Source organism: Ornithodoros turicata, chromosome 3, assembly GCF_037126465.1.
Source record: "Ornithodoros turicata isolate Travis chromosome 3, ASM3712646v1, whole genome shotgun sequence".
Classification (NCBI taxonomy): Eukaryota; Metazoa; Arthropoda; class Arachnida; order Ixodida; family Argasidae; genus Ornithodoros; species Ornithodoros turicata.
Genome location: NC_088203.1, coordinates 14,672,737 through 14,742,251, shown reverse-complemented (window position 1 = coordinate 14,742,251; position 69,515 = coordinate 14,672,737). Strand labels below are relative to the sequence as shown.

The following is a 69,515-nucleotide window of genomic DNA, read 5'->3' as shown; positions in this document are numbered from 1 at the left end:
AGTGCGGACCACCGAATACGAATCTGCAGTGAGTGACAAGCTTTCCTGTCTGCATAAACGTTGTAAAAAGAAGTAAGCCAAAGAGATGGTGAAATAATCAGTCGATAGATCATCATCAGCATGCTCGATAACCAGGCACAGGTGCGACACTGGCGTACACTACTGTTCACGGGACCAACAGGCTTGACTACATTTAATCAGGTTACCCTAAACCAATCGCCCTACATATTATACTAGCACATGCGAGCCTAACGTTTCGGCGTTAATTATTGTTAATTACCGGTTGGCATATACGAATAACATCACACGGGTGACGGGACAATGTGATGGCGCCGCAAGCGAGGCTTTCCTCCTCGACAACACGCGTTTTCTCCTCAGCCTCTTATGATGCTAAATAGCTCGTCACCTGTTTTTCCTCGGGTTTCCCACGCCTTTTTCTGTGAACGCTATCTTTTGTCCGTAACCGTATCCCACACCAGCACTATTTTCAGGATTGGCCTGAATTGGCGATATCGCCACTGTGTCTTCAAGGCCTCGTTCGTTCATTATTAAGCTTGTTTTTTCTTTCATTTCGCACATATTCGTGGAGCCCAATTGTCTCACATTCCGAGAAGGTGGGGAACACTGTATTGCAATGACGGCGTAAAAAAAAAATTATCCTGGTGAAATTGGAGTACGGTCTATCTTAAGAGAGCCTCCATGAGCATGATGTTGACAAAAAACGGTCTTGGGACATCCTCTGTTCTGTGTGTATGTCTTCGTTTTCTCTCTCTCTCTCTTTTTCATTTTTTGCGCGTCGAAACACAAAAACGTGGTTATAAATAAAGAAGTTCTTCTGCAAGCTAAAAGCGTTTATTATTATTATTATTACTTTATTTTTATTATAGACGCAATTTACTTGCTGTGGTTTCTTAAATTTTCAGACAGAGGAGTAGACGAGAAAGGAGCGTAGTGAACTCGAAGTACCTTGAGATCTTTCGTAGATATTCTTCGGCTTAAACGAGTACTATAGGTGTTACTATACGTGTTGTTTAGCTGAGACGTTCTGCAATTACACTCGAGAAGAACAACGCTATGACAAATAAGATATGTAATGTCGATCATCTAACTCAAGAGAAGATTACCATTATAGCCCTCTCCGCTAAATAGTCGTATTCGAGTTCACAATAAGTGCATTACGTGCTGCACTGTTGTGTTATATTGGCCACTATCGTGCCACAGCGTGGCGCTCGTGGGCGTGGCTCAAAAGACAACGTATGGCAGAACACATAAGGGCGACTTTCAATTTACGTGACACGACGCTATAGACTTCCTTCGGGTGATTACGTTTGGTGAACAGGTACCGCATCCAGTATTTTCGATAATTCGACATAGAAACAACTTGAGCCACCTATTCGTCTGTAGATACGAGAGGAGGATACCATCGCCCGCTTTTGATTCTTAAGCAGCCCTGTCATCTCTTAATATTGCGTGCGTTTGAGAAGTTCATGCGCTAGAAAAAATGCTGATGTCATCTTATATACGTGTCCCGTTGGGTTTATTTTTATTCCCAGGGTTCCGTAAGTAATATATAAAAGATAGAAAAAGTTTCGTTTGATGGCGGTGTACCGGTTTCACTTCATATTTTAATAAATGGTCTGTTGCGCATAATTTTGCAAACCTACTGTAAGCCGTACCTTCGAAAAGTAGGCGTTTAGTGCTCTTTCCCTTTTTTTTCTTTTCTCCTCCTGGAGTTCATATATCCTCATCAAATTACCGCATGCAATACGGTAAACTATCACCAGCGTTGATGAAGCAACCCAACCATCATCATCGAAATAACGTTGTCTATGAACATGATGGAAAGTAACTCTTCTGGGGGCTGCAACACACAAACAGACGAACGCATGGGGTACAGTGTCGCCCCTGGCGATGAAACTCGCCATCCATCATCTCCCAATAACGTTGTTGTTGCTGCTGTTGCAGACGAACGCAACACAACCGTCAATGAGCCTGGGAAGTCGAAATGTTAAAATATTTTAAAGTTCCTGTCTATAAGAACAGTTACATTCCATCATGTTCAGCAGATGCCGTTGCCTCGTCCCGTGTTGTCTGTGTGTGCGTGTGAAAAAAAATATGTGGGAGAGAATGTCAAAAGGGTGAGTGAGTGAGCGCGTGTCGTGTTTGTTGAATTAGGCATCATCGAAAGCCGTCGATTAACCATGTCAGTGCTGTAAATGTTGTATATTTTTGGCATCACTCTTGTACATATCATCATTGCAGTAAAGTTCGTTTGAAAAAAAAAAAAAGAAGAAGAAGTGTAGCCTATAGTAGTTAGGGCTCTTAATCGGCAATCAAGAGGACCGTGATTGGATTCTTTTGCTACATTCTGGAGTAAAAAGGCATCGAAATTTCGCTGCTGCGTATTCCTCTATGTGTCCGTCGCATTCGACCGGTACCAGGCACATACGTTAATCTACTTGCGTGTTTTGCTTACATTACATAACCTTGCAACAGTACTCGTGACTGCAATTTTGGTCAGCCAATTGCGTTCACCATAAATTGCGCATTGACACATTAGAACCTTCAGTGTTTCTCGAGGAGTAGTTAATTAGTGAGCCCAATTAACCGTTCTAAACAGCTGACGCGGTACCAGTGTCCTTCCCAACACCACCAGCCGCATATGTAGCACACGGTTTGTACCCAACGCAGAAACCCCTGCAAAAATCTTGAAACCCTTGAGAAGCACCACCTGTCCCTCAAAAAAAAAAAAAGAAAGAAAGAAAGAAAGAAAAAACGAAAGAAAACGAAATCCCGCTTCCCCCCGAAACATCTAACGACAAGTGCTCGTGGCCGCTGATTACAGGAACATCTGTATGTACGTGAGATTGGTGATCGGCCCCGAAGAAAAAAACAACATGGCCAAATACAATGGTCGACCACTCTCGGTTTTCTTGTTCCACTCTCTCCCCTGCTGTAGGAGGAAGCGACACAGGGGAGAGAGGTGCCTCATCTGTGCATGTCCCGGTGGCCTAGTTGGGGTATAAAAAGTGTGCAACCGGTCCACTGCTTGCCGCACTTCCCATCGGGCCTGGGACGGTGCGCGTTTAAAGCGGTGCATCTCCATACAAGGCTCTCTAGTGTTGCATCTCCACATATATCGAAGGACGTAGTGGTGCTTCTTTTAAAGAGGACTTGTTGTGCGTCGTCTGTTCTGGGACAGGTATGCTAATCGACTGTTCCTTGTTTATGCGTTCGGACGGCCCCACCGAGAGTCTTGGAGGCCGGTTGGGATGACAGATATCACCGCAGGGATATATAGCGCGGACATGTGCGGGGGCGGCGCTTGCCATGTACGGGAGCTCGCTCCTTTCGCTTTGCGAACAGTTAAGGTATTGCAACAGAAGAGATAACTTCTGGGCCTAGGACTGGGGATGTCAGGTTGCGTGGCCGTTCGCTCCAGAGTCCATAGGTGTGTCGGCCGTGAAGGAATTATGCCATCGGTATCACCACAAACGGAATAACTCGAGTAGGCGCGAAATCTGTTAAAGTTGCCGTGTATTTCGCCGGTACTTCTTGCTTGTTGCACTTTTGCCAATTAATTTGCGGCCACGACGACACGGTTCAGACGCAGACGGCAAGGCAAAATCTTTGTGGAAAACTCTCTCTGCTATAAAGTAATGTACCGATACTTCAACCTAGAATAACTGTCTCCTAATGTAGTCGCGACAGCGCGCTCATAGGATCCGTACAAATCAGTCAACAAATCTATATCCGTCGCCATCAAAGAGATAAAGAAAGATTAGAGATATCTAAAAGATAACAGCGTGCTGCCATCACTGCGCAGAACTGGCGACTATGACCTCTAACTGCATACCCAAGCAGCACAATGTACTGAAAGTCGAGTGCAATAGGGGTGGACGGTATGTGTCTTATCATTGTTCTCGTCCACCCCTATTGCACTCGACTTTCAGTACATTTTGCTGCTTGGGTAGCAGCCCTAAGATAACTGTAATCACAAAATGGATTCAAATTTTCGCGCTGTTATGTATATCGTCGCCCTGGTACAAAATATTGAACTGGGACCTACGTGACAGGGCTGTGAAGACGGCGTGTACGTTTAGTCAAGCTGGTTGATAAACGGTATACTAGGTGGTCGAGGTGGCTGTGATGGCGATGGAACAGCTCGCCTATCGCAGGGGGGTCGGGGGGAGCATCGTGCGTCCTGGGACGACTTCACGGGAAATTGTGCCGACGTTTGTCTCAAAGTGTCCGAGAAATAACGAGGAAAAACATAGAGGCACAGGGATTCGAGCCCGGGTCGCCTCCCAGTCTCGACGTGGAAAACACCAAGACTGGGAACGCCATACTAAATAACGACTTGTGCGTGGGCGCACAGCCGATCACACCACAACACAACGCAACATGAGTAGCTTGTGTTGTGTCTGTTTGTTGCGTGCCCAGGCTTTTTTAATAGTATGGACCTATACGTGACGCTTCGTTGGTGCATAAACCTTCACTAGCTATAGATGTATGTGGCCTCATTGAGACTGACCCTTTGGTTTACACTTTGATCATTAACCCGACCTAAAAGACAACTAGAAGTTGAACATATCTGATACGCCGTCGTCGCTTGAATTTGAAAAAGGTGCAGCTATGAAAACCGAACAGCCGGCTGCAGGGAAGTTGAGACATTTTTGCATTTGCATAAACACATTTAGAATTGAGCACCACAGAGATTTCCTATGTAAATATGTCGCTTGTTCCCCACTATAATAAGACTACATTGGATTTTAGGCTTATTTTGTTAGGCTCTTGCTAACCGAGTGTTTTTTTATCGATGCACTCTAGTTTTGAAAACGGAAAGATACTGCAGGTGCTAACACAGAGTTATAAGCACGAGGCTGTACAACGCGCCATTGAGAACACCTGCTATGTGCAAAAGTACGCGAAGTGAAGATTGTGTTCTCGACATCGAGGGTACGAGGGGTACTCGTAATGTTCCTTATATACATGTATCACGCATCGATCGAGGAAGCGATAGAAACATACTCGAAGTGCAGGAACTCCCGTACAAAAGGTGCAAGCGCTTTTCAGAAAGCCTGAGGTTTATGGTATAGGCAAAGTATTCCAGTTCCTAACTTTCTATGCATGCTGATCATACAGTGCAACCTGCGTCGATTTTGTTCCCTTGGCGCCTATAAATGCGTTCGGTGTCGTTCTTTACGGCTCTCGGACTGTCAGGCTCCACGCCCTCGTTGGGCGACGCTGCTCCCGACATACATTTCCCTGTAGGCAGGCGTGCAGCTCTTCCTCATGTTCCAGAAGCATAAACATCGGGTGTACCGATAGTGGATTTCCCCCACACTACGAATTCCTAGGGATTTGAACCGCGTAAGCTGTACACTGTGGCCTCATCCGAAGTGACATCACCTGCCGTACTGTCGGCTGAGGCAAGTTCTGCAGCTTCGGTGGTTGACTCTGCAGAGCAGAACGTCAAGAAGGCAGTTTGATCGAGTTACTTGTTGAAAAATTTGATGCGGTTGTCGATGCTCTTTGAGAACCCCCGTGGGCGCGCATGTATCGAAAGTTGGGCCGCGAAGATGCACGTTCTCGCCTCGCATGACCCAATACAGCAGACACGTGACCATGCTTTGTCGGGTCTCTGCTCTCGCATTTATGTACCAAACGGGCCTGTGCTCTCGTTCGACGAGGAAAATGCGTTCGAACGCATTAGCCGTGGACACCACTTTCCTGTCTTATGCAGCGCTCCCGTAGAGGATCGCTTTGTGAACATGGTACCACCGTCGAGGCAGAATGGACATAGTATCTGCTCGTTGCCGGCATCGTCAAGGTCATGTTAAAATGGGTAATAGGTTGTGGGATAGGTCCTGACTAGCGGCTGCGCTGCCTGAGGCTTTTCTTCGGTTTGTCGGCAATCGTTCCATATACCTATGTCGCCACAGGTCCCCCTGAGGCTGGCCCAAGACATATACCAGCCTCCCTATTCCGCTTCTTCCTGCTGTCCTCTCTCCATCTGTCCATGTCTGTATGCCGCACATAGCAACAGTCGTTTCGCCGTGCTGACGCTAAATTAAAAGAAAGATAAACACGGTAGCTGTCTTCTACCAACAGACGATGTCTTGCCGCGGTGCTCAGCGACAACATGCCAGTGCCTTTCCCGGCTGAGCGGAGGAGCGATCGCCAGGGTCACTCCTGTTCTTCTGCGAAATTGCACAGCTATTGCAGAGTCAACAAGTAAGAGGAGCTCGCCTCGTATTGTTTGCCTATCTCTTGCCACTGCAGAGGGTGTGCAGTGTCGATACCGCAGTCCACACGTTGGCCCCTGGCATCGCAGCGTGCATTTTATATTTCGTACATTGCTGGCGACTTCATTATGCTTGCGTCAAAGAAGTGCTCGGTATTATTCCCAGGTGATCGCAAGAGCTACTAACTTTACTTCTTAAGAGCACTTACTTACTTAGGAGTCTTACTATCGCAATGGCACTGCGCGGCAAGCGGGACCCATTTACATAAATATGCGAAAACGTTCTGTCCTCGTAGTTATGTGTACACTGGCTAGCATTGAGGCAGTAAAGTCCCCTTTCTTGTGTACACTTCCAATGTCCTTCTGGTCCCTCGCGCACCGCAGGTACCTGTTGAATTTTGCTTGCACAACTATTTTCACTAATAGTACTAGAAGTAACCAGACTTGTGCGTAACGCGTTACTAGTAATTGCGTTACTTGTAATCAATTACTTTTTTGAATAATTTTTCGAGTAATCAGTTACTTTAAATTCAAAGTAATTTTTCGAGTAATCAATTACTTTTCTGAGTAATCGATTACTCAGTAATTGATTACTTTCCCGGCAGAGACTAACTCATCTTTTAGATGTTCTGCCCGAAGTCAAGATCTTCGTGCCGTCACCTTTGTTCTGGAATTTCAGGGTCTCTCCCCCTAATCTGTTCCTACACCAGTGTGGTGGTACCTTTGTGGTAGCTTTGGAGGTTTAGTGAGTCATGGGGAAGTTCCACGCATGATCTTCCACAATCGGGTCAACGTCTTCCCGGGCGATAACTACAGTAGACGTACATATTTTTGGGTTATTTCAGCTGTTCCACTGTTGAACTTTCCTTTTTTCTTCTCTTTCTTTTTTTTTTTTTTTTTTGCTGAGGCACACAAAGACGGGTATAATGTGCGTGAATGCAGAGTAACGACCGGAGTAACGCGTTACTTTTCTACTCGTTACTCAATTACATTTGAAGTTCTGTAATTGGTAACGGTAATCAATAACTTTTTCCGTACAAGTAACGGTAACGGTAATCAATTACTTTTTTCGAGTAACGGGCACAAGTCTGGAAGTAACTAACTGATAAAAAAAAAGAAAAAAGGGGGAAGGACTTGGAGGAATATTTTCAGTGGCTTGCGGTTCACCTTGGTTGACCAGCTGTCAGGCGTTTCCTTCGTTTTTCTTCTCCGTTGCTATGCTGGAGCATGGCACATTCCAGATTCACATGTTTTGCTGTATTGTCTTCATTAAGGATGGACACTGTTGCATTTGAAAACTATGTCCAAACTGCCATCGTGCTGACGCTTTTTCTTTTTTTCGTTGCATCTGGTTCCGTTTCTTCGTAGGCCAGCGGCGCCACGCTATTCTACGATCGGCCGTTGCACTAATCTGAGATGGCACATGTAGACGGTCCTCTACTTGATCACAATGGCCCACACATGCACAGCTAACCCCCCCTTCTCATTGTTTGAGGCCGCACAAGTAGTCAGTACGTTACTTCCGGCACCAGACACATATCTGACGTTGGCAATAGACGCTAATCTGAAATTGCGGCAAACAAATCGTGACAATAACAAATAAGGCACACTACAGAAATGTTCTGCGAAGACATAAACCGTGCATAGCACTGCGTCTACACGTTAGCTGGTTTAACCTCCTGCACCTGCGTTAAAATCGTAGGATAGTTCTTCATACATATCCTCATGCCGCGATAGTGAAGCCAGCTTGCCCTAGTCACAGAACAAATCTTCTATTAGTTTATATTGTTGCACGGCGACAGTGATGACAGCGGTACAGCTTCAACCTAGCCAATAATATATAGGTAGTAATAATAGATGAAGTAACAAATAGTCGGCTCAAATCTGCTGTAGACCATATGGCGTACCCATGGACTGCTGTATTAATCTTATAGCATTTTTTAAAAACTTTTACACTCATTATGCCGCATCACATTATCATCCCCACGAACCCCTGGTGGTCTGTGATATAAACCGCATTCTAGCGGTACGAAGGCAGTGGAGTACAGCCGGTTCGACTTCTGGAGCCACAAGTTCCATATTATTTTCCTTTCAAATCCAATCAATCCTATTTAAGTAACGAATAGCCAATGGACGCCTGCTCCACAAAAACCCTTATAATTCTCGGTACCTATCGGGATGCGAAACTCGCAACATCAAACTGCAGAATTGAGATCAGTATTTTGCACGTGTTCAAGGCGTAAGTTTGCATGTTCATCCCCAGTCTCATCCGAGCGCCATCGGCTGGAACAGCGTAATTACCAGTATAAAGACATGCCTCTCAATTAGAAGCGTAATCCTTGAAACGCAAAAGAAAAACGAAACCGAAGATGCAGACGACCTCGATCAGATGCTTCTCCACGCAACGGTTCTCTCTATCTTTTTTCCTTTTTTTTTCCTAATGCCGAGTCAATGAGCCGAGGGGAAGTTTTCTTTTTTGCTTTTTTCCTGCTACGCCGACTACCGAAATTGCGGAGTAAAGGAAAAGCGAGATCGAATATTTACTGCGCCCGATATAGATAGATAGATAGATATTTTGGACGTCATTGCGGATCAGTGCACATGGTTATGAGGCCATCATTTCCAGTGCGTGCTAAAACAGGCTTTTTCTCTCTCTTCATTTCTTCGTGGCGCACTAAAACACGCATTTTCTTTTTGGCGCTGTCGCGTTAGCGCCTGGTGGCTGCAGACGACGTCTGTTTGTTGTGGAGTCGTTGACGTTTTATGCGTCATTTCGTTCGCTGCGTCGTCTGCAGCACACTCATTACCCAAGCAGTCAATCGATTTTTATCATGCGTCTGATTTGGCGGCTGAAAACTTGACTGGAAAACTAACTCTACCGGTAGTTGGACTCACGTACTGGATTGACAGTGGACGGGCATACGAAGCATTTTGTGCTCATAGACAGACAGGTCTTTATTAGCTTAATAAGGGATGAGTGCCCTATAAGGACCATATTTTTTGCGTCGTCTGCTGCACACTCATTACCCAAGCAGTCAATCGATTTTTATTATGCGTCTGATTTGGCGGCTGAAAATTTGACTGGAAAACTAACTGGACCGGTAGCTGAACTAACGTACTGGATTGGCACTGGACGGGCATACAACGCATGTAGTGCTCATAGACGGATAGGTCTTTATTGGCATAATAAGGGACGAGGGAACTATAAGGAGCACATTTCTGGCTTCCTACGGATGATTTTATGCTGCAATCACCTCTACCTTTCTTGGGTACTGTAAGAGTAGTACGTTTCTGGGATTGCCTTAATATTTTGTGAATTTCGCGGTCGTCATTTTTTGCGCGAATTTAAAGACCCACATAGACAAGTGCAGACTCATATTGCAATTTGCGACGGATGAGTTCCATTAAGTCGAACTGACCCACTGGGTGCAATTTACTATAGAATTAATTTTGTAGACATTTAGCAATTCGTTTCGGCGACATTTACATCACTGCACATTGACTCCACACTTGTTCGAACATCATTTCGTCATTCCGCTGGCGTTCTTGACTCAATGTACGCTTGATCGTCAACATGGGGTTCAAAGAAATGTTTCATTCTCGTGTTCCATTCTGCGTGGGTTTTGCTGAAAAACTGACAATTCTCGATGTCCTGCGGAAGTCTCAGACTTCCATCGTTCTAACTCAGATGAGCTCCATAGTACAACCTTGCATAGAACATTAAATCCTCGCGAAATATTCACTAAACATCCGCATAGAATTCGTAAGCTACTAAGAACGCGGAATTAACCACCTTTGTACAAGATCTGCGAAAAGAACTACGCTGCACAGCCGTGCTTATACCGAAACCCGAAACAGCAAGAAAAAAACGGACGTGTTAGCAAGACAGTCGTAACTGCAATAGCAAACAGCAGCGACATACTCATTGAACCGACGAGTCCTCGCAGAAAGATAGAAGTCGAAGATATTTTTGTGCTCGTTATTTGCGAGGACCGCTATACTATTTTCACGATTTGCTGGCCGTACGCGACACTTGATTTTACGATATTGATTACTTATCGATGTCTCCTCCAGCGTTTAACTGGCAGTCTCTGAACGCCGAAGATAAGAATAACGCGGAATATTGGTGGCACTCTTTTCTCTTATTCTTCAAGTGTGTGTGTGGGGGGGGGGGGGGGAGAAAGAAAGAGAGGAAGGGAGAAAGAGAAAATCGAACAGAAGCTTCTCGAAAAGAAGATCTCGTGAGCGTGGTTCTGAGAAGTCGTCGAGTACTCTCGCTTGAGGATGGAGTGCGTTTAAGTCGGGATCATATCTAAAAAGATTCACTTCTGTTTTCAATCAGCTCCCAAATACGACATCGTTTTAAATGGAAAATTACATAGAAGAAGCGCATGGCAACTGCATCGTGCCCTTCAGTTCCACCCCACTTAAGTGTATAAGGAGAAAGCACTCTCTACAGCATCGAGCGACTCTATTTCTGCACGATGCTAGCGTGATGCGCTTCAATCAAGAGAACACGAAAGCCAGTCGAGGGAACGTTACGTTTAAAATGTAACTCGCAATTGAGCCGTGTGCGGTGTTTTCCTTTTGGTCGCGTGCACAGGGTGCGCAAGAGAATAACGTTTCGAGCTGTTTCTGCAATCTTCATCAATGTTTACGTATCGTTCGATTGATAAAGTATGGTAGAAAAATCTGTCGTCTGCTGTCATACGGCCTCTTGGAAACCCGGAGCACCTAGTTTCGTTTTGTTGAGAAGGGACGAAAAGGAATGTTGGAGTTGGAGTTGGACGCACTAAAAAGAAAAGGAATGTAATTTCTGAACTACGCCTGTTTCTACGTGCAATACCACACAGACAATGCAGGCAATGACATTGTTTTGGTGTGTTTCGTTGAAACCGAGGAAAATACGCAAACCCATAACAGCTACCCTTCGATAGTTTCCAAAGTAGACGATGAAGCAGCCATCTGCTTTGCCGGTGTTGTCAGCAGAAACATTGTTCTCTTTGGAGGCAGACAAACAACTTGCCATTGAACACCCTGTACTTCGTACCGAGATTGGTTGTGACACTTGGGACACATAGAATAGGATTTATGAACCCTCCGTCCGTTCGATTTCACGATAGAAGTACGCTAAGGGTCAAACATACGATTGGTTACGTGCACCACGACAGTGTCACTTGCTACCGATCTTGTACGCTAATCGAATCCCCCATGCAAAGGCACAGCTCGGCAAACTTAGAGTAAAACAGAGTCTGTCGTATTATGCTCAGATTTTCATTGCAGCAGTTACAAGAAAAACGGAACACTATAATCCCCATTATCCACTTTAGCATGCAGTAACGTTGATTTGCACTGGCTCGATTTCCAAATGTTCCGACGGATAGCCAAGGAAGCAACCGCCCTCTAGCGTACCTTTCAAGAATCATAAAAGTCAAACGATTTAAAGGGGGCTATACGTCAAGAACGTCACAAGAATGGAATAAGCTACAAGTCGCCCGACCGCCTCCTTTTTTTTCTTTCTCGCGAAGCCCCGCTGGCTGATAGCGAGTGCAGTGCTCGGGAGGAACCCGACCACACCTGTTTCGTTCTTTCTTTTTCTTTTTTTTTTGTCAGCGAAGAAAGGGAAGCAGGCAAATTCGCAAATTGGAGCGCCGAGGCGCCGTCCGCACGCAGCCGTCGAGAAACCGTTCCAATTTAAGCTCCGACCCCAATGTGGGTCAACAGGTATCCCGTTCCCACATTCGGGGCTTTATACTTGCCCGCTATTATAAAGTCAAGACTGTGCAGAGAGTTCCGCCTCTGCTGCCAGCAGGATATACGTGACGACGATGAAACGCCACAGTCCTTCCTCGTTCCCCGAAAAAAAAGTCTGAACACGTCTTTGTCGGTGACGCGAGAGGAAGCTGAGATGACGGTATACACACGAGATGTGTCATGGCAGAAAAAGCAAGCTTTGAGGAGAGAAAGACCTGATTCAAGGGGTGTCTGGAGATCCCTCGCGTCACTGGGGAGGGAAGGGGAAGGATCCTGAAGTTCGGAGGACTAGTACAAGAACTTTTAAGTTATACAGAGAAACAGAAAGGCGTAAAACAACGACGCGTGCCACGCACAGTGTACAGGGTGCCTTCGAATATGTGACACAGCTTCCGCTTACGGCGTTCGAATGTTTAGGCAATGGCCAGTCCTTCTCTACGGCCATTACAGATAAGCTATGGCTGGGTTTACAAATTCAAGAGGAAGTGAACGTGGTTACGCCTGCCCAGGTAACAGGCCTTCGTTACCACGGCGAAAAACTATGTCTGCTTAAAGTCAAAGCTCATACATGTGAACAATACATGTCCTGTAAAAATTTGCCGGATACGACGGATTACCAGGCACCGTGCCCGATCGCCCTGCATGTAATGGGGGTCGACGTCTCCGCAGCCTGAACTCATGGAGAGCGCCGATCCCCCTCGCTCCCACCTTCCGATGCCCGTTTTATACTCCTTGTATAACGTTGATGTTCACACAAAATGCCTGCGGTATAGGCGCCCCCAAACAATATGTGGGGGATACTGAGTCATCTTCACGGTCATAAGTCATCAGTCTTTTTCCAGTTTTCGTCGTGAACTTTATAGTTTCAAAGCTATATGTTTATAGAGCCAACCATGTTGTTGGTCCGTCCATGGCTTTATAGGGCTCAGGTGACGTGGTCACGTGGTATGGCCACGTGACGGCCCAATGTAGACGTGTTTGCAGAATGACCAAAGACGCAGTCTTTTTTTTATTATTATTATTGTAGTTCTGTTTTGTGTGTATGTGTATTACAGTGTTTACTAAGCTACAATAGGTCACTTGTAATATCAGAGGTCTTGAAATCCGTTTCGACCTCTCTACCACAGGGATTCGAACCTGGATATTGAGATCATCGGCATGAAAGGCGTCAGTTATGGGCTCAAGACGTGTTGGAGGCCGTAAAGACGAGAAAACTTATTTATTTTCTTCGCCAAATTTCAATTACGCTTCTTCGTCATACATTGCGTACCTAATGACCATGGGAACTGACTCCCCGTCTCGTCATGATTTCTGTTATGCATCTTTCAGACAAGTTGAGTTTATGCTTCACTTTGTATACCGCCATATCAAATAGGTCTCACGGCGCGATCATGCAAGATAATAATTCGCAGCCAAGCCTGATATGTTCGCGTAAGGCGTGTGTTTTGTATGGGACACTTATTTTAGGCACGGACGTACGGGACACGAAAACTTTTGCGCTTGTGCCATTCGAGGTCAAAGTGTTCGGGACGGCACTACGCATCCCCGGGTAAAAGCAGTCAAGGCAATCCGCGTCACAATGCACAAACCAGTCCATAACATCACAGACGACAGCAGCGTCTCTTCCGGTGCATTGTACCGTGCCAGGAAGAGGCTGCTCGACCTGAACGACTGGCGGCCAAATACGCCGTCATACGCAAATAGGGTGCGTTGCTTATTTTGTGCCGGTACAACTCGTCACGAAACTTCATGGCGTGCTCCTTTATGTATCACTGCGTTACGTTGTAACGAGAGCAAAACGATTATTTTGGCCGGTACATAGACCCCGGTTTCTTTTATCCTCTTCCAGAAACAGATCAATGCCTCGCTGTGCAGCCCACCGAGAAACTCGATCCCTATAAGCTCTAAAGAGAAGTTGCGTGCTCTTCCAATATAACATCTATACGGATAACCTTCGCCTCTGAATGTCTGTCAACTGGATTTTGCGTAACTCAATAGTGAAAACACATCTTGACAGGAAGACAGAGCAGGCAATTATCGGTATGGATGTTCGACGTGCTGCTGAATCCTTGCAGCGTGAATTTGTTCGCATCCTGCGCGCTGTTTCGACAAGCAATCCATCATTTCATGTTCGCCATGTTATTTTCGTTACAGGAACGGAGCAATGGATATCAAGGCGTTGCTCGGATTGCTTCTCGTCGGTGAGTGTCACTATCATTGCATCGATACAATGCGAACAGATCTCTCAAATAGAGCCATTCAGCCATCTCGCGTTACTCGGAGCCATAGCGACACCTCTTCATTCAAATCATTCAGTTTATGCAGACCGTTGACGTCATCTGCAAATGTTTGGCTTCCTAACGTCTAACCGAGATGTGTGAGGTATACATGCCTGCGTTGTAGCCGTGCACTGAGATGAAAGCTTATTCTTAACCCTGATGGCACTGATATGGTCAACGAATGCCAATGACAACATTACGGACTTTAGCTGTTTCAAGATACCCAGAAAGACTTGACTGATGCCAAACCTGCCTTTCGAAAATTTAATGACTCCGCTTATAATTATTATATCGGGACACCTGTGGGCTACGACAAACTATATGGTTACGGTTGCAGAACGCGTCGTTAACGAAGGCTGGTCGTTTATTTCAAATCAGAAAAGTTTATGATGTCATGAAAGTAATGTACCGCATGGTTTGGGTACAATGAAGTTTGCTGCAAGAAGCTAGAAATAGGATACAGTAATGCGCGTTGGCTGCTGCCAGTGAAACTGTCTCTGAGCCACAGATTACTGCAGGCAGTATTGTTGCCAGGTGCATCTAGCGACTTTGCGTGCGCCATTTGATAACCTTCTTCTCTATTCATTGACCTCTTGAAGCAATCACTCTGGAGACTTTCCCAGTCGGCAACACTGTCTCTGGGTGAAACGCTTAAGAGTTTAACCTCATTTTCTCCGCGATTTGGAGTCCACTTGGCCAGACAGTGAAGCGTTGACCTCCGCTATCAACAAAAGTGAGGACGCTTTCGAGAAAACAATAGCGGGGGAGGAGGACAAAGAGCGACCCCTCACGGTTCTCTTGGTATCCAGGTCACACGCAACGGAGACCGGTGTCGCACAAAAGCCTCTTCGTGCTCTTCAAGGGTAACGAGTATCTCGTTCCAATCACCCTGAAATTATAGTGATGACCAGAACTGTAGTCTCTTACGAGGCCACCCTCAACCTCCGTGGCTGGGGTGAAGGCACCTCTTGAACGTTGGTGCGTGTGAGTCCACTCTCGTGAAGGTTCGAAAGTGCCTACAATGCGTCTGTTGAGGCTGCACTGAAGACTGTTTGACCAGCACAACATTGACGCGCTTGGCGGGAATGAACACTTGTGTCACCAAGTTAGAGAGTTTAAATTAAATTGCATTAGTAGAGCAATTGGCGTGCTTTGGCCAGTACTGTATGTGCTCGGTGTGTCGGTCACATTGCAGGGCAGATACAGGTGGCAATATGGTATCGAAAGTGAGGGTACCTTCCAATATTTAACCATATCACGCACTTCTGAACCAAACACACGTGAAGCGCTGCATAAACAGACATTATTCAACCATTTTCTGTCGTCTCATTTTTCTTCATTTTACTGTTCTCTCGCTCTATTACTATTTAGTCTTTGAGACTTTCATCATCGAAGGACGTGGCTGGAAAGCCGTCTTTAAGTTGGGAGTGATTATAGTGTTGCCTAGGACTCATTGCATCCTAGCCGACGGCCATTAGGCTTATGATGGACATCGTTCACCATAACACGACGGGTAATGATGATAATGGAGGTGTTGTCCAGTAATGGGATGCGACGAGGTGTAATGTTGAAACTGAAGTCGAATGATGACTTATGATCCTGACGTGATGTAATGGGATGCGAGTAAGAACCTGCACGATGTCATGCTGAATGAAGTTGCAGTAAAGTGAGCAGCTATGCTCTTGAGTAACAGTAAGTCGCCGTGAACCTTTAGAAAGATCGTCCAAAAGGTGCTCGGTTGGTCACCAAGGTGATCACCACTTGTGGTGGATGGTTGGATCACCACTTGTTGGTCACCACGATGATCACCTATCGTCATCATATTTTCTGTTCCAAACTTTGGTCCTGTGGAATGGCCAGACGTTCTTTGTGCGCTGTTGCGCGCTAAAGTTTTGGGCTCGCGGTCTACAGCAGTACGAAAATCCGAGCTGCTTTTTCCTCTTGTACCCTACTATATGTAACATGGATTGTGTAGTGATGTGCGACTGTTCCCGGCCACGCAGGTCTAGCGGCGCTGGCGCATGCTGACGATGAGAAAGCCAAGGCAACTGAAGACCTGGTAAGTCAAACAGATTCACAACAGCATGCACGGACAAAGCACAAAACACACGACGCATTATTAGTTTCCTCATTACGTAAATACAATTAATCACTTCAAAAGATGGAGGTCTTGATTCCAATGGTTTGAGGAAGACGGACGCTAAGCACAAGATGACTGGAGGAGAGAGTGCTCAGCCCCATTCTTGCTCGGACTCAGGGAAATGCACCAGCTTGCTTGCCTTTCAAATCTGCACCCTGCTCACCTTTCATATCTTGGGAGCATGAATAACAACTAACCTACAGCGACTCCTCTTTCCCTACGACGAATGGAGAATGAAAATATAATAATGTGGTGGTGGGTGTCGCGCACCAAATCACACGGTGGCAAGGAATCGCGGGGTGGTCTTTAGAGAATAACGCCAACTTCCCTGCTTCAGCATACCTATTTCCGCATTCCAGGTAAAGCGTGCCCAGAACTCAGGAATAATGTCCACATTTCTGCCTGACCCGCAGGGCATGGGCTACGTTATGGCCTTCCCAATGGAAGACTCAAAGCAGAGCGAGTCTCCGGATTCCAACGCTCCGAGCTCTACACCAGCTCCGGTAGAAAAAGCCGAGACGCCCGAGCCCTCGTCCACGGAGTCTTCCGACGAGCGCAACGTGGAGGCTGTCATAGTTGAAACACCTTCAGGATCCGAAAGGCCGAAGGCCGACGATATCCGTAAGCTCCTGGGTGTCTACAATGCTGCACTTTCTGCGAAGCTCAAGCCCATTCCTCCAGAGAAGCAGAAGCAGTTTCTTTTTCCTCCGCCGAGGAAGCAACAAAACTACGGCCCGTCTGGAGGCATTGCCTTTGCATCTGCTGTAGAAGATGACGATGTTCGCTACATCGAAGTTCCAGGGCCAGAGTCCGCTTTTATGCACAGATCCTTGGTCGTGGAAGATGACAACGACGTACAGGACAACAACGAAAAGAAGGACAAGGATGATGAGGATTACGACAACGAACAAGTCATTCTCGCTGTTCCAGCAAGAAACGAAGAACCAAAGTCAAGCGAGGCCCCTATGCGGCCAAGGCCTCCCATGGGCATGCCTCTGTTCCGCCCACCTATGCCAAAGATGCCATTCAGGCCACCAATGTCACCCATGGTGCTTATGCTCGTTGCCAAGGTGCCAGTTCCAGTGCCAGTTCCAAGCATGAGGATTCCACATCCAGGAATGGTACCACAGTTCGGCATGCTGCCGCCATCCCCCTTCCCAGACAGGCGCATGGCAATGCCACACCCAATGATGTCCGCCGCACAACCAGTGTTGGTGCTGAGGCCCCTTCCACCTCCAATGCCCAATTTCTTCCCCCCACATTTCCCACACCCTCCCATGTACGGTCCAGCCCCAGTTCCGGAGATGATGCCATACCCGGCCGCAGGTATGCTCCCACCCCCTGCCTACATGATGCCCCCACCACCAATGCACCCAATGATGCGCCACCCAGCAATGTTCCCACCACCAATGCACCCAATGATGCGCCACCCAGCAATGTTCCCTCCTCCAATGCACCCAATGATGCGTCACCCTGCTATGTTTCCCCCACCCCCACCAATGCACCCAATGATGCACCCTCATCCGTTCGCTCCATACCCCATGCCCAGCATGGTACCACCTCAGGCACTTCTGCCACCACCCATGCCTCGTGGTCCCATTGGTGTAATCATCCCAGTGCCAATGGGTGTGGTACTGCCGCATCCCGGAATGATGCCACCACCGAGGGCTGATGCACCCGTACAGTCGTACAGGTCTCGTGGTCCACCTCCCCCACCATCGCCATTTTTGTTTAACGGACCACCGGGTCCAAGGCCGTTCCCTGTGCAGAGGCCCGCCGAGCCTAGGATGATGCCTATGAGGAGGCCATTCATGTTCCCCATGGGCCCTGAGGACAGGTCTCCAGTGGAGCGATTCCCACCACCTCCACCACCACCTCCACCTTTCATGCCACAGCGTGGTCCCGGTATGGTGCCAGTGCTGATGCGGTCATCCGATGCTCCAGGTCGTGCTCCAATGCCAATAAGAATGCCTGTGCCAATTGAGTCACAAAACCAGCAAGAACCAGTGCTGCTGAAGAGGCCACCACCCCCTCAGGCCAGAGTGAGTTACGACGTGCTAACATAACAATACCTAGTGCCATAAGCATGCGTACAGCAACCACTGGAAGCCCAGAATTTCACATATAATTTCATGGATGAAGAAATAGTCTTGTCTTTATTTGCTGTTATCTGGACTGCTACGTAAAAGTTCTAAAATCCAGAACATCGCAACGGCTGTGTCGTTGTAAGGGTTGACGCTTTTTCTTTCCTTAATGGTGGCTTACAGGAGTTTTTGCAAGCTTAAAATCGGCATGTATTGTAGAGGATACTGAGTGTATATACACATACCACATAATTTTTGAAAGCGTTATACCCTGCACGTCTATGATGGATGAACAACTACTGCCATCCTGCCTACTGACATCCTTAGCACATGTACCATTCTTTCCAGGCCGTTGAAGCTATCATGGGTCCTGTACATAACCCTGTTCCTATGGCTGAAGTCATCCGACGCCAAGCAAGGCTTGTTCTCAACGCCCCACCACAAGAACGTTTGGGCGTGAGCTACATGGGACCCAAGGCAACACCACGTGTAGGAGGCAGCGATGTGAACCCTGCTAGTACTCTGGAGACCGCCAGTACCATCCTGCGGTTCTTGCTCCGTGCGCAGGGAGCCTAAACCCGAGGCACACTACCACCCTGTGTATTGTGATCTCTTCCATCCGGCGGCGGCTTCGTTTCCCCAATCGACAGAGATTTTGAGCGCTCCCGAAGTTGACATTTAGAGGCATTCCAAGTGTCCCGGTGGACACCTAAGTTTTCCGTCCTTCTCTTGGACAGTTCCTTCTTCGGATGACGTCATAGTTTCGAACCCAAAGTACAAGAACGACTCGAATGACCGTTTTTGTGAATCGTCCATGAGATCAAAACTGGAGCTCCATTATTCGGCCATTTGTACGCATACACGAAAGCCTGTGATACCTTTGGAGGAAATTTTTCATTTTTACACTGTACTTGATGGCCACTCCTGTGAAGACTCCACCTCTTTTGTAATAAAGCGTTATTTTTTTTAGTTCTTGTTGCCGCTTTTTGTTACTGATGAACCTGACGCCTTTCGCCAGAGCCTTTCGCAAAATCTCTTGTGGTGTCAATGTAGCCAGTAGCCTGACCCCAATCGCGAAGCCATGCCTCTTAACAACATAGAGCAGTTTAAATCCAAACTAAGTGATATATTTTTACACAAGAAAAGGAAAAGGAACATGTCCGGATGTCACGCTGTCAAGCGCTTCGGAGTGCTTTGGCCAGAATAGGCGGTGACTCTTCGGCGTTGTCAGATTGCTAGAGACTGGATTATCCTTCAGGACCGGAACGCCGAAGTCAGAAGTTAGAGCCTAACTACATGCTATGGGTTGTCTCGGTGTGCATTCCAGTGTTGACATAGTGCAGCAATATTATATTGTTCCTTATAGTATCAGCCAATAAGGCAAGTGTTGCAATGAACACACACAAACAGAAATATAAGGATGCACCTTTGTTTCGTCGAGCATGCTTCTTGCTGACCGATAACAACTCATATTACAACCTGCTAACAGTGTAGTGTCATTCACACTAGGTAATCATTGTCAGCAATCATATATATTCTCTTAGCGAAGCGCCGTTGATACTCGCATAGTCTACAATGTTTTAGATTCTTATCATAAGACCTCTCATCAACTCTATTTTATTACGCGACAAATGACATTGCTCTTCAGATGCCACAGCCACTTAAAGAAGCAAGAAAAAAATAATAATTTTAAAGTCCGACATAATAAAGAGCTTCCAAATACGATCCAACAAAATAAGTGCTCCCGAAATAAGCAAAGAGGCCCAGTGCTATCGACATAGGCAATGCTGGTAAAGGCTGTTGAAACATCAACAACAGTGCCATAGTCAAAAAGATCCCGACAATGATGAACACATAGCAGAACAGCACGACACCCACGGTTGCATTTCTTGCGGCCGATCCCATGAGGACGCTGTAGAAGACAAAGTCTCCCAGACCCATCTTCATACCGGTTTCTGCCTCTCTGTCTCGCTGCTGGAGCACTCGTTGTCTGCACCTGGGACATACATTCTGCTCCTGTCGCGCATCGGAATGTCTAGAGCGAGTCTTGATAGCCCGAGAGCCGAGGGTTGCTCTCACAGCGGCCGTTGACATAGGAGGGGTCACGTCAACACCGCGATCCGGTGACGACGCGCGGTTGGGCTGAGGCGTAGGGCTTGCAGCCTGCGTTGTTGAACACTGTTGCGGTTCTGCAGAGTTCTTTACGTTGCCCGCAGCCGTTGTACAACTTGCACATATAACGGTCGGTACGATGACACTATAGCACCAGACGGAAGACGTAGAGAAAACAAGTGCCGGGAACAAGGGCTCGTTTCTCTCCTTGGCTGTTTCGAGGAGGATTTTGAGAGGGCCGACGACGCAGAGGACGGCAAAGATATCCCACAGCGATATGAGGGCGAGTAGCATCCACGCAGTCCATGTGGGAAAGGACTCCACCAGAACTAAAGACATGAGCACGGAGACGTACACAAGGTACGTCTGTTGCATGAGGAATGGCCCTTTGTAGTAGAGACACATGAGTCCAGTTACGGCCAAGTTATAGACGATGACCACGACGCTTAGGAGATCAAGCGGAATGTTGAAGTAGATCAGGACCCGACCGAAGTAGTGGTACGTTGTAACGGAAAGTAAGAGTGCTGAGCCAGTCATAAGCCATCCTTTGATTATGTTGGTATGTCCTTCTTTATATAGGAGAACCAAAGTGCAGTTGACAATTACGACCATGGCTAGAAAGCTGAAAGCGTTACCGAATGAGTTCATCAAGAGCAGATTTGCTGGAAACGAACTAGATGGCTGGAAGTTGGAGTACGGCATTTCCACTGCGCTTGTCTCTTCCTTTTTCGGTTTCACTATGTTTACGAGGGCTGCTACCGATAACATGCAGGAGGACACGGCGCATAAAAGTATGATCACATGTTGAAGAATAAGGTTGAAGTCTATCACTGGTCGTGCCATCAGTGGATGTCTGGATGCGGGTAAGGGTCAGCATTGGCGTGCCAAGCTTCCTGTCAGGCCAACTTCTACATCTGTAAATATAGACGTAATCGGTCCTGGTCCCGCGTGCAGGGCCAGAGCTGCATGACGATGACAATACGAGTGCCTTAGAGATGGAGGGATCATGCGAGCGGATTCTGTTTCTGATTCAACAAATATTTATGATGAGATATTCCTCGCGTGTACAGGTATGGAAGTTAGTCTTGAACGCGCTAGGACACCTGGCTTGTTATGGGGATCAAGCTCAACATAGACTGCTCGTAAGTAGTGATGCAGCGAACTTCTTGCGAACATTAAGTTCGCAGTCGAAACCCGCTGGTTCGCGATGTTCGACGAACTTTCGAATTTCAAGCCAGATTCACCTAGGTTCGCAGACTTGACCTTTCTAGCGAAAAGTTAAAAATGCCGTGACTGACATAGCCCTTAAGACTGAAATATCTGTTCGTTAAACATGACAAAACATTGGTTTGGGCTAGTCGGTGCAAGTTCGCGACGAAACGAGCGCAGCACGGACGGGGACCGAAAGAGAACGACGCCACACAGACGCTCCTCACTACACAGTAAACTTTTTTACACTTTTTTGGTGTAAATGGCTTGTCCCATGGCGCACACCTTTTCGGTGTTGCCTTTACACTCAAATGATGGGTGTTTTCTAATACACCCTTTAGTTTAGTGTACTCCTAGTAAAACACTGTTATAATTGGTGTACAAAAACAAAAACACCCTTAAAATGGGAGTATTCCATTGAAAACACCTTTTATGATGGAATTATTTGTTCGCAAATATTCCCTCGCAAATAGTGTAATAGGAGCTTCCGCGGCAGCATATCGACACCACTGGCCGAGGCATGCAGTTCGACGTTCTTGCTTCTATGGCAAGCGGCACCGCGAACACGGTAGACTTCCAGCCGTGGTTCCATCGTAGAACCTAAACCGGAGCGCAATGCGTCGCAAGCACGCCTCGTTAGCTTGGTAACACTGTGGGACCAACCTGGGTGCAGAAGCATAAAGAGACCTAGGGCACCCTCAGTAGCCTATATTGGCGTGTCGGATGGATCATATACTGAAATGAAATTTGTTGGGGCACGTTCGTTACATGTGGTGGGGCGGGAAACGTTTGTAGCGGTGGCGGGAATGTGTTTTTGCAATTAACACTCACGCATGCAACGAGTCAAAGATGTAAGCTAAATTTCTAACATCCCTCCCTGTCAAATACTGTGTTTTTAACTCAGGTTATCGTCTATAATGTGATTACTTGCTGAGCGGAGCTGTGAAACCGGCGTAATTTTTCTCTCACGAAATAACACACCATTTTTAACACCATACTCCCAATTCAAATGGGTGTAAAAAAGGTGCATTCGACGGAAAACACCTGTTTCAACACCCCACTTTACACCCTTAATGATCCACATTGGACAAAACGCGGTGTATGTCGATATTACACCTTTAGTAATGCACTTTTTGCACTCTTTGTGGAATAGAAAAGGGTTTTTTTATAAGAATACACCTTGTTTGAGCAAATAAAGGTGTAAAATGATTTACTGTGTAGCAACTACAGAAAGCTTACTGAAAACAACAATTCTTATAACCGCTACCACAGGAAGTGCCATGGAGCTTGTAATAATGCATTCGCACCTATCCGACATACCCCTTATGCCGTCCGTCTGCTCCCATGAAATCCCATTGAAATCCCATGTTATGAAGACAAACGATCAGGAAAACACGGCTGCTTGTCCGCAGCAGGCGACTCGCAATATATACATATATTTTTCCTTTTCAGATTTCCAATCCACCTTGCGGGTGTAATAAATATGCTATAGCACACAGAAAAATATAAAACGTCGTAATATAAACATAACACGAGTACTTTGCGGCTTTTCGAGTCGTAAAGCACATGCTTGCGCTTCCGTTAATGCGCGCATGCGCAGTCGAACTTCCGCGAACACACTCGAATTTCGCAAACTTTTGCGAACTCGAACCTCTAAAGGCTCATTCACACATGCATTTCAAAAAGCGGCGCCGCCTCAGCGTTCGTGGCGCCGCCGAGAGAGGCCTGTCACACATAGCCGAGCCGCCATCCTGAAAGCGCGCTTGGTTGTTGTTGCTACTTCAAGATCGTACCGACACCTTCAGCTCTCTTGCTCAAAATTTACATTGTGAAGCACGTTATCCATTTTATAATTACCGTGAAGCATTTCTGCTGGAATCATCAATCGTTGGAACGACGGACGCGACCCAATCGCAGAGAAAGAACGGCAGAAGAAGCCAGTCACATGTTTACCTACCGACGACCAACACACGGTCACACACAAGTCGTATTTATTTTCGTCGATTCCGTGGTATGCGCAAATTCCCAGCTCATCGTTGACAGCTCAGACTAGAGCCCTGCGCGGATGAGATTTTTGGCATCCGCATCCGACCCGCATTCGCGCACACGTTATCCGCATCCGATCCGCACCGCAGCATACACAATAATTTACATCCGCATCCGATCCGCTGCGCGAAACGCACCAGCCGCATCCGATCTGCAAAATCCGCACGTTTCGAAGGACGCGTAAAGACCGCAGGAAGCATATGTTGGTATAATTTCGGATGCCTCCATGCTGTCACGGAAGAACTCACAAAAACAAGCAAAGGTAAACATTTCAACAAACGCGACACGGAGAGACTTCTAGAACGCGCGTGGAACGCTACCTCGTCGGTGGTCGCATGGTTCGAGACGCCAGAATACTTTCTCTTCCATCTTGGCCGTGCATGGTCGAAGGCGAACGCGGCGCGCGATACAAATAAATTGCTCGTGGAAAAATCACAGCACGTGGTATATCCGCATCCAATCCGCTACCGATCCGCCGCCTTCTTATCCGCATCCGATCCGCACACCGCAGAAAGTTCAAAATTTTCATCCGAATCCGCATGTATCATGCGGATACCGCGGATATCCGCTTCCATCCGCGGATAGTGCAGGGCTCTAGAGACACCAAACAACTATTGGTGACAAGTAATTTACTCATGCCGTAGCACCAAACACACACACACGCACAAATGACAAAGATCCCACCGCGGTATCGGGAGGCCAGCCGTTGCCCGCCGGCGCCAAAATGAAGCCACCTCCACCCCTCCGATTGGCTGGATGAAAAGCGTTCGCGTTTCTGCCCCCCCCCCCCCCCCCGAAGCTGCAGCACCGAGCGGTTCTCGAAAGGCTCATTCACACATGCGTTTCAAAAAGCGGCGCCGCCTCGGCGTTCGCGGCGCCGCCGAGAGGGTCCTGTCACACATAGCCAAGCCGCCATCCTGAAAACGCACTTCGTCGTTGTTGCTACATCGAGATCGTACCAACACTTCTAGCACTCTTCCTCAAAATTTACATTGTGAAGCATGCTCTCCGTTTTAAAATTATCGTGAAGCATTTCTGCTGGAATCATGAATCGTTGGAATGACAAACGCGACACAATAGCAGAGAAAGAACGGCAGAAGAAGCGAGGCACATGTTTACCTACCGACGACCAACACATGGTTACACACAAGTCGTATTTATTTTCGTCGATTCCGTGGTTTGCGCAAATTCCCAGCTCATCGTTGACAGCTCAGACACCAAACAGCTATTGGTGACAAGGAATTTACTCACGCGGAAGCACCAAACACATACACACGCACAAATGACAAAAGATCCCAGCTCAGTATCGGGAGGCCCGCCATTGCCCGCCGGCGCCAAAAGGAAGCCACCCTCCACCCCTCCGAGCGCTCCGATTGGCTGGATGAAAAGCGTTCGCGTTTCTGCCCTCCGAAGCTGCAGCACGGAGCGGTTCTCGAAAAGCGGCTGGAAACGCTCCGCTGCTCGCGTTTCGCGGCGCCGCGAACGCGAAACGCGCTCAAAAAACGCATGTGTGAATCCAGCTGAAGAGTGGCTGGAAACGCTCCACGGCTCGCGTTTCGCGGCGCCGCGAACGCGAAACGCGTTCAAAAAAAAAACGCATGTGTCAATCCAGCTTAAAGGTTCGCGACATCACTACTCGTAACATATCCTCTGGTGCTACAGGACCTTCATCGGCCTGCGGTTCTGAGAAAGCTTCCCGTGCAGATGCTGGTTCTACACCGAGCTCGAATGAAATCTATTCGAGTCTCTCAGAGTACAATGGACAGGCTTGATAGACTTCAGGCGCTCGCTGCTAAGCTAACGGGACGATGTAATGAATTTGCCGCGCGTTATGGGATAACGACAAGTACAAGATCGGGCTCCAGAACTGTGTGTAGCACGTAGCACTAACCCAATGGGCATGCTCGCAATAAGTTTCCAGTCACGCTCGTCACGGAGAAAAAATAATTTATTATATTGCATCGGTACGGATTTAGATATGGCTGTGATACCAACAAGATTAGGCTCGTTATTTTACTTCCTATATGTACACTTGCTCTGACAACAAGGAATCATAAAAATATTCAATATGCCTAGAAAAATGAGCAAAAACAAGGCCCAGACCCAGCGATATTGGAAGCGCTGGTAGAGCAGACTGAACAACAGCTAAGATCAGAAGTGTGACGCACATGCCCACCAGGACGGCTACTCCAACCGCAATAGCTAGAAGCACGTCGCTGCCGAGAGCCATTTTTCCTACCAGGACGCTGTAGAAAACAAAATCGCCGAGACCGATCTTGATGCCTTCACTCTCTTCGCCAGGTTCTTCTTGCGAACCTAAAGATGTCGCGGGCGACGGCGCGTGCCGCGCTCGCCTCCCTCGGGCAGTGGAGGGAACCATCGGCTCAACTTGCATTTCGTCTAGCTGTTCTCCGAAGATAGGCGGCGTCTCATCGAAATCTGTTTCGTCTGCACGTCCTGCGTCTGATGGAATAGACTGGCGCCTGGAAGCCATGTTAATCAGACTCCCGAAAACCACCGTGGCGAAAACGAGACCGGGCTGCAGACCTTTCTTCCTCTTTTTCGCAGTCTCCACTAGGATTCGCAGCGGGCCCACCACAGTTAGCACGGCGATGAGGTCCCACACTGGGATTATGTGCAGCACGACCCACAGCGTCTGCGGCGGGACGTACGCTAGCAACAGGAGCGCCATGAACGCAGATTCAACGATGAGATAGCCTTGCTGAAGCAGCTTCGGACCGTGACGGTGAACGATGATCACGCCGACGGCAACGAAGTTCCATGTGATGAACGCCACCGTAATATAGTCAATAGCGACGTTCAGCTGAACGAACAGGTTAGCGAAGAACGTAATCGCTGCACTGAAGAGGATGAAACAGGAGCCGATCATGATCCACAACCCGATAACAGCGTAGCAGCCAAAGTAGAAGAGGCAGACCATAACGCAAGTCATGGCTATGATCGTTCCGAGAAGTATGAAGGCGTTACCGAAAGAGTTGACTGTACGCTGCTCCGAGCTCACTCCAGTTTCGGATAAAGGCGTATAGGGGAGTTGGGTTTGCGAAGCGTTGGGGTCGTCGGGGCTTCCGTAGATGGCGAGGGTGACGAGGCACAGACAGCAGAAGACAGCCACGACAAGAGACACCATGTTCCACAGGGCTTCGTAGACAGCCTCCCAGAAGAAAAATGCTTCCTCGGGGGAGAGAAGTCTTTCCTTGCCTTCAGACATCTGGCGTTGCGCACCTTGATCTGGGAGAGGATGAATGGTGACAGCGTGTTCCTCGTCTTTTCAATGGAAGCGTTCCTTCGGTTCGTTCAGCCAACGGTTCAACGCGTGAATGGTCTTCTTTTCCTTCTTCTTCGGTATGAGTACAGAGCGACTACCGCGGGCGGTAGGAAGAAGAGGGTCCAAACGGGGAAATCTCTTGTAGCCAAGCGTCTCGCACCTTTGCTATTAGGTCTTCGGGATGATACTCCCCATGGGCCTTGTTTAAACTGCACGGTCGCGTTTCATTTTTTTTTTTCTGGACACGGATCCGTCGCCTGATCGACTAAGTACATTCCTCCGTTGCAGCAACGGGGTCACTGGAAGTTATGTCACACGAAGTCACAGTTTAAACGGGCTGATAATTTAATCTCTTTTCTATAGACATATCTGAGTCTGCGGCCTGGCCACTTTCCTTTGGATTACGTCCGGTCCCTCTGCACACCAGACTCAGGGTAATCTCACGCACACGGTGCAGCAGCTTCGCTTGCATTTCATCTGCTTTCAAGGCTGAGGCTCAATGAACAGTAGATAATATAAGTAGTTAATTTCACAGTCTTGATAATTCGCGAATTCGGATGGAGGCGCGTTCGCGAATAGTTCGCGGTGCGTTTATCCTGCACCACGGAGTTCTTAGGGGAGCCACTTACTTTGTGGGGCTTTAATTTCGCGGAAAAAGAGCATTCGCGAAATTCGCGAAAATTAAGTCCTCACGAAAATTGCTACTTAAGATCTTGTTGCGTTACTCTCAAACCACCACGTCTCCGTGAGCCCCTTAGCCTCGTTTCCGGCGACGACGCAATAGGGCTAGAATCGCCCTCTCCCGTTGGGATCAATACTGGTGGCTGTCGTCTTTTATGAGTATGGCTGACGAGAACGTCAATATTCCATATAAAAGTCATCCGGTAAACATCTGACTATAGCGTATCAATGTTTGAAAGACCAAAGAAAAAGAAGATTGCTTGCTTCCGCGTGCGATAGGCACAATAAGCCATTTGAAAAAGTTCCTGGGAGCAGCACGCACTCTGGCGGAGCGTGCGGGGAAATGCTATGCAAAACTAATGGCGAATTCGGGTGGTCATTTCGGAGCAACTTTTTTTGCCAGATCTCGAGCAGTCATGTTCGCTTGGTCAAAATGAAGCAAATCTCGCATGTTCGCGTGGCGCTTTCCGAGCGCTCGGAATTTGCTAGCTAGCACTTTTTTTGCCCGGTCTCAAAACGATCGAGCAGCAGATTGCTCAACTGTATCCGGTGTCGTCACATCCGCACTGCAACGGTGGCGAGTGCCCTCATTGGCCGGCATGTTGAAGTCACGTGGTTTAGCAGACGACAGAACTCGAAGACTTGCGACCGCGACTCCCCTAGCGTGATCCAAGTACCTAAAATCGCTAGATTCCTAGCAATCATGTTCGGGTGGCAACGGTCACGTGAACCAGCTCGGTCGCCGACCTAGCAATTTCCGAGCGCTCGGCCGTTTTGCTACGAAATGACAACCCGAATTCGCTATAAAACGACAGCGATCTGCTATCGTCTCCGATCGTCGTCGTCGTCGTCGGTGTATGCACCGTCGCTGTCGTTTTGCACAGTATTTCCCGGCATGCCCTCCCAGGGCGCGCGCTGCTCCCTGGAACTTTTGCAAATGGCCTATTGTCCACGTGAGGTATTGAGGAGTGCTGGCCGATGCGACATCTTTGCTATACCGGTTTCCAAGCACTCGCAACAAACTGAGGAGCTGACCAACCGTCTTAAGTGATTGCAAGATTTCATGCTCTTGATAGCCTTTCATCCCCCAAATCACATACTGTAGAAGTGTTTTTTTCCGCGTGGAAGATATTTTCGCGTTTTCGAACAAAGCTGGTTTGAGGAGTGATTCGCGAGAACTTGAATTCGCGACACAGGTTTCCGGGAGTGGTTTGCTCCTGCCTCTCATGCCGCGCTCAATAGTCAGGCATATTTCGGCACGTACTAAGACATCCGTTGTTCACGGGAATGGCGGCGTTCTATGTCAATCCCTTTCATCTCCTCACAGACATGGGAGGAAAAGCCTTGTACAATGGCTTTTAGGGACCCTGCAGGAGGCCACACTACTGGCCGTGTGCAGGTCAGTCAATTCATTTTAGCAGTCCTCATTCATTATCACTCAGGGCACTGAACAGTGCGGTTGAGATGTCGTACTATCATACAAGCTGGTTTTGAGAAGGCGGGGAAAGGCATGTTGCGGCTTCGTGGTATAGTGGTATACTACTATATGTACAGTGCAATACGTCTGTAGGAGTAACAAAAGCGTGATCAATTTTCATTTCTTTGCATCTTGCCCGATGGAAATAAAACAATCTTCTGTGGCTTGTTTAAACTACCTACGCTGCATGGAGTAGAAAGGGTCAATGTAGTCACGGGATAGCGTCGAGTGCCGCACGATTTTCGCCCTCATATGGCCAGAGTTATTCGCGGGAACTTAAATTCGCGGTTTTGGAGGAATGGGGGGGGGGGGGCGAAAAACCCGAAAAATAATTCAGCGCAAAAAAAAAGAAAAAAGAAAAACTACTTCTACGTATCTTCTCATTCACTAGGTTCTGATAAATATGACGCTCTCCAACAGGTTTCCTAAATCCACAAACCATTAGTCCACTTTGAGACTGCAGGGTGGTGCCACACCAAGATTTTGTGTTGCTTTTGTTGGAACGCAACATTTCGCATGATATAACACTTCAAACGTGCCAACATGGACCAAATTCACGCAAACCATTGTGTGAAGAATTAATGTGGTTTCTGCTTTGATCGTTCTGAGCTACCGGTCGGCTGAGTTTTAGATGTGATACAAATGTCCCCATTTAGCAACATCTAAATAGCAACGGTTTTTTATTAACTTTTGGCGGTCATCTTCAACGAATGTTTTTCAGTCGTACACTAGTAACACACAAACTACCATTCGGGAAAATGGACCAACTCGGCAAACGGCACTCCACACGTGCATAGTTAGTGTGACTACCACAGGGTGGTGTAGTGTCTTGACAGGATTTTCTGTATCGTGCCCAACGTTGAACAGAACAACGACCGAGCTAGGCTCCTTTCCGTCCGTACACTTCAATGCTTTATTTTCGACTCCCTCATACCTCTACAGTTTCTCCCAGCGTGTCTGTTTACAGACATCGTGTTGGATCGACGCGCCTACGTGGCGGTGTGTATTACGTTACTTCGATGCCATCCGTGTATGTGATATTATATGTTCGGTTATACGAACACTACAGGTGGCAGTACTATATCATGGCTGCGCTCATTCATTGAATCGCGTTTTTGCCTATACAGTATTCCAGCGCACGTTACATAGACCTCATCACTTCTCGAGCTTCCGTTTTTTCTTTCAGTTGTCCGTTTACTTTTTAAGAAAAATTCATTTTTTACACACAAGATGTCCGCGTCCCATAACTTCCTCCAAAGTTCAAACCGCATCTCGAAATAAGCTCACTACGCTGGGCTTCCAAATTTGAAACTTTAGCATTATTATTATTGCATGTGCCGGTATAAGACGACGTACCAAACACAAACTAATGCCACATTTAATTAATGCCTCTCGTCCCTGAGACCACATTCAACCGTACGTGCACCCACAGTCACTGACTGTGTGTACGTGTCCCGAATCTCGGAAGAAGAGCATTTACCCCATAGAACACAACGCAAACTGCATAATGTCACCCCGCTAATGCATGCAAAGCGCGTACAGAACAAGCTCAGCTGAACAGCCTACTGAACGCCGTCCCGACCACGACCGACCAAGGTCAGCCCGAACGTTGGTGGCATAACGTCCGGAAGTTCGCCAACGCCTGGAAGGTCCCGATAACTGGGGGAGGAGGACCCGCTTCCTTCGAGCTTCGAGACGCATTCCGCTTAGCTGACGCACGGGAGCGGTTTCCAGGGCATCCGCAACTCTTCCGCTCTGTGTCAGACGAGGATCCACAAGGATGCAGATTTCCTTTGAGTCTCGCGGCGTCCGACCACTGACTGTCAGCCGGCACGATATACAAGAGGGATTACGATTTCAACATGGACAAGTTACTCTTCTGCCTCGCCATCTGCTGTGCAGGTAAGAGTGGCGTGGGCAAGTGGATATATTGAATGATGGGGGTGAGTAACGCGCGGAGATACGCTAAAGAGTAGACTGGATGCAAGCGCAGTACTGTAATAGACGCCCCTTTTCGAGTAGAAATTACAATTCAGGCGTCACATATTTTAACGCTCTCGCGTTCGAAACATCACGACGCCGGTATCTCAGTGACCTTGTTGACAATCCGTCGAGAGACTGAGTTCGCGGGAGACTATAGTACTCAGACAACTGAGTAGGCGGATGTAGTGAAGACTATTCCTATGAAATTTGACATCGATTCCGCATATTGCTGTATAATGTGCGTAATAATCAGAGAGCGGATTTTTAGGAATTAAAAAAAATGTTTTAGGCGCCTGAAAAGGCAGCAAAAAAAAAAAAAAAGTGTCGAAAAAGGCACTAGCACTATTGCGATATAACTACAGCTACTTCCGTTAAGGAGTAATCGGACATGTCGTTCTGCAAGCTAGATGCGCTATATCATTTCTTTGGAGTCGTATCCGCATCTCCCGTGATAATAGCCGGGACGCAAAATAAGATGCTCAACCTCAGTTTGTAAACTAAGCCTTGACTTTAGCTCGCATATACAACGGAAATCTCAAGAAGCATCGACAATTTGCACATCCCAACAGAAGTAACTACGCTGTAAAAAAAATCCGTAATTTTACACAAAAGTGACTTAACTGCGTTGCCGGCATAAGTACCGTAAAGTAGTTGTTGCAAAACAAAATCGTTTGGAGTGCACACTGCACAGCTCCCGTAGGCGAAGACAGTAGTCACTTCCATTAAAAGGATATTACACTGCGGAGGTCCAGTTCGTAACTGTGGAACGTGCACACCAAACGGATTTTGTGCAGCACATAGGTTACAGAACATATGCCGGCAACAGAGTTAGCAGTCACTTGTATTGTAGAATTATGGAAATTTTTCTTACAGTGTACAGGCATAAGATAAGTAAAGAGATTGAAACATTTATTTTACTGAAAAACAAGCTTTCAGGCGGAGTCCGTCCTTCATCAGGTGCGATACATTGAACACTTGGTAGAGATATTTATACTTAGTAAAATAGTCTATTCACTACCGCGCTTTTGCGACGCTGATTTACGAGGAACAGCTTCCAGCCGACGACATGATGTGAAGTAAAAGAAGATGAGAGCGCGAGGCGGCACGATTACTGAGGCAACGGGCGGCATTTTTTGCGTCGCTCCGTCCAAAAATTGATCTCGGCGAACCTATAGGCGTCCGTCGCTTTGGAAGAGGCTTGCGGCGGTTCGCAGACGGACGCAACACTGACGGACACATTGAAACTCAATAGTGCGGACCAGGCTTTACTTCACGAAGTCGGCTGTAAGCCGTTTCTCGTAAAGTATCGCCACAAAAGTGCGGACGTGAATTGGAAACCCATGCGTCCGTCACGCGGAAACGCTGACGGACGGACGTACTGAGACGCAGTAGTGCGGACCAGGCTTTACATTCTCCTCGTTGTCCGCAACGAGGACCTTACCAGTAAAAGGGATGGTGCATTACATATAGAAAATGACATATTGTTCACGATTCAACAAAGTTGAGCCACCTCTCTTTGTATTTTAAATGTCCTAATAGTTCCGTTTTCGCGCAGTGAGCTGCGTGAGTTGTCAAGACGGCGTTGACTTGTGTAATGAATCACTGGACCAGTGCTACGACGAGGAGGTCCGTGGAATTTTAGGTGATATTCAAGAGCGGTTTCACTCCAATATAGGTGCACTGTGTAGGTAAGGGTTTGCCTGACATTGAAGCTCTCGAACGTTGTTCGTGAGCAAGGAAAAAAAAATAACAATAATGTTTTGTTCCTATGCAGCGATCTCAGAAATGCGACCCTGTCGCGCTGCGCGAGCACAGAAGCGACCTGCGGGGCCCCAAATCCTTGGAAATATCCCGTCGGGCTCGTTATTGGGTCCCTGTGCACCGACGACAACATCCGTGAGTACACAGTCTGTGAGAATTCCAATAGACAGAAGTGTTATAGACATTCTGGAGAGGGACTTTCAAGTGAGAAAACTTTGTGTTCAACGCGGCCCTGCTCCCTAGCTCTTGGGGATGGTTAGAGTTTTGTTGGACATGTTAGCGAAACTGGTTTGCAACATCATCCAGACATATGCCATGTCCATGAAGAAATTCGCGTAAAATCCGTTGAGACGAAAATGGAAGCCCTAATTTGAACAAGGTTACAACCTGGGCAGGTTGGTTATTCATTTTAGAATCGATAAAACCCCAGTGCTGGGTAAAAAAGGGACAAAGGACTGTACAAGTAACGACGAACAACGACGGCGCTGTTACTTGTACTTAGGTTACTACCATTATTTGTCTCTTTTTTACCCAGCACTGGGGTATTATCGATTTTTTTTTTCAAAAAATAAATCAAGAAAGCCCTAAGATCGAGGATCTCTGTCTGTCTGGTATAGTATTTGTGGATGTTCTAAGAGTAGTAATACGTTCTTGTATGTCAGCTACTACAACAATGCGTTTTTGTACCACATATGACTGTGACAGAAGTTGATGTATAAAATAACACTTCTTAACGTGTGCTTAAAATGCCTCCGAAAAAAAAAAACCTATCAATTGGTGCCCCTTTAACCCTTTCCGTACAACGCGAAGGTATCGAAAGTCCGTAAGTATACATGGCTCGACCAACGCCACCTAGATAAAGAAGGCCTGCTTATTTCCTCCTCTCCCTCCTTCGCTACGTGGACATATAAAGTCAGAATTCGTCCGCTACTGCGATTCGCCGTTCTGCGAATTCAAGAACTCGCAAATGATTTCAGCTAGCTTGGAACCTACAGACCCGAACATGTAGACAAAAAGTGCAACACGCCTTCCAGAAAACCAGTTTTGAGAAAGATATGGTACCGTTTTGCGCTTTGTACCGAAGTTTTCCCATTTAGTACGCGGGGACGTTCAATCACTATCTCGCAGACGACGGTGGTTCGTCGTCATAGCCACGGCCGCTGAAAGCACGTTCGTGATTGGCTGCCCCAGTTGAAAACGATACTAATTGGCTGACTCTTAGATCTTAGGTCACGTCGACAAGTAAGCAGGCTTTCTGTATCCATGTGTCGTCAGCAGTTAGAACGAGCTGAGAAATAATTTTCGAAACTTTGCAGGACAATTTTCGTCGCCCTTGGTGCCAGCCGACCAATGCTTCCACATCAATTATACGTTTGCCTGCATTGCGAAGCACGTCAACAATTACAACTCCCTCACAGAGTACATCAGATCTCACAAAAACAACGAGACCTGCAGGTGAGGCAACGCGCTCCCGTTGACGCCATTCACTGAATATCCACTTTGTAGGCGTCTCGTGAAATCCGTGACCGACTGCGTCACGGCCACCTTCACTGCCTGCCCCAACCCGAATAAGTTGAAGCCAATGTACAAGGCTTTACTTACACTTGCACATCACACCCTCACCGTCACAGGATGCGACGTCCAGGGTGTAAGTAGCGGTAAGTATAGGCAATCGACTCTCGCGATTTATCCTGTCCGAAATCTTCGGCGTTGCAAGATTGTTTCTTCTGACTTATGAACTCCTAAATCATACTGCCCGTAGATTGAGAAGTTACCCGTCAAAAAGAACTCGTTACAAGTTAAGTTACCGTGTGCAAAGTGTAACTAAGTTAATAACGAAGTTCTTCAGCCTGAAATGTAACTCGCAGTTACTGAGTTACTTAAAAAAAGGAAGGTTACTTCCAAGTTACTCCGGAATACAAAATAGCATTACGCAGGTGCAGCGCGCGTGAGCAGTTGAGTTAGACCTTGAGTTGCCTGCGGATGAGTGCAACACGCTTAGATCGTTTTCGTTTATGTCCAACAATAGACCCCTCCCTGTTTGTAAAGAAATGACGTCATAGTGTTCGACAGCGCCACAAATTTGGTAGAATTGAACTACGCTCGAAGCTAGAAGTGAATAAGGTCGCGCCCGAACGCCACGGTCTTGAGGGGATTACGATATGATCCCTTAAAGGGACGCGACCCCTCGGTTCTGCTTTTCTTTTATATGGGAGGCAGCGAACAAGTGCCCGTTCGTGGAACCCCTCTCCTTCCGATTTGTTTCGGTTTCAATCTCTCTACCGATGTCATGATGACGTTTCTCTGGTAGAGGTATATTCGAACGCTTTGCATCTTACTCCCTGTGGGCGCACAATGGGTCAGCTTCATTTCAATGGCAGCGGATCTTAGTTCCTGAACAAAACACTGTCATATTGATTGAATATCACGTTTTATGGCAAAAAATGCCACGAAGGAACCGGGGAGAAAAAGCAAGAAAATATGTGGACGCGATTGAAAAGCGAGTTAAAAGTAACTTGGAACTTAACTTTAGTTACTTTGGCAAAGTTACCTGAAAAAGGAACGAGTTCCTCTGAAAGTTACCACGGCGCAAAAGTACAGAGTTAAGTTACAAGTTGTCAAAAAAAGGAACTTTGGTACAGTAACGAGTTACTTGTAACGAGTTACCTCGAAGTCTGATGCCCACCCTCGAACACAATAATGGTACAGTTCCTTCAGGGGCTGCTGGGCCAATACGGGCTTCTGTACCTTTGAATGAAGACTTCAGACAAGTGTGTCGCAAGCAGTACTGCACTTGTAATTTACCGGGTCCAGTTAACGCATGTAATTTAACGGGTATAATTTGCGATGTAACTTCAGAAGTGTTGATTTTTGGGCTCGTTGGTATTCCGTAAGGAGACTGTGAAAGCGCTCAGACTAGACACGGATGGATAGGAACGACGGTTGAGGGCTTAACGTACTCCACATGTGGAATATACAATAAGAGAAAAAATGTACACTTCTGATATACAGTGTGTTTCTTTTTATCCGCAACAAATTTTCATAAAAAGGGGAGTTGCCTTAGGACGCTTTCACTTTTGTCACTGGATTACCTGAGAAACCGTATTTTTTCTCAGTTACGGAACTAATTAACAGAGAGATTTTAATCAACTTCTTAATTATTGACTTTAGGAAGCACATTTCAATTGTGATATTAAAGCCTAATGCCCACATGATGTGCTCGTGGCACTGATGAAGGACAAAGGTTATCACAGCGCGCGCTACGAGCCTAAGGCTCCTCCTCTCGTCGTATCTGTCCGTTCACAGCTTCACAGTCTTGTAATGTAACGAATGTAAATTTAAAAGATGTCACATAACGTAATTTATAACGAAATCTCTGTTACGTGTAGTACTGGTAACCGCCATGATGTACTGGTGAGATCCAGTACGACCTGGAATACTTGGAGCGTTTGGCCGATGAGCCCTGAGGAGTGGGGTTTGTGATTGATTATGTATAGTCAGAGCCGTTTATAGAGTTTGTTTGGTCATTAGGAGGAGCCTAACTTGAACCGCATCATGCGACGTCACGGCTGAATGACCTCTCTCGATGCGCTCTATTGTCGTCCACTCGTCAACCGGTCGCCGACGTCATATTGATGCAGGCCGTTGTTCACGATGCAAGGGGGAAGAAACATGACAATCGCGTCCTAAGAGAAGCTTTCGTCCTCGAATCCTTTCAGTTTGGTAACGAAGCCCCCCTATCGCAGGCACCTGTGGGTCATAAGCCGGTGATTCTTGTAGATTACATTGAGCGCGACAAAAGCACCTGTCGACTAGTCGATGGACTGCATCAAAATGGCGCCTATCTGCTGGCTGATATGCGGATTTAGCTTGGATATTCAGGCTTTTTGAATGGTGCAACGGAGACTTACGTCAAAACAGGCTCCTCCCATGAAACGGCAAAAGTTCAAAAGATGGCCAAACTCTCTCTATATACGGCTCTGTGTATAGCCACGCCCACGATGGGGCTAGCGTGTACAGTAGCTGCGTTCTTTTTACCTGCACCTCCTGAACTAGTGCAAGAAGTGCAACACGCTCGCATTCTTTTTGTCGTGCACTCGCACTGCACCTGGGCGTTCCCATTCGTTTTGGGGAAGTGCTGACCGAGTTCTGCACTAGTTCTCGATTTTCTTGCACGACGTATCTCGCTTGTGCAACGGAAGGGTGTAGAGGAGCAGACGACAAGATGGCGGAGAGCACAGACGACAAGGTCTGCACTTCCTCATTCTTTTGAGGAGCCAGTGGTGTCACGTACGCCAGTGCAACTGGTTCGGAACTACGTCTACAGCCCGCGTGCACTTCAGAACTGGCGCAGCACCAGTGCAACACTTTTGTTCCAAAAAGAACGCACCTAGTGTTCATAGCGTGGTGGTGCTCATAAAGTGCTTCAAGTTGCTTTGGAATTAATGCAGACCGTTTAGTACGTCCTCAAACCTGTTGTATCTCTACGTATCGTGCATCTAGAAACCTTAAAGGGCTGTCGCATCCGTTCAGGTCGATTCCGAAATATAGCACCGTTTATCACCTTCTCTCACCTTTCCGAAATATAGCCCCGTACTTTCTTTATCACCAGCAATAACGCCGAAAATTCGGCGCGAATCAATGGAGCAGTTTCTGTGCAATTTGATGAGACGCATGGCAAGAGCGGACGCCGGATGTTGAAAGTATGTCGGAATTACCCATCGATAATTTGCTAATATGCACTATAGAAGACACGGACAAAGTCGGTTAGGAACATAGACGAGGCGTAGACCTGCATGCCCTGAACTACTCTCAACTAACTCGCTCTCTGGAAGTCGGAGGAAACATCACACGGACAAGTCCAATCAGGGAGCGCCCTTTGGCGAACGCCAGGAGGACGGTCATCTGCAGGTCGCGGAGGGTCTGTGATCATGTCATGGAGTGTCCTTTCTGAGTTAAGTGCGGGCGTGTACAGCCAGGAACATAACACCGTGTTCTACGACGTTGACTTTCGAGTCGATACAAGCAACCCTTGCGTGGATCCTTTTCTGCGTGGGAACGCAAATGAAGACACCGAAGGGACTAAAAACATGTCCTCATATGTGTGTACCATGAAGGGACCTGTGACCTTCGTGAAGGAATACAGCTTAGTGAAGCGGCGGCGTTCCCCGTTCGCGCTGTTTAAGTCTCACTTTGTCTACCAACGTCATGATTACGCCACGGTGTACGTTTGTTCGGTAGAGGTCTATTATAGCTAGCGCTGTCGTTCATAACGCAAAGCGGACTGTGCTGAAGTTCTACGACTTTTGAGGTCAACCCCATCTATGAAGCTACAGCGTACAAGGCGCACAAATGAAAAGAACAAAAAACGTTGTAGTGGGAGCGCAAGCTAGCTGATGCGGCTGTGCGGTTGATTCCGCACGTACACTTCTGGGTAGCACGGCTGCAAATGAATGTCTTCTGAGCTTTTTATGCTTAGAATCCTCTGCTCATTGTCCAGTTTTCTTCCAGGGGCTGATACCGATACAATTGCCCGAGAGAGCGAGTGCAACATTCAGATGACCTGGATGCAAAGCTGCGTGAAGAGCATCATCAACCCAACCACGGTGGCACACCATCTTCTCGAAAAAGCGTACTTGACGTATGATGGCAGCGACCAGGACTTCTGCAAGTAGGTGCCCTTCCACAAAATCATAAGGGACGTTTAAATACGTTTCAGAATGTTTAACTTGGAGAGCGTCACCTGACTCAGTTTCTATTCGAATTTAAATTTTCTACCATTACAGATGTTAACGTATGATGGACACAATAACTTACCGTTACTACGCTGAGATGGTAGGGGGGGGGATATGTTTATTAAAGATAAAGAAAGGGGGAAAGGTCAGACAGGCCAAAGCCGACTTGCTATAGTAGGACTGTTCTGCGAAACATTCCGCTTGAAACGAATCAGTTATATCAAGCTTGCGGCCCTTGGTGGGATCACTATAAATACACTAAGTTCACAATTTATACATTTGTAACTGTTTATACGGAAGTCTAGACGGTGCTGACAGATTCCACCATTCGTCCAGTACAAACAGTGTGGCAGTATTACGACTGGTGGAAATTCTTCAGGAACTACTGTTGCAGCGCCCTGTGCTGACAAAGCGCTATGAGGTCCCCACCGACAGGCAAACAACGCAGTAAAATAACGCCATTATCACCACCAACGGCGGTCTCGCAAACGTGTAAGCGTACGACGACGCCTTCCCAAGTCTCCGCCGCCTTCACTACTTCCCCTTCCTTTTTCTTTTTTTTTTTTTTGCGCATATGACTTAAAGTACTTAGAATGTAAAGTTTCATCCTCATGCGAGTGGAGAACTTTTCTTGCATAGCGCAGTTTTGTCTGCAGACGTCCTAGCAAGTTACCATTACGACTTTCCTTCACAGAGACTACAAGGACATCCTGGACTGCAAAAAGAATCTAACAACTGGGCACTGCTATTCGGAGGGTACACGTGCCGCCCTTGCAAAGAATATTTACGCGTTCTCAATGGCGCGCGATTTTCTCTGTGATAATAAGGCCGAAAACCTGAAAGGTAAGACAACAGCAGAAAAAAAAAAAAGAGAAAAAGATATACAGCCACCCTCAGACTTAACCGGAACATGCGAGAACGTCGCCTGCACACCAGATACCTATTCCGCGCAGCGCTGAACGAAGGGTGTGAGAGTGTGTCACAGAGCACATGCAGCATAGCCTGTGGTGAGCGCGAGTTGAGTGCAAAACAAAGATGAACAGAAGGGAATGTACAAGTGCGATGAGTGGTCAACCGAGTCGCTGTCCTGGGCATGTGACATGCGACAACGAAACAGGTGTGGTCTACGAGATCCCACTCTCCTGAAGTCAATTTTATATACTGTAGAAGTGTTGTTGTTTTTTTTCGCGCGGAATTTTTTTTCGCGTTTTTCGCGCATTCCTCCAAAATCGCGAATTTAAGTTCCCGCGAATAACTCTGACCATATGAGGACGAAAATCGTGCGTCGTTCGACGCTATACCGTGACTACCTTGACCCTTTCTACTCCATGCAGCGTAGGCAGTTTAAAGGGACTATCGCATCCCGGAACGTATGTATGATACTGATAGGGTAATGTTCCTCACCGCTTCAGAGTCAACTTTGCCAAATTTCTCTTCCGAAAAAACACCTTACATATTAAGTAAACGAGTTTTAAAGGTCCGCATTCCATCTGCAGCCAACAGGATGATAACGTAAGCCAGGCGCACGAATCGGAGCGCAGCGCTGGCGATTTTCTCCGAGATCGTCTGCTTGGCGTTCGCATCGCACTATACATACTAAGTGAAAAGTCCTCGGTAAATACGGGGGCTGACTTTCGCTTACCAGCGTGAGTGCAGACGTAACCATGTTACGTGAAACACGGCGTTACGCTCCTGGCAGTACGAACACGTTCAACGTTAACCAGAAACAACATTCCGCGAGCCGGTAACAGAGAAGACAACATTCCGCCTCGCCCGCCCGCCTGTCGGTCGGTTGCCAAGGCTACCAAGGTCCCTCCGGCCGTTCCGTGATTGGTATTCTCCATGTCAAAGGGCGCGCAGTGATTGGCCTCGTCCGTGTGACGTTTCCAGAAAGGGAATCCAGGAATGCGTCGTCTGCTCTTGCCAAGTTTTATATCAAACTACACAGGAACGACGCTGACAATTCGCGTCGGGTTTTCGGCGTTATTATCAGTGATGAACGCGGAGTAAAAAGGCACTACAGTTTCGGAATCGACCGGGACGGATGCGATAGTCCCTTTAAGCAAGCTGCAGAATATTGTTTTATCCCATCAGGCAAGATATAAAGAAACGAAAGTTGATTTGTTACTCCTACAAACGCATTGCACTGTATATATATACCAAGCCGCAACATGCCTTTCCCCGCCTTCTCAAAACCAGCTTGTATGATAGTTCCGAACTGTTCAGTGCCCTGAGCGGATAATGAATGAGAACTGCTAAAATGAACTGACTGGCCTGCAAACGGCCAGTACTATGGCCTCCTGCAGGGCCCCGAAAAGCATTGTAAAGGGCCTTTCTTCCCATGTCTCTGAGCAGAAGGGATTGACCTAGAACGCCACCATCCATGTGAACAACGGATGTCTTAGTACATGCCGAAATATGCCGGAGTATTGACCGCGGCACGATATGCAAGAGCAAAGCACTCCCGGAAACCTGCGTCGCGAATCACTCCTCAAACCAGCTTGGTTCGAGAACGCGAAAATATTTTCCACGCGGAAAAAAACACTTCTACAGTAGGCAGGAGGGGTCGATGTGTCAATATTTGGGCTACAGAGCATGCGGCACCTCTAGGTAGGACACCACTGGGGTATTACATGGAGCGAATATGCAACGAACAATCTGCGAACTTCGTCCAGCGTCGTTCGCTCGACGCACGGCGTCAAAAATACGCCGCCGTCAGTCGACAAAGCCAGCCCAGAAAACTTCGCAAGGCGTACGACGCTCCCGGAAGCAGCCAGCCGGCAGCGCCGGCATAGCAGCTAATCAGAGGTCACTACTGGTCTCGACTTTCGTCTTCTGCTAGCCGTGCGTGCTCGTCATCGTCTTCGCGCGATATTCACGTGTTGTACCAGGCCCAAAACTAGCAATGACATCAAGAAGCGGCGCGTCTCGAATATAATGATAAGTTAATTACAGCCGTGCAGAAGCTTCCCGTCCATTTTTATTGCGTAGTCGATTATTAGAAAGCAGGAATAGTTGTCTCTAAAGCATGATTGATTGATTGATTGACTATTTAAAAGCATGCTTGCTCGTTTCATCATTAACCACAACAATTTCTCTTGTCTGGATACACTGACAGCCCCGCAACGAAATGGCAGCGGCATCCGCTGCTTCTTCGCTGCATGTAAAGCAGCCAGCGAACATTCCGCGTCGTGCCGCCGCAGTTTGCCCTGCAGTGCGAAGTTCGTCGTAAAAGTTCGTCGCGTGTAATCCGCCCTTAATAGATGTGGGTGCAGTTCTTACGCTTCGAGATACCGTTAACTTGACAGTGTCACCTAATGACCTGACAAGGGAGATTATAGAGGCCTATGCTATCAGGAAGATTGGTGTTAAGTGCGTCACTCCTCGGCCTTATCGAAGGGGGAAGCCCTGTCCCTTGATAGCAACGCGTGGAAACCCCCTTATCTCTTTCTGGGATGACTCTGATTGAGGCATTTGACTTCCGTAGGTGGCGCCGCGGCGTTCCGGGTGTGTGTAATATGTCTTTGGTCTTTACATTGAGAGTTGTGAGTTGCGCGTGTGCTGTTCCTCTTCTTCGTTCGTTCGTGCGTGTGTTTTGTACGCTTTGGATTATTGGCGGCGTATGCCTCACGCAAGCTCCGGACCTATGTGTCTGACGCTGACACATCAAGCCCAGAGGCTAAAGCCCCTTGGCGCTGACGTCGGTGCAGGTAACGCACTCATGTGTTTTTGCTAAGTCTGACGACGGCTGTACATTCCAACGTTCCCCAAAACGATGCTGCTTAACTTGTGGTTCATACTCCTGCTACCAATACTATAATGTATATGCCATATTATATTCTTTTTCTAGCCTTTAAAGATGCGCTGAGGACGCACAACTGTCATTTCAACGACGATGTGCTCGAAGGTTGTGCAACCGAGTTTGTCGATGCGGTCACTACAATGGAGGCGTCTGAACACAATGCGACCAGGTATGGCTAAACGCTGTGACTTTGGTTCATATAGAGTCACTAAATAGGTGTACAGAGTATCGCATACCTTTTCCACACCGGAGCCGCCGTCCGGTGTCCTCGATTGGGCCGATCGTGTCACGTGGTTTCTCCTTCCAAGAACGCGCCGTCCATGTTGAGACCCCAACATCCAAAACAGGTTTCCTGGGTTGCGAGCTGGCTCGGCGGCGCGCAGTTCTCCGGTGGAGGAGGAGGAGAATGGTGTCTCGTTGCTAGGCGACGCAGCCGCGCCGGACCCAAGATGGCGGTCTCGCTCGCCGGCGTGGCTCAGCGTCGCTACTCTGCTCTCTGTTTAGTGACTCTAGGTTCATAGAAAGCACAGCTTGAAACTGGGCAGCAAACAAATAAGGACGACTCCGTGTCTTGGGTTCTTTTGTACGCGTTAAGAACTTTTGTAGGCTGCATGCTCAAGGAGGTGCTCCGCTCCAAAATACGTGTTGGAATAATATGAACTCCGCTATTCCATTCCGTATCCTGTAACGCTTCGGTAGACGCTACAGAGGCTTCTAATATGTAAAAGACATTCCAGAGTGTCAGACGAAAGACCCGAAGGACCTTTCCTCGCGATTCTCATTGCTGTTGACAAGATGCATCATGATTTTTACGTCCTGTGTCCACACGTAGCGGTCCATGACATAGACCTGTATAAATAAATGTGCTCTTGATATTAGCAATCAGCTGCTTTACTTTTTCTTTTTCTTTATTTATTTTTCAACAGCAATGCACTCTCAAAGGGGGAAAAACTCGGGAGCAATTACAGCTTCTACTCTTCTAGATTCCAACCGCTCTCCATTTTAGTCCCCTGACCACAAAATGTACTCCCCAGCACTGCAAATAGTTCCTAAGCTTCGCATACACTTCCACGCATTTAGTCTCAAAAGGGACTAATGGGTCTGGTAATGCATCTACTCTCTAAACGGACTCAATTATCCCTTTCTTGTTTCCCTTAAAGTGCAGTAAGTGCTACGTGGGCTGATAAGTTGTTCATAATTCGCTTCTTTTGCAGAGCCTTCCATGCTCAACTACTCTGCATGAAAAAAGAGTTCGAAACTTGTAAGGCTGCTCCATTCCACAACATATCTATGTCATTTGCGAACGCTGCCAGAGCTGCCTTCACTTCAGCAATGACCAAGACTATAACAATGACCAACACTACAGCTTCCGACGCCGCCATGCAGCAAATGTCCATATATCCTGTGATCACGTTGCTTGCAGCGACAGGACTGTCGATCTTGCGATTCTAGTTCGTGTGTGTTTGTCGAGATCCTATAGGCTAGTGGGACCGTGCGCAACATACATTTTCATGGCGACATCCTCCCTCAGACACTCCTCCTTTCACTGACTTTGGCTTCTAGCTAGACTGTGGGATCTCTGTATGCGTTGCTGTGAATAGGTTCATCGAAATAAAAGTTATAAAAATTATTTTCTGCTTCGTGTCCAAATAGACGATTTTAAAAAGATGCGCGCGCCACCAATCGAGCGGCGCAAAGCAGCATGGGAACTTTGAGGGACACTGCTCCGTCGTCTGCTTCGCTTATGGTTTACCCCGCTGACGCTGCTGCTGTGCACATGAGTAGTGTTATTGTTCTTCATCTGCCTCTGGCCGTCTCGTAGTGCTCTAAAACGCTCTAAGGTCCCACGAGCCCTTAAGTGCCACACTTCGCGCTTGCTTTTCTAAAACAAAATGCAGCACGATCGAGCCGTGCACAGTCATGCAGAATACCCCTCTAATACGTCTGATACCAGTTATTTCCTCTTAATTTAAGTCAAGCTTCACTTCCGGTTGGGTTCCAGTCCCTTCCAGGATTTTTACACGAAGGTATAAGGGTACAAGGCATATCGGATTTCGAATAAATTGTGATCTTATTTATTGCACGGATAAAATTCGTAGCATTGGATGGGTAATTTGCATTGATAAGCCGAAGTAACGAAGAAACATTGATGAAGAATGCTTGTGGAAGCGTTGATGTGTGTGTTCGTGTGTGTGTGTATTTGAAAGCTCCTGTGCATTTGAGATGCTGGTCATGAATTGAAGGCGTTTTTTTTTTCGTAATGCTGGAACTGGAAAAGGCGTATAAGAATGTCATTAATGTTGCTAATTTACTCTGGATATACTATTAACTTACTTACTATTTTATTACACTGACATTACACGTACCGTTACAATTTAACACTCTGCTCTCCTGCATTTCGAATTGTATGCCGTGCCACGGAGGATGTGGTTTGACAATGCTCAGGTGCTGTGAACATCGGCTTTTGCGGATTCTGCTTGCGCAAGCTCTACCTACTTGCTACTACCTACTTATTTAATACTGCCTACTGCTACTTACTACTACCTAGCTCTACTGCTACTTACTAGTACCTAGCTCTACTGCTACTACCTACTGGCTCGCACGTTGCGAAGACTAAAATCACTTCGCCACTACCTCCATCTCCACCATCTGGTGGACAAATTCCAGGGTGCACCTTGGAATTTTTATTTTGTTTATTTTGCACTCATTTGCATGAAGCGATTTACTCCATTGTGCAGAGCCTTAGTCTGGGCACAAACAGTAGGGCGACACCAACTGGACCAAAACATACTTTTGCACAATGGAGTACATCCTTTCATGTCAATCCGTTGACGCCTTCAGGAACGTGCGAGGCAAACTCATATGCTTTAGAACATGGAAAATAATAAAGTGAACTTTGTAACCAATTACTTTCCAAGGAAATACCGGGTGCCACAACCACTGTAGCCCACACATTTCGAAATGTTCAAATTTCCACACATTTATTTGTGCTGTTCTTACACTCGTCTGATACAGTGAACCCTCGTTAATATGACCAAGGCCGTTCCCGTGGATTTTGGTCATAAAGCGAATTGTCATATTAATGAGCAACATGGATGATGCTCCAGGTAAGCCCTTCACAAAGGAAATCTGTTTGGCTTTGTCTCATTTATTGAAGACGCGGATATTGCAGGCCCAGTATTTCAATGAAGTTTATTTTATTTCACCAACACAATTTATTATTTACAACTTTACAATTTATTTACAATTTATCGACGAAAGAAATCTCTTAGAAGCGTCTGCTTAGAAAAACTGTCAATATGTAGCTTTTCCCCCGACTCCCACTCAACTGCACGGGCGATGGCGTATACATATCACGCGTACCTCATCCCTGGACTTGTGGGTCAGGAGGACGACTCCCTAGAAGAGGGGTCGTGACTTCGGCATCCACCGCGGGTAAGTTTTCCCAGGGCCACTGGATTTATGGGTCAGGAGGATGACTCGTTCTGTGGTGACCGGTCACAACAGCGGGGGAAGGATACACGTGTTCTCCTTAGTTCTTCCCCCAAAATGTTGGTCATAGTCGGATTATCTAGTTGCCATAATAACGAGGGGGCTTTACATAAGACCTCCATTGGGAACAAACGGTGCCCCAGAATAGTGGTCATAAAGTATGGATGTCATACTAACGAGTGTCACATTAACGCGTGTTGACTGTACACCAATTAAAGTTGACGGGAACTCGTGGCGACTCTCATGTGAAACAAATAGTACAGGTGCTTCCAATACATGGTTGAGTAAACGTAAACGCACCTCCCAAGAGCGAAATGTGTTGCGATGTTGAGCAAGTGAAAACTTACTCCAAACGACAATGAAGTCAGAGAAGAAGACGTTACCAGATTACACGCTCCACGCGAAGCTTGTGTCACGTTCTTCATGCTTACGATTTGGCGTGAGGAGCTGAACTGTTCTACTGCTGCATTCTCCTGCACACGAACCACGCTCGGTAAACTGAAATAAGGCTTCCAGGTCACCATGTCGGCCACTGCGGTTGGTGTCACCACCTACGAGATGGTACGTAAGCGCTAGGGTTTGTTGTTGTTGTTGTTTTTTTTTTTTTTTTCGTGTTAGTGTCACGGAGCAACAGTGGCTCTTAAGAGAGGCGTCCGAACGTGAACAGATGGAGACAGGACAACAGGAAGCAGTGGTGGACAGAGGGAGATAGTATGTGTCCCGAGCTGACGTTGGGGAGAACTGTACCAGAAGAACTCCCCAGAAGAAGAACAGTCTCTGTTCGAAATATCGGCGGCTTCTGTCCTGAGGCAACTCCCTTCCTGTACCTAGCTAGGATATATATGCGTATGCATGGTAGAGGACTATAGAATTTTGCCGGTCCCGGCATGCTGGGTATTTGACGCCATAGCATATCACTACCGAGTTACTAGCTTAGGTTCCTGGGGATCTGCAAATAGCGCACAAATAACACTGCATTGGTATACACTGGCACTGGTCCAGATCCAAATACAAAGTACAGTAGGTCAGCGATAGCCTCCCAATCTTTTTGCAGTTCAAACACTCTTCGATCAAGGACCGACTATTGACGGCAATCGGATGCTTGGTGGCCGTGGCCACGGGCTGTTGTATGCCTACCTTGGTCACCCTGATGGGATACCTTGTCGGCGAGTTCATTATCTTCCAGTCTGTGATCCACGAACTCTGCGACAACAGCACGTGAGTTGATTTGCACGAAAACGTCCGTCCTGTATAGGGTATGTAACTCCAAAGATGGCCTTATGGCTCGGGTCACATACCGAACCAGAAAAGTCATGTGAAAAACCATGGTCCAGAAGCTAGAATTATTGGAGCTCTTGGAGATATCGGCGGTTCTCGTCCAGATCCCGAGGCTCTTCCTTACCATTTCCAGTACCGGTATTTTCATACCTTTACCGGTTCCCTGCGCTTCTACCTGTAGTGGGCAGAAATGTTGCGCACTGCTGATTGCCCGAGAAGGCCGAAACAACTGTGCAGTGCTGTCGGCCTTGGGCCATCAGTAGTGCGCAGGCAGCTAGCGTTTCAGCTAGTGACGTCAGGAAGTCACGTGGAATGTGGAAAGTCACGTGGAACGTGATATCCTCGTGTCAGGATGAGACTCGTCACCGAGAGCTCTCTGCAAAACCGCTATCTATACAGGTAGATGGGTAGAAATCCAGCGAACCGGTAGAGATGTAGGAAGGGAGTTGCCTCAGGACAGAAGCCGCCGATATTTTGAACAGAGACTGTTCTTCTTCTGGGCACCGTCCTCATCATTGGCATGGTATTTAAAGGGTTAGGTGTGACGTGTTTAAAGGCAACTCCCTTCCGCTATCTATACAGGGTATCACAGAAAACGTGTCATTGAATTATAATAAAAAACTACACCACCTGGAATCATGCGGTCAACGGCATTTGTTCTTACTAGGCTTTTGCACCTCCTGATGTCAATGTGGTGTAATGTACGTTTATTTATGTAAATTTTTGCGACCTGAAGACAGAAATTTACTATGTAAAGGTCACTTTTTCGACCCACCAATGTGAAGAGAGTGTCTAGTTTACTCAAATTAATGATAGCTGGCAGGGATATTCAGGCGCTATCCCATCGGAAAAATTAGCCGAGCGCGACGAATTTTTCAGCGCAATCGTTGTCAGTCCGACGAAAGGAGAATGGAAATGAAGCCCACGCCGGCAGGCATGTCTTATCACGTCTGGCTTTTGCTGGGATCATGCTTTCCCTTCCCAATTTCAGGGACTGTCACTTTTTCTACAAGCACTCTGTGGGCTGGGTTTGGAACCTTCCTTGGGACTCATAGCGACTATGTGCTCAAAAAGTCGTAGCGCGTCATGGTCCTGTGCTCCGAAAAGCGTGATGTTCGGCTATTTCTTCCTATAGGATAGCTCATGAATATCACTGTCAATTATCATGAATTTGAGTGAATTAGGTACGCTCTTCATATTGGTGGGCTAAAAAAGTGACCTTTACTTGACAAATTTGAGTTCAGTTCGCAAATATTTACATAATTAAACTTACGATGCATGTCATTCACATCAGGAGGTGGCAAAAATCTAGTAAGAACAAATGCCGTTGACCACGTGATTCAGGGTGGGGTAGTTTTTAACCATAATTGAATAACACGTTTTCTGGAACACCCTGTATATAATTGTATAACACCCTATGAAGCACTGCTGCAGCAAAGCGACGACTTTGTTGAGCATAAACGGGATAAAGGCTGCCACCTTCCAAAATGTAGAGAAGCGCTGGATTAATTAGGTTATGTCTCTGTGCAGCTCCTTGTTTTCTATGACTGTTCATATCCCTCGCTGTATTTTGTGCTGAATACTCTTCTCCTCGCCCAACTGTAGGAAGGCGAACATTCCAGTCATCTATATGATGCCGAAGAGGGATCAAGTGTAAGTTCATCAGGGACCGCTTCAGTTTCTTGCTGCAGTGAGGGTTCACAGGAGATCAGTGAGGACTGGCGGGCTGCAAAATTTGCTTTGGTGCATCACACTAAAACAATTGGCACGTCACGGCGACGAACAGGGATGGCCTGGAGCTAACACGCGACACGTGCAGCGTTCTACCGTTTGCAGAAAGACTCTGTCGAGAAGTCCATTGTATAAAAGTTCACTTTAAGCGCGAAGGCAACGCCTATACCCTTTTCAACACCTCAATGGTTTTCCTATGGCGCAGAGCCGTGACCAGCGTAGTAACAGTAAAAATGAACCTATGAACCCCCCTACTTCATCTGTATCAAGACTCTGAGAATTATAGTCTGAAACCTCTCCCTGAAGATGTTGCTCCTTACAGCATATCCATAGCAACGTTCCAACAAGACGTCCGTACCAGAGCGATTGAAATGGCTCTGGTGGGCACTGTGATGCTTGTCTGCAATGTCGTCATTGTGGGCAGTCTGGGCCGCTCGGCCACCAAGCAGGCCTTCCGAATCCGACACATCTTCATGCGAGCCATTCTGCACCAGGACGTCGCCTGGTTCGATGAGCATAGCGATAAGAACTTCGCCCCAAAGATCCTCGAGTATACGGAACGCCGGAACGCTTGCTGGATAGAAATGTTCTAACATATCTCGGCCTGCAGGGATCTGGGCAAAATTCAAGATGGCTTGGGCGAGAACATCGGCATGTGCTGCTTTTTCTTGTCGACCACTGTGACGTCTCTCCTCTGCGCTCTCTATCATGGCTGGCTGTTTACGCTGTCGCTACTCCTTCTGACGCCACTTCTCCAGATGTGCATTGTTTTCGTCGGAAGAGTACGATACACGTGTCATATCCTTTCATTTTCTGCTAAGGAAGAATTTTTCCTTCTACAGAAGCAGCTTCATTTAGAAGGCCGTGAAGCTCTGGCCTACAGCAATGCCTCAAGCTGTGCTCAAGAGGCGTTGGCGTTTATTAAGACCGTGGTTGCCTATGGAGGACAGAACAAAGAAATAAAACGGTACTGCTTTTCTAAGGAACTGCTCGAGGTTCCGCCTTACGTTACTTAAAAGTAGTTGCCTAAAGTGTCAAGTGCTGACTTTTCCAGGCATTCGCCAGCTAGCTCGCACTCTAGCTATGTCGCACGGAAGAATAACTGTTTGAAGTGATTCGATAAAATGCAGGTACGAAGGACATCTGCAGCCGGTGAAGGAGACCGCAATCCAGCGAGGCCTGATGACCGGGTTCGGAGTCTCTCTCGTGTGGGTCTTTATGTACGCTAATTACTCTCTCGGTTTTTGGCTGGGAACATCGCTCATCTTGCAAGACGCAAACAACCCTCCTGAGAGTAAAGTCTACGACATCAGCGCACTGCTTATTGTAAGCGCGCATGCGACCCCACTCCTTACGCCCCCGTGGGGGTCCTTGACTTGCTCATCCTCGTTCCAGGTGTTCTTCAATGTACTGATGGCGACCACGTGCTTTATCCAAGCAACTCCGTACTTCCAGGCTTTCGCTATGGCCAAGAGGGCAGCGTCAAGCGTCTACCCCATTATAGACAGGGTTAGACAATCGTGCAACGTCAAATGCGGAAAATGCGTAATGCGATAAAATTTCATATTGCGCAGAAGCCAACGATAGATAGCGCGTCGAGTGAAGGCCTGAGGCCACCGGAACTTGAAGGGTGGATTCACTTTAAGTCTGTCACCTTCTGCTACCCATCCGCACCTGAGAGTAAAGTGGGTTTAATGCAGCCTGTATAGCTCTGGTAGCTTTCATTAGCGCTTATCGTTGCAGGTACTGCAGAGCTTTTCACTCGGCATCAATCCAGGCGAGACGATTGCGCTGGTAGGTGTCAACGGCAGCGGTAGGAGCACCATTCTTAAATTGCTTACTCGATTCTACGACATCACAGAAGGACAGGTAAGCTAATCCACTGTTGATGCAACCCAAGTGTAATCGCTACGATCCCATTACTCCTCCTTGGGAATAAACTTTCCTTTTTCGTAGATATTGATAGACCATCGTGATATCCGGTCCTACAATATTGGCTGGTTGCGTGGCCAGATGGGCATCGTCTGTCAGAATCCGGTGCTCTTTAACACGACTGTCGCTGAGAACATCCGCTACGGGCTCGCCACTGCCACTCAAGCTGACATCCAGGAAGCTGCTATTGCTGCCCATGCGCACAAGTTCATCTTGAAGCTGCCTCAGGTAAGATACCAGACTGGTCTTAATGGGAAGACCAGCATCACTTGGCACCTGACCGGCGTATGGGCAACATGTGGCAAGCATCAATACAGTATGCCTTCTGACTTTTGTCTTGCGGTAGCAGCACCAAAGTGATTATAAAGAGATAAGGCTTGTAGAGAGATGGCTCCTTCACGAAATATGCATGTCAGAAAGCGATGCGGTGACTATTCCAGCTGAAGCGAAAACTACATACTCGACATATGATGTTACGGTAACAGCATATAAAACACTTATTCTATCATTCTGGATTATGGTTGTATAGTTTGGGACTCCAGAGCGTGCAGAGGAAAGCCGCTCGATTTATATGCAAAGACTTCCGTTCAACATCTGCAACCAGTTTGTGTCACAGAATGAAGTTGCTCCAAATTGTAGAACATTTTAAGGTACTCCGTCTGAAACAGCTTTTCCATTTCTTCCACGTACAGTTGAGGACTGAAATGGTCTCCCAGCCGCGATCGTAGCGGAACAAAATATCAATAAAAGAGAGAGGGCGCAGACAAGCTGGTGCATACTGAAGGCTGGAATCGGAGGCACGGAGACGAGGCTGTGTAACAAAAATTTTGTCTCCGTGTCACTGGTTCCAGCCGTCAAGATATCAGCACATTTGTAAAAAATAAAAAATACTGTTACCGATGTTTGATGCCTGCCACCTCCTGTAACGACCCACAATGACGTGGACCAACAGTATTGTTAAAATAAATAAATAGAAATAAAATAAAAATCTGATCAACGTCCACTTTTGCTCTGGTTCTCCGTAATAAGCTGTTTTTCGTTTGCTTTTTGTCTTTTCAGAAATACGACACCCCGATCGGTGAGGGAGGCGTTCGCCTGACCAGCAGTGAAGTAAGAAGAATCGCCATAGCCCGCGCTCTCGTCCGAAACCCCAAGGTCCTTCTCCTCGATGACCCCACTTCTGCTCAAGATGCAGAGACTGAAGCTGTTGTCAAAGCAGTATTAGACAAGGTAAAGACACCGACAGTGTTCCTCTGCTCGTAACAATAAACGCTACGTTTCCCAGGTTCGTGAGGGTCGCACCACAGTAATCGCTTCTTCCCGCCTGTCTACCATTCGAAACGCAGACCTGATAGTCGTTATGAAGGCAGGGAGAATCATCGAGACAGGAACGCACAAGGCGCTTGTTAAGAGTGGCTCCGGGCCATACATGGAACTGCTTAAGTCTGAGGTACTTAGTACTTTTAATGATCCCATAGATATTGCAGGCTGTCGTCAATTGACGCCACGGGAGCGGCCTCAGATCCATTGCCGCTTGAAGCACTATCTGTTTCAAACGACGAGATGTCCGGCACTGTCGCGTAGTACCGGACTGCCAGTGCCATGAGGGCAGACAATGTCGTAGGGCAGACTAAGCAAGTAGGGAAAACTAAGGGTCTTCCTAACCGCCGTTACTCACGACAACCGAAGCTTAAGACCCAGTTTGGACCCGGCTTGAATTTTGAAAGGTAAACAGTCTACTGTTTTTTCCAGAATATGCAAGACGAGGACAGCGATCTGTCATCAGGGGCAATGGCGCAGCTCGGGTTTTCGCCCTCTCAGATGCCTGCACCAACTTCTATAGGGATGATGGAGGACATGGACGAGGTATATTTGCTTTCCTGCTGTATAGTTCGCGTTGCAAGGCCAAATTGGTTGCAGGGAGTAGAAGTTCCCGCAGACGCAGAGGAGACGACTGAAGATCACACGAAACGCCTGCTGCAGCTGGCAGAACCCGAAAGGTCGTTTCTGGTTGCTGCTTGTGTATGCGCCACCCTCATGGGACTACCAATCCCCATCTACGCCGTCTGCCTCGGGGACATGATGCAGGTAGACTCAGAGCTTCTCTTAAAAACCGGGGCCCGTTTGCATAAAAATTGTGCCAGGAACCTAATGGTTAGGAACTGCTTCAAGCACGTGCTCCCGTTATCTTCCAACTCGTGCCAGACACGCCGTCAAAGCTGCGGCAAATGGTTTCCGTTGTGTTAAATTCGTGGTACAACTTTTGTGCAAACGGACCCAGCAGCACTTTGTACGTTCAACGTAACGAGTCACCTCATCGACGCTTTCTTCTCTAATCGCGATCTCAGCTCCACGTTCGCTTGCTCATTGAGGCTATCGTGCTCGTTACCAGACCGCGCGTGTTCCGACGTCACCACACTCAGCTAACAGCAGGCGGCAATTTCTCCGACCAATACGGTTGTCCTGTTTGTATGGACTGCTCGCATGCGTGTCGTCTCTTCTTGTATCTGGGGTCGTTCTCTAACTTCCTACGGATGTAGCGCAATAGTCATGTTGTTCTGCGTTTTGCAACCCAGTCGTATGGGTCGCTAGTCGTTGTGAAAATGAAAAAGGAACGTCACTTGATGTACATATTGCGACATACTTGTTTAAAGTCGATAGCTTGCGGTTTTTCTGACCTAGAATCTCCAGGCTTTGCAAGATGATTTGTTTCGACTAATAAACACGTACTGGATGGCATGCCGTACGTGTTTATTAGTCAAAAGAAACACTCTTCCAACACAAAATACACCTTGTCGATCGTGTTCGTACGGGATGGTATGTCGGGCGTAACAAGTAGTGCAGTCTGAGTTCTGGGACAAACCCATCGGAAGCCATCGTCCCTGATTTTTTGTAAAACTCAATGTAGCAAGCAAAAGGATGCAAGCCAGCTGGTGTAAACAAAGCTGAAGCCATACATCCTGACTCTTGCGTGGTGCGCGGTGCGTGGTGCATGGTGCGTGGTGCGCGGACCGCTGTTTCTGTAATTTTACGAAGTTACGCCTTAACGAGTAGATGGAACGGTCATTTGTCCCGTTCCTCGTTAGCCAGTTAAACGTGGAATGCGATTAAGCTGCCTAGACCGGTACGTGTAACGTGTGAGCGGCCAGAAGCCGAGTACCGAGTCTCCCTCGAGGCAACGGCAACGTACCATCCTCTGCGGAGTCTGTCAAAGCCAGAGCCGTCGCGAGGCGAGTTTGCGTCAGGGGCAGGGCACATCTGAAGCGCTCCCCCCCCTCCTCCCTCACTGCCTTCAGAAGCCTTGTAAACAAAGAAAAGAAAACGCCCATTTACACTGCCTAGATCGTAAATTCAAATTATCTTCATTCCCACTTTATACTGTCCAACAGACCTGCCTGGGCTGCCGTTTGGCGCCCTCTCTTGCGAGGGCTCCCGGGGCGGCTCCCCTCTCGCACCTACGTCGCTACGGCTCTGGTCAAAGCAATGGCAAGAGAGGCCAGTAGGCCAGAGTAGTACTGTAGAAACACTTAACGCTTGTCGTAACCTCCGACGCAGGTGTTGAGCTTGGGTAACGAAGATTCGATTCGCTCCTCGATGACCTTGCCCTGCATTATCCTCCTGGTGGTGGGCATTTTAACGAGCCTCTGCTCCTGGTTACAGGTACGCGGCTCTCGACAAGTTAATCGACAACGCTGTACTATAACGCTGCATATCCTTTCGCAGATACACCTTTTTTCGATCGTAGGGGAAAATCTCACATTGCGCCTTCGCCATCAAACATTTTCCGCGATCATACGACAGGTGAGCGCCCATATATGCACAGCAAACCCGTGCATTCCGTAAAGTCATACACAAAAAGTTTACATGCACTGTGCAACGAAACGATATAACGAATAACGATAAAATGAAAACTGACGCTGCGCCCAATACGTGGAATTCACTTGCAGGAAGTGGGTTTTTTTGATAAGCACGTACACGACGCTACTGATCTGTACCTTCGATTAGCAGCTGAGGTCCCCAGCATCCACAGGGTGAGTACATACGTGGCACTCGCGTAGCACAGCAACTAGCTAGTCTGCCAGTGTAAAGAACGATACAATCATCTAACCCAACACTCTTAGAGAAAAGGCTAGTAAAAAGGTAGTAACGACTGTGGTTAGTTGACCACTAGCTGACTACTAGCTAAGAGTTGTGGAAAGCAGTAAATGCTCTCGTTACTAGCCAGAAAGTTTTGCTTAATAGCTGCTACCAGATGGGTACTTACGTTTGCTATGTTATTTTGTGCCCGTTAATTTGTGATGGAGGCGGTATTATCCCAGTCAAACTGCCATTTGATTTTAAAACACAGGTGTGTAGCGTTTTATGCAATAGGGGAGAGACTTACGGTCGCTTCGCGGCTGGTGTCTGTTGTCCACTACCAGCAAATGTCTCTGCTAGGATGAGCTGTCCTTTTTTAGTTCACACCCATGCTTGTGCAGGCGCATCGCAGAGTACCCCCACCCCACCCACAACCAGAGGTGACAGAGCTTCGTATGTTTGTTACTACTTACTACTACTTTTTCGAAATTATACGCAGGCCGTGTATGCATTTTCTCTACTTTTTTTTGTGCCAATGTACATTTTGTAATTTTCACTATGTGACGGTCGCGCTTTTACTAGCCAAAGGCAGTGCTATCAGCTAAGATGCTACTGCTGGAGGTAGTGCTCTTTACTTGCCTCTTCGGTTAGTAAATGTTACTATCGCCACTTTGATTACCAACGGATATTATGGTCTTAGTGGCTGGTGCGACAAGTAAGTGCTTAGGTTTTAGTTAGTAAGCGCACCGACCTTTTCCGTAATAGTATAAGTGTTTTAATGTGTCCTGTTCCCTGCAGGCATCCTGTTCACGGTTGTCTGCATTGTGCCAAGCGTTCACAACCTTGCTTGCTACTGTGGTGCTGTCTCTGTATTGGGACTGGCACCTGTGTTTCATCGTGCTCGTCTTCGTGCCCCTCATCCTCTTCTCCACGTACCTTGAGGTACGGATGATGCACGGAAAGCTCATGTCCTCTCGCAAGGCTCTTGAAGTGTCAGATCAGGCAAGGCCCTTCTCTACCAGTCTTTCCAGTTCCGCGTGTCTAAAACCCTTTTCCCCCTCCAGATCGCCATCGAGGCAATCCAAAACGCTCGCACCATTGCTTCCCTGCACCAGGAGGAGGTCTTCTGCGCTAAATATGTCACATCCCTGGCGATACCACAAAGGTAGTACCAGTGGTACCCATGACCAGTTTTCTTGGCGACCAGTTCTCTTGTATTGATCATATTTCATAATATGGTTGATTGACAAAGTCGGGGCAGGCTACTCCAGGACACGATGCAAAGGGAGAAGCAATGCAAATGCAGCCCTAGACATAATAAAAACAAGTGCGTGGACAACTAATGAGCGACCATAGACCATAGTTTAGAAATTCTTGGGTCAAATACAGCGATGTGCCTATAAATGCACAACGACAGTAGTCGAGAAGCTCGTCACATGATTTCAAATACAGAATTGCATATGGACCTTGTCGTGATACTCTCGAACAACCTGTCTCCATACGCACCCTAGCTTCGTCCCGAGCGACGAAACAGGGGTGAACTGCCAAAATTGTTCATCCCATTTGGATGAACGCTGGTGGCCACCGTCTTTAATGAGTATGACCTGCGATAACGTAACATTGTCATCCAGTAAACATCGGGGTAGTTGGAAAGTTCAAGGAAAAATGATGCTTGCTTCCGCGTGCGAGATGCAGTTCACGTGAGGAGTGCTGGGCGATGCGATATCTTTTCTACAGCGGTTCCCGAGTGGGAGAAAATGTACAGGCACAAAATGAAGAGGATGGAACACAAAAATGAACGAAAAAATACACTGGAAAATGAAGGAACCCGGCAAACAGCACTCCATTGAATCCATGCCCATCCATGTTCACTTACAGCATCCTACACCCCAGTGCTCCAGATGAGATGGCTGTTGCATACGCCCCGAAGGGCCCAGACCCAAGGAGTGCAAAGTGTATAAGGTGATGACGTTCACTTGTTGCTTTTCCCGTAGCATCTCCAAGCGCAAGTCCTACTATCGTGGATTCAGCTTTGGCGTCGCCCAGTGCATACGGTCCCTGGCGTTCGCATGTGCCCTCGTCTACGGCAGCATCCTCATGGAACAATGCGACCTGCAGTTTGGAAGCCTCTTTAAGTACGTCTACGCGTTTGTCTCCTTCAGCATTTGTGAAACCTGGCCTTGTTTAATCAGGGTAATTGAAGCATCGATCCTCGGGACTTCCATAATCGGACAGGCAGCGGCATACACCCCGGGCTACAAGAAGGCAAAGGTAACGGCTACCAAGATATTCAAGTTGATGGACACAGTCCCGAAAATCGACTTCATGGACTCGTCAGGGACTACTTTGGTAAGCTTTCGGTGATAATTGACGCCCTGCATAAAACATAACCCGCCACAGAACGAGGTGTACGGCTACTTGACCTTCAATGAAGTTAGCTTCCACTACGCCAATCAGCAGAACGCCAAGGCCCTAGACCATGTGACCTTTTCGGTAGAACCTGGGCAGATGGTTGCCATAGTGGGCCCATCATATTCTGGCAAGACGACATCCATCGACCTCGTTGAACGCTTCTACGATGTCACCGAGGGCGACATTGTACGTATCATCGGGTACACAAGTGTATGACAATGACACCCTGTGATCGCACGGATATTGCTAGATGCAGCAATGTGCCGATTTTCAGCTCCTGGACCAGATTCGAACGAGGTTACTGAACATCAGCTGGATGCGGAAGCAGCTGGGTTATGTGTCCGACCCACCATTCCTGTACGGTTACAGCATAGCCGAAAATATAGCGTACGGAGACAACGAGCGCGACGTACCCCTTCCAGAAATTATAGCTGCGGCACAAGTGGCTAACGTGCATGACTTCATCACGACCCTCAAACAGGCAAGCCGCTATCACACATGTTACCCCGTAAACTATGCGTCCGTGGTAGTCTGGTACATCTGGTGGTGGTTTCAGTATACCGGCCTGACTCAGAGTGGTGTATTCGCACGGAGGACATCCTCACGGAAAATTCTAGTGGAAGGAAAAGCGAAAACACTGCTCACAGAGCCGAAGTTCTGTCCCACCCCCTTGTTATTCGGCATTCACACGGCGCCTTTCATAGCACACGACACCGTCAGCGTCCTTTCCTGTCGTTTGCTACGGAATATCTTGTGGCTGTGTCGCAGGATATTCCCCACGGTTAGCAGTGTACATGAAGGTATGGCGTTGAGTGCTCGCGCTCGTGGGAATGTCCTTCGTGTGAATACACGGTAATGGTAGAGACGGTATTGTCGCATCGAGTTAATTTGCTTCTTGTGAGGCTTTGCAGAACATTTATGAGACAAAAAGAAATAACTTGTGCAATACCAGCGTTTCTTGAGAGTAGTTGTCGACGTTGCTCCTGCCCCATCAGAAGCTGTCCTCATGGAAGCTGTCTTCAGGGACGGCTCTGTGCGAACGAATGGGTACACGCTAAGTCTCCAATTGGACCTCCTGCCAGTGTCAAACCGCGTGGCCTGACTGGTACGTTTATGCCTCTGCTTACCTATTACCTCCCTATTATCCATACAGGGCTACGACACACGCATCACCTACGATAGCGACATCGTTAGCCGTGCAGAGCTGAAGCGGATCGCCCTGGCCAGAGCCCTCGTGCGGGACCCAAAGATCCTGCTAATTGACGACGCTGTGGCCGGCCTCGACACTGTACATGAACTGGTAAAGACTCCTTTGCAACCCTATAATTGCGGTTCGTATAACCAAATTCACTTGGCAAAGGCAGTGCTATAGTCCCGTTTTACAATATTAATGAAAGCTCGGTGCCGAGGGAACTGAGGAGATCACACAGAAGGTTTCATTGACGCAAGTGAGGCGCCGGTTGAGGGCCCGGGAAAGAGACCGTCTGGAAAGGAACTGAGCTGTGGCCGCCTGAAGGTTGATTACCATGATCCGCTGGAGAGTCAATTCCTGCGTCGTTCATTTCACAGCTTTTTTTGTCTAGGTAACCGTAACCGAGTAGTACTTGAACACGGACCTGGTAAGACCTCTCACGTTTGTTGCTAATCTTCTCGTGCAATTGGCGCAGGCAACTAAGGCAGCGATCAAACAAGCCAGTCGCGGTCGGACCTGCGTAGTGTCCACCAACCGGCTTTACTCCGTCACAAGTGTGGACCGAATCTTCGTCATGCAGAAAGGTCGTGTTGTCGAGAAGGGATCCCACGTCGAGCTCATGTTGCGCCGCGGTGTCTACTATAACCTGTTCGTCGACGAGATGGACGACCGCGAAGCTGGGCCCAATATGCTTCACAGCCGAGAATCATTGGCATTAAGATAATTTTCTATGTATACAATCCATCTTCAACAATACAAGATACATGAACCGTGCTTGTCTATGTACATAAACTGTGTATGGGTGTATACTGATTAGATTTTCGATACCATGGAAGACTGCGCATGCAAAGATTATGCAAAGATTATGCAAAGGTTATGCAAAGGTTATGCAAAGATTATGCAAAGATTATGCAAAGACTATGCAAAGACTTGGTAGGAAGTAATCCCGATTTAGCCCCTGGCGATGCCAATGTTATATAGCCACTGGTCTAATTTCGTAACTGATCATTCGTCGTAAACTGACTGCTCGCATTCGTTTTCGGGCGTTAGCTAACAGTTAGTGCAGATGTATACTGGGGTTTAGTGTAGGCCACCTTGCATTTATAGCACCATTTCTTCATGGCTGAGGTAGATTCGTTGAAGCGCCCAAGAAATGTGATCACGACTAACTGGCGATCACCATGGTAAACTCCCATCCTATGTCCCCGAAGCAAAATTCTGGCCATGCCGCCGTAGTGCATGGAGTATGTGCAGCAATGATGTGAGCAGTGTAAAACTGGCTTTTCCTCGTGCTGCTATGGGCATTTTAAAAGCAGAAGCATGTTGCCATATCCCTAAGGTGCAAGCGTGAACGGGAACATGGCATTCATCGACGTTCATGACATACCAACGGAAGTGTCAGGCATAGAGGAATATTTATGGAGAGTATATCCCGTATGCGTCAGACAGGGACTGGGAACTGTGCAGACATTCGTTTGGGAACCCCACATAGCACAGCCGGTACCAGGATTCGAACCCGTGTCACCTCCCAGTGGAAAGCGCTCACCCCACCCACTATGCCGGGGCATTTGATGAACGTACGTTAGAACGATGGTAGTCACGCGGGATACGCCAACGGCACCTGGATGTAGGGCTCATCTAGGTGGCGTTGGCTGTGCGCTGTTTAGTGTGTCATGAAACATGATGGAAACTGATGTGGATGCGATGTGAACGCGATGTGATTATGGCGGGCTAGAAGATTCTAGCCCGCCATAATGTGATCACAGAGGTGACACAACTACCCTCAAGCGGGTGCCTTTGGCAAAACTGCCATCTTCTCCTGGTCGCACGTCATAGAAAACGTCATTTTGAGGTCATGTGACTTTGTTTACATCTCGTTTTGCCGCTTACCGACATATCTCCGTCGTCATAAAGCCAAGAAATGAACATATTTTGCCAGCGTAAATCATGCGGTGCTTCTTCCGCAACATGGTAGCCCATTTCTCCTTAGTTTAAGTGCATCACATTGGCTCGATGAGTCTTAACGCGCGGTCGTCATCACATCTTTGGAAGTCGTAAACAGTACGAGGCCATATGTGCAAAATTGTGGGTTTTACTGCGAGATTATCGGATAAAAATAATTACCGTGATCGAAAGATATCCAAAACGTCGCGCAGAAACAGCAATCGCATTGTTTACAAACGGTTTTGCCGCCGGTCATGGGCGCCGCCATCTTTAAGGTCACGTGGGCCTCGACGTTTGCTGTGACGTGCGACCAGGACCTGTCCAGGATGCGTTGCGTTCGCCCAGCACGCTTTCGTCTACGGAGCAATACATTGAGTGCCACCCCTGTGGATGTGATGACTGGACCGGCAATCCAGAAGATGTGGGTTTGAGTCCTGCAGCTGGCTAACCTTTCCATTCTGTGATAAGGCAAACCATACCAATCCAATCCAAACAAAGCTCGCTTGCGCGTGCGGCGCATGGTCGTATCTATCGAAGTGTCTTCGAATTATCCAGCTGAGGAAACAAAAAAGGAGCGTTCCAGTAACATGACACTAAGAACACCGCTTCCACTATACATGGTAAGTGCAAGGGGAACACCCCTAGAGAACCCTAGAAGCGTCCCTTAACTTATTCAGCTTCCCCGGTAACTTTCGTTTCGGCGACAGCTCACCCTGGGAACGGTTTCGCTTGGAACAAGACAGCACCTAACCGCAGTCACACATGTGCGAGACCCGTGCATCTGCTTCGTCAATATCGCAAAGTGAGCTCAACATAGATGGTAGGAACGTCAACGTGGTCGCCGCTTTTCACTGACCGTATTTTGTATGTTGGCGCATAGAAGCATTTGACGAGAGACAACTCTCCTCCAACACGTTTGGCTCGTAATCGAGATTACGCATGTATTTTGTGACGAAAGATGCAGTGTGACGTTCCGTGAGGTGATCGTCACGTTGTCAGCGTCCTCTCCCATATCTCCCACCTGCTCACGTATTCCCTGCAGCGGGATGCAACTAGTTGTGCGGCGGAAGCGACCCAAGGCCTGGTTCAAAAGGAAACATCCTGGTGTCGTCACATTGAAGTCACATTGACATTGCACATAAGTGCAGCTGCGCATAAATTTCAGACCATGCATGGAGAATAGTTTACAATGCCGAAAAACAAATGGTGCCGTTCAAGCAGCGTTGTACCCCGTTTGTACGCCGTTACAAAAACAGAGTAATGCGATACAGCTACCTCTACTCTATAATAAAAATAGCGCAATACTAGCATCGTTACAAATTTGGAAAAGTAACGCGATATCGCTACTGCTACCAATTAAAAGTAACGTAAATACTACGAGGCTACTTTTCCGCTGCAATAGCCTTCTCTAGGCAACGCATTATCGTAGGCATTTGTCGTCCAATGTGTCTAAAGACGTGTGCAGTATTTATGCAGCACGAAGTATGTTGTTACTTACTTCAGATTCTGTTGTTAGTTAAAAGTTTCTGCATCGCCATTCTCGCACATTTGCTCCGTGTACCACGTCTCCTAGATTATGAAAAGTCTCGGTAACGGTAGCGGAGTCCGCCGCTACCCACATTTGTAGCGGAAATACTTTTCCCGCTAGCAATTTAAAATGTAGCGATATCACTACTCCGCTACTGAAAAACGTAGCGAATACGGTAGCGGCGCTATGTACAACACTTCGCTCAAGTCAGCGAAAAGTAAAGCAGGGATTTCGTAGACCCGTGAGACACGAAAACCTGCAAAATGAGGCTTTGAAAGCGAGCTAGTATGAAAACCGTCTTGCAGCGACGACTTGTGACACACCAATGTAACGACCACAAAATCCATTATTTCGCAAAAACACGAAACCCACGTTGCGATATTTCTCTCGCAGGCTACAAGATGTGCCGCTAAAGTGCTGGCCTGCGGCAGAGAGCATTGACCACACGTCAGAGAACACGATGCACCGGTGTCTTGCCAACGTGTCCGAACCATGGCTCGACTGTCGTCCTCCGAGGGAAGTGACAGATATTGCGTGCGTACCTCGCGAGAACAGCACATCGACAATTAATGCCCTGCGACCTTCCACATCCTATTTGGCCTGTGTGTTTCCTGTCTGTGATGCGTGTCCCGAGGGGTACGGTGCCCTAGCTACATGCTTCTCCTTCCGGACGCCACCAGCTCGAAACCGTAAGTACTTCCTAGTGGCTTTACCGCGACGTGACGAATGGATTGACGCCGATGTCATCCAATGTTTGATTGTGTGTTACGCTATTAAGTGCGCTATTCACGGCGGTGTAGAGTTTATTCATGGACACTACGCGCGTTGAAGGCATTAGGTTCGAAGTGCAAGTGCGTCGACGTGATTTCCCATTGTGGATTTCGTTCGACGTCATATGATCAGACTATTGAAGTTGACAGCATAAAAAAACTGCACTTTGAGGAAAATTAGTAATTCCAGTATTTTTGGGGACTTAGATATATTGCTACAACAACAACAATAGACCTCTACCCGAGAAACGTCATCATGACGTTTGTAGACGGACTGAAGCTGAAACAAATCTGAAGGGGAGGGCTGGGTTCCACGAATGGGCACTTGTTCGCTACCTCCCATTGAAAGATAAGTTGGACCGATGGTCCCTTTCGTAATCACCTCAAGACTGTGGCTTTCGTTCGCGATCTTGTTCACCCCATTTCGAGCGTAGTTCAAGTCTAGCGAATTGGTGGCGCTGTCGAACACTATGACGACATTTGTTTGACGTCGACAGGGATCGTCGGGGACAGAGTCGGGGCGATCGACAGGAGCATCGACAGGGACAGAGATCCATCAGTCCCCTTCGTTACTAAATGTACAGAAGTTTGCGCTAAGTTTAGGGACTACGTTTTCGGTGCCGTCGTGTAATATTAAGGGTCAGGGGATTAAAATGCGAACTTGAAGCTATTTGATTACTTCGAAACTTCCATTTTTCTTGTGGTATATGACAAACATAATATTCAAATGGTACAAGACATCGTGTCCTGTATCATGACGGGAAGTCTACTAGTGACAGTGGCTGTCTTCCACTGGCTGACTCCTTATGAATAAAATGCTGAGCGCTATTTCTACATACTACAATTGACCTTGGTGAATCAATTGGTAATATGACCGCTTCCTGACACCAAGGTTGGTGTTTCGAAACCGGCAGACGCAACTTGTCTGGGTGGTACAAGTTCCATAGACACGCCGTCGTGCTCCCCGAAGGACGTTAAGTAAAGTTTAGCAGAACTTCTCCGAACAACAGGTTGTACTTCTCCTGGTCGTTTTTTTTTCTTCTTTTTTTTTCAGGAGTATTCTTCAAACGCGTAGAAGAATCCCCGTTCCAAGTGGGAATCCAGTGGAGTGGCAAGCTTACCGTTAAAGGATGGACTCTGGTGTGCTGGTCTAAAACACCGTGTACTTTCAAATGTTACCAAGAGGAGGTACAATTGGACGGTGGTACATTCATGGTACCGGTCGATCTCTACAGACACAGCGTGTACATGGCCCTTCGTATTGGTCGTAAAATAAAGTACACTGCCTTCTTCGAACGCAAGGGAGAAGGTGAGCCGTTGTTGCAAGTTTAGGTTATATAGGCTTATAACGTACAACGTTTTCGATAACATGAAATGCCTGAGTCTTGGCACAAACAGAGGTACAGGACAAACACACAACTCAAACTGGTTTGAGTCGTGTGTTTGTCCTGTCCCTCAGTACATGACATTCTCGGGTAAACGTAAACAAGTCACAGCTTCCGGTGTCACGAAGACTTCCGGTTCTTCCGCGACTAAGTATACTCGGAACCAGCCGCGACGCAGAATTATAATTTTGGCTTTCCTGATTTGTTGAAATCCGGAGGCGCACGCCTTTTTGTGGTAGTTTAAATTGCCATAAAAAGACGTATACGACCCTCTCTCCTCAAATCAGACGCGATAAATGTATCAATCGGCACAGTGGTTGGCGCAGAGCGTGCTTGCTGTGAAACCGGATATCGTTTTGTCACCAAAGCGGAAGCGCTGCAAAAAGTCATGTTGTGTCCAGACTCAGGATTTCACATGATGGCTTCCATCTATGCCATACTCTCAGACACTTTCAATCCGTGTAGCATGCACACCTTAAGATGTTTTGGGTCAAATGTGCTAAATTTTGTCCTGTAAGAGAACTTCGTTAACTGCATAACATAATTAACATAACTGCATGAGTGCAACAAAGGGGCACGCGCCTTTCATTTGGCCTAGTAGCGCGGCATATGCCGTGAAGGCCGGCTTCAGAAGAGAATCCTCTGCTAGGGACGTAAGACTTCTCCAGGGTTTCGAAGCCCAGTATTGGACGCCTGTACATATGGATAATCCGCCACGAGATACAAAGCAAAAAAATTGTTATACAGGTCATAGACAATGACAGCGTTTGTCGTTCTTCGCCTCCCTGTAACGGTAAGAGTATGAAATGTTTCCGAGGTTGCTTATTAATTGTGGCAAACTGCATGCAACGGCATGAGTGACCTCAGGGGGGTGTCAGTGCTGAACACCATGGACGAGGAAAGATTGACCGTTCATCGTATTGCCCTTTTGACCGCAGAGCCGAGCCCTCCGTGCCGTGCACTAGTGCAGCGGATAAGCCACCGGGAGGTGAAGGTATCTTGGCGTCCCATAGGGAATCGTCAAGATGGATTCCTGGTCTCCTGGTGCCCCATGGACGGCCATTGCATATCGAAGGAGCTGCCTCCGAATGAAACATCCGTCATTATCAGAAACCAATCGCCATTTAAGACGTAAGGCGCGAAGGTTGTCTATCCCTGAACTACTCAGAACCAGTACCAACTCTGTTCAGGGTCCAATACACCGTTCGAGCATTCCGACGAAACTCGACCAACATTTTCTACAGCAGCCCGTCCGTTGCCGAATGGAAACGACGCCGAAGCTATAGTAAGACAGCGCTTCGGGTGCCGTGACGGTTTCACTGAGAGGTGTACATTTCCTTTGCAGAGAGTGTAGTATGGGTGAAGGCTACCGTGGAATTTTTCATCGCCGCCTTGATAGCGTCTGTGGTCATCTTGACGTTGCTGCTGATAACGGTGAGCTTTTTGTCAAGGGGACGTCTCATCGACATGGGGCACAAAGGTGGATTGTGGGCGAGCTGTAAGAAAAGTCGCGCAGGGCGGGGAGGGGGCGAATCAAAATATCAAAAGTTTCTAGCTGTTAAGTCTTGAATCAGCTTACTTGCATATATGTACGAGAGCAACAACTTCTCTGTTTCACCGGCAGGTTATCCGCGAGCGTTTCATCCTGGGAAGAGGAGCAGACGCAGCTGAAGCCGCAGCCAATTTCCCAGCTGGAGATTACAGGAGGATTCGGCGACCACGCATCTTACGCAGAGTCAGCTCTAGAGGGGACTGCTAGGAGCATCAGCAAATTAGCAATGATCACAATAAAATGGTTTCAACGTATGGCTATTGCAAGGTGTGCCCGGTTGCTCTTCTTGAACATGCTGAAGGATGCATTGTCTCTGCCGCCGGGCCATGCCGCTGCACAAGCCTGAGACACGCGAGCTGTCGGTAGGATATCGAATTGTCAAAGATAACGGATATCTGTTGCCAAGACATACTTGAAGCCGTGAGCGCATTAGTTTAGAAGAATGGCACACCCTTCGCGTTCCGACGCATATCAAGTAACGTTCATGAACATTGTTCTCTTGCATACTGGTATTCCTCTAGATTCATCAAAGGAAGTAGCCTACACGTAAGAGTGAACGAAATTCGCGCCTGCGAATTTACAGTTCGTTCACTCTTAGCCACTCAAAGCCTCCGCTGCTTCGTGCAATTAACGAAATTCCGTATGACCTCAACCATAGTAGTAAGCCACATCAGTACACCATCCTTTTTTCGTGTTTCAACCAACGACGTGGGACTGAAACAATTATGACGTTTTAGTGGAGGTGGTGTTCCCTACATGAGCCCTGACCAGCGATGATGGAATGTCCCAGCGGGCAGACGTGCATGGCCTGACGCTAGGATGGTGCCGGTAGAACTGGCCGGCACGCCCAGTGGAGCGCGCCAGCACAGACACGTCCTCATCGTCGTCCACGGGCCGCCACATCGCTCCCCCCGTCAGACGCAGAGCGGTTCTTGCGGTCCGCGTCGATACCAAGATGGAAAGAATGACGACGGCACGTGGACGAAGGACGGCTCGGCTTGGCGCCTTTGGCTTGTGGTGCTGACTATGGTGCGGACGAAGGCTGGAAGGTGTGTTCCAGAGGCGCGCCGAAGCGGGATACAGGCAGGTAGGCCGAACAGTGTGCAGGGATGGGGCGACAGAACCGCGATCGGTTCGCGAGCTGTGAGCTCGCAGTGCCAGGGAGGACCATCGTGAAGCATGGGGAGACCGGGAGTAAAACTCATTGTGGCCTCCGTGCGTGTCTCCGGTGGAACGTTGGTCCCGGTGCTTCTTGACCGCATCTGGATGGGCTGCCAGTATCTTGTATGGAATCCTGGTGGGAAGGCGTAGCGGGCAGTGTTCTTGGGACTGGGATGGCGATGCGGATGGGGCCATGTAGTTGCCAGCGGCGTACTGGTACCGGCATCGGAGCGTAATGTTTCGGGAAGGTACCGCTGGTGGAAGTCCGAAGAGTGCCTTCACGAAGCGTGTGGCAGCGTGACATGGAGAGTGTGACCATGGCGAACTGAGCTGGGTAGATGAGCGAACCTCCACAACGTGATTTTACACACTCGATGAGTAGAGCTGTGTACTCAGAACATGCAACCACGGTCCCTTGATAGCTTCCGTCCCTTGAAACTATCAAGGGACCGTGATGGAACTAAGTTACAGTCACATGACTCTGGAACTACTTAAGTTGCAGTGAGTGTTACTGAAACTAAAATGTAATTGCGGGCTAGTTACATGTTGAATGTAGGGTAAGGTGGGGCAAGATAAGACACGGGGCAAGACGCGACATTTTTTCCTCGACGTTGCCTGTCTGAGAGACGCGTTGCTCCATGCGCTTGACATATTACTCATAGGTGGCTCTGCATGTCGTCTTTATTGCATATGAGAATTGTCTGGATTGGTGTATGCGTTTAAGAGAGAAAAAAAAAGTCTGTTATAAGTCTGCAAGCTCTGTAAGTCTGTAATGTAAAGACACGCTAAAAAGGCGCGATTTTCTGTAGTACTTTTTCTTGTCATCAGTGCAGCAGCTTTTTTTTGCAAGCTTATTCCGTCAATGTAAGTCCACATCCTATTTCTTTATTCACTCATCTAGATACGAGTATATGCAAAATATGGGCACTCTTGGTTATACGGTGTTGAACAAAAAAATTAATGCATCCGATCATATGCACCGGGCAAGACACGACACTTTAATGTAATTTAAATATAGAAACCGATAAGTCAACTATTAGGTGGCTTTATGCTTGTTCCTCAAAAATTTCTTTTTTGTATACTGCCTAGGATTTTCAAGCAAATTTTCCTGTTTCCTAGGAGATAGGAAAGCAGAAGCGCACGCAAAAGCGAGCGACCGGCCACAGATCAGACATGCGGTACCTTGTTTGCAAAGGACGGTGGAGCAAATTAGCACCGAGTTCTGTGTGATTCTACCGCACATGATGTTGCGGTGGGCTCAAGGGTGTTGTGTAGGGGCCCACAATGTTTACTTTGTCTGCTTTTGGATTGCAAAAATTATTTTTTATAGTTCATTATACCACGGCGTGTCCTATCTTGCCCAACGCCATGTCTCGTCTTGCCTCGAGGGTTGGGGCAAGATGAGACAATCTGCATTTTTTGAATTTCTTGCTCTATACTTAAAACGGCTACGTGCGTTTAGCGCCGCGACGCATCTGCGGCTATGAGCGGCGTACAGACGTGGACAGGTGGAGAGAGGACAGCGGGAAACAGTAGGAGACACGGGGGTTAGTTTGCGTCCTGGGCCGACTTGAGGGGAACTTGAGGCAGTCCGAAAAAGGTCTGCCGGAAATCCGAGGGAAACCTCGGACAGCACAGCCGGTGTTCGAACCCGCATCACCTCGCAGTCTCGGCCTGGAAAGCGATCATTCTAACCACTATGCCACGGGATCTAGTGCAGGGAAGAAGCTCTAGGCCACCGAGAATGTGCCTATGGCTAGATTTTCTTTCTGAAAAAAAAAATTAAAAAAGAAACGAAAAATAAAAATTTCAGAAACGTTTTTCCGAAACCAAATGACATTTTTCAGAACCGAAAATTTCAAATCATTACGTGAACAGAACCGGGAAGAGAAAGCACATCTTGCAGCTTTTTGCGCTAGGCCTCCCACATGCAGTTGCTACAATGTGAAATAAAGTTTAAATTCAACTCAGTTTATCTATATGTCAGCTACGTGACTAATGGAAAGATGAACGCAGTCAGCTTTCGCAAAGAGAATAGATTGCAGATAGATATTTAGAGCTACCCGAGTAACACAGCGGAGGGTAACTGTGCTTTTGAGTGTAAGTTACAGGGAAGATGTCACTATACGCAAGCGCATTGTATACAGAGGAAGAAAATGATTTCCTCTTGTCTGCGTGTGGGGTGTATTCAATGGGAGAACGTGTTACTTGTGTAATGATATGAAGGCGCATCACAGCCATGACTAATGATGACCGCTGCTTTTCGACTCGCATTCTGACACTCGTCAAGTAACAGACATGAACATAGGTCTCTTCCATGCTGATAGCCATTCGTTCGCTCATTTAACTGGCATTGTAGCCGATACCGACTCTAGTCTCAAGATAAGCTACTCATTGACAGAGCTCTGAAATACGTAATTACAATTAAGTTACCGTAATTAATTACCTCCAGATTAATTGTTCAC

At 47.5% G+C, this 69,515-nt stretch overlaps 6 protein-coding genes across 10 annotated transcripts; 4 read left to right on the top strand and 2 right to left on the bottom strand.

The window, feature by feature from the left end:
* The first annotated feature begins 3,042 nt into the window (after positions 1–3,042).
* LOC135388185 (uncharacterized) lies at positions 3,043–19,473 on the top strand. Of its 2 annotated transcripts, none has more exons than XM_064617573.1 (5): positions 3,043–3,202; positions 14,156–14,202; positions 16,284–16,339; positions 16,780–18,462; positions 18,853–19,473. In XM_064617573.1, exons 2-5 carry the CDS (start codon positions 14,166–14,168, stop codon positions 19,078–19,080), a joined length of 2,004 nt encoding a protein of 667 aa, XP_064473643.1. In that variant the 5' UTR covers positions 3,043–3,202; positions 14,156–14,165; the 3' UTR covers positions 19,081–19,473. The 2 variants fall into 2 exon arrangements, with proteins under 2 accessions (XP_064473643.1, XP_064473644.1); XM_064617574.1 differs by having other exon boundaries at positions 3,044–3,202; positions 16,834–18,462.
* A 720-nt stretch (positions 19,474–20,193) lies between these two features.
* Positions 20,194–21,318, bottom strand: LOC135387745 (presenilin-2-like). Its single transcript, XM_064616843.1, has one exon. It carries the CDS (start codon positions 21,316–21,318, stop codon positions 20,194–20,196), a length of 1,125 nt encoding a protein of 374 aa, XP_064472913.1.
* Positions 21,319–25,891: 4,573 nt separating this feature from the next.
* LOC135387744 (presenilin homolog) lies at positions 25,892–27,100 on the bottom strand. Its single transcript, XM_064616842.1, has one exon. It carries the CDS (start codon positions 27,098–27,100, stop codon positions 25,892–25,894), a length of 1,209 nt encoding a protein of 402 aa, XP_064472912.1.
* A 3,922-nt stretch (positions 27,101–31,022) lies between these two features.
* LOC135388184 (uncharacterized) lies at positions 31,023–44,226 on the top strand. Its single transcript, XM_064617572.1, has 9 exons — positions 31,023–31,217; positions 32,854–32,986; positions 33,073–33,194; positions 34,376–34,514; positions 34,566–34,717; positions 38,571–38,730; positions 39,489–39,637; positions 42,645–42,765; positions 43,811–44,226. Exons 1-9 carry the CDS (start codon positions 31,178–31,180, stop codon positions 44,046–44,048), a joined length of 1,254 nt encoding a protein of 417 aa, XP_064473642.1. The 5' UTR covers positions 31,023–31,177; the 3' UTR covers positions 44,049–44,226.
* A 2,247-nt stretch (positions 44,227–46,473) lies between these two features.
* On the top strand, positions 46,474–59,484 carry LOC135388183 (phosphatidylcholine translocator ABCB4-like). 4 transcript variants are annotated; one of them, XR_010421297.1, is made up of 26 exons: positions 46,474–46,649; positions 47,143–47,306; positions 48,972–49,019; positions 49,420–49,647; positions 49,708–49,879; positions 49,940–50,064; positions 50,228–50,423; positions 50,493–50,606; positions 50,672–50,782; positions 50,841–50,966; positions 51,054–51,257; positions 52,089–52,259; positions 52,315–52,479; positions 52,782–52,895; positions 52,950–53,117; positions 54,585–54,689; positions 54,753–54,830; positions 54,977–55,060; positions 55,905–56,108; positions 56,171–56,271; positions 57,101–57,241; positions 57,299–57,455; positions 57,507–57,704; positions 57,793–57,999; positions 58,672–59,101; positions 59,186–59,267. XR_010421297.1 is itself a non-coding variant. In XM_064617568.1 (26 exons), exons 1-26 carry the CDS (start codon positions 46,611–46,613, stop codon positions 59,432–59,434), a joined length of 3,816 nt encoding a protein of 1,271 aa, XP_064473638.1. In that variant the 5' UTR covers positions 46,474–46,610; the 3' UTR covers positions 59,435–59,484. The 4 variants fall into 4 exon arrangements, 3 of the variants coding, with proteins under 3 accessions (XP_064473638.1, XP_064473639.1, XP_064473641.1); XM_064617568.1 differs by having other exon boundaries at positions 58,672–58,818; positions 59,186–59,484; XM_064617569.1 differs by having other exon boundaries at positions 58,672–58,818; positions 58,968–59,224.
* A 1,499-nt stretch (positions 59,485–60,983) lies between these two features.
* On the top strand, positions 60,984–66,147 carry LOC135389939 (uncharacterized). Its single transcript, XM_064619986.1, has 8 exons — positions 60,984–61,274; positions 61,362–61,456; positions 62,576–62,871; positions 64,007–64,261; positions 65,276–65,468; positions 65,528–65,622; positions 65,683–65,771; positions 65,962–66,147. Exons 1-8 carry the CDS (start codon positions 61,173–61,175, stop codon positions 66,094–66,096), a joined length of 1,260 nt encoding a protein of 419 aa, XP_064476056.1. The 5' UTR covers positions 60,984–61,172; the 3' UTR covers positions 66,097–66,147.
* The last annotated feature ends 3,368 nt before the right edge of the window (positions 66,148–69,515 follow it).

Excerpts from the sequence above, each read along its gene's own strand:
- LOC135387744 (XM_064616842.1), bottom strand. The coding sequence starts at position 27,100 with ATGTCTGAAGGCAAGGAAAGACTTCTCTCCCCCGAGGAAGCATTTTTC.
- LOC135388183 (XM_064617568.1), top strand. The coding sequence starts at position 46,611 with ATGTCGGCCACTGCGGTTGGTGTCACCACCTACGAGATG. Across the intron at positions 49,648-49,707 it reads TTCGCCCCAAAGATCCTCGA|GGATCTGGGCAAAATTCAAG; the intron begins GTATACGGAACG and ends CTCGGCCTGCAG. Across the intron at positions 52,260-52,314 it reads TCAAAGCAGTATTAGACAAG|GTTCGTGAGGGTCGCACCAC; the intron begins GTAAAGACACCG and ends TACGTTTCCCAG.
- LOC135387745 (XM_064616843.1), bottom strand. The coding sequence starts at position 21,318 with ATGCCGTACTCCAACTTCCAGCCATCTAGTTCGTTTCCAGCAAATCTG.
- LOC135388185 (XM_064617573.1), top strand. The coding sequence starts at position 14,166 with ATGGATATCAAGGCGTTGCTCGGATTGCTTCTCGTCG. Across the intron at positions 14,203-16,283 it reads GCTCGGATTGCTTCTCGTCG|GTCTAGCGGCGCTGGCGCAT; the intron begins GTGAGTGTCACT and ends CCGGCCACGCAG. Across the intron at positions 18,463-18,852 it reads CACCACCCCCTCAGGCCAGA|GCCGTTGAAGCTATCATGGG; the intron begins GTGAGTTACGAC and ends CATTCTTTCCAG.
- LOC135388184 (XM_064617572.1), top strand. The coding sequence starts at position 31,178 with ATGGACAAGTTACTCTTCTGCCTCGCCATCTGCTGTGCAG. Across the intron at positions 31,218-32,853 it reads CCTCGCCATCTGCTGTGCAG|TGAGCTGCGTGAGTTGTCAA; the intron begins GTAAGAGTGGCG and ends GTTTTCGCGCAG. Across the intron at positions 33,195-34,375 it reads GTGCACCGACGACAACATCC|GACAATTTTCGTCGCCCTTG; the intron begins GTGAGTACACAG and ends GAAACTTTGCAG.
- LOC135389939 (XM_064619986.1), top strand. The coding sequence starts at position 61,173 with ATGGTCGTATCTATCGAAGTGTCTTCGAATTATCCAGCTGAGGAAACA. Across the intron at positions 61,457-62,575 it reads TGCTTCGTCAATATCGCAAA|GCTACAAGATGTGCCGCTAA; the intron begins GTGAGCTCAACA and ends TTTCTCTCGCAG. Across the intron at positions 65,772-65,961 it reads TGACGTTGCTGCTGATAACG|GTTATCCGCGAGCGTTTCAT; the intron begins GTGAGCTTTTTG and ends TTTCACCGGCAG.